A 72,089-nucleotide genomic window follows, 5' to 3' on the forward strand; every position below is an offset into this window, starting at 1 on the left:
AGCAATTCCACTGTAGGGAATACACCCCTTGGGAAATAAATCATGTTTTATTTTTTCCAAAAGGAAAACATGATTAGTACTATGATTCTCATGGCAGTTCTCTGTACAACTTTTATAAAAATAGGTAGAGTCCAAATGTTATCTATTACTGAAATGGTAACAAAGAGATCTTTTGTAGGCATTAAAAGTGACAAATGAGAGGAATTTGTTATAAATAATATGTAAAACTGTTATGTGAAAAAAAATCATAGTACAAAATTTTAAGTACATAACAACACAACCATGTCAAAAGCTTTAAGACTGTTTATAAATTTCTATTTCTTCTGCCCGTTTTAGTAAGATATATTTTCCTAGGAGTTTGTCCATACCATCTACATTTTCATATTTATCAGCATAAAGTTAGTCATATCATTTTTTTATATTTAAAAATCTATTGGGATATCTCCCTTTTCATCCCTCACACTGGATATTCTCATCTTTGTTGGAAAATGTTGTTTTTTATATATTTTATTAATCTTTTCAAACAACCAAATTTTCATGCTGTTGAATTTCTCTACTGTAGGTTTGTTTTCTATTTCCTATCTGTTCTTGTCTTTATGTTCTTGCTTCTAGATATTTCCGGTTATCAGAAGATAATTAATTTTATTTTTTTAATTTTTATCTTATATTGGGGGAGAGTAGAATAATAATGTTACTCTCAGGTGTATAGCAAAGTAATTCAGTTCCATGTATCCATTCTTTTCCAGATTATCTTCCCATTTATTACAGAACATTGAGCAGACTTGCATGTCCTGTACAGTAGGTCCTTGTTGGTTATCTATTTTAAATCTAGTAGTGTGTACATGTCAACCCCAAATTCCTTACCTATATTTCTTAAATTTAATTTGCTGCTTTTCTTCTAATTTCATGTAATGGATATTTATATGATTCCTTTTCAGCTTATCATCTTACTAATATATTTAAGAATACAAATATTCCTCTAATAAAAGCTATAACCCATAGTGTTGATATAAATTCTATCATTAAATTCAAAATATTTTCTAATGCCCATTATAATTTTTATTTAACTTATTGATTATATAGAAGTATAGAGAAGACTCTATACATGGACATCACCAGATGATCAACACCGAAATCAGATTGATGCAGCAAAAGATGGAGAAGTTCTATACAGTCAGCAAAAACAAGACCGGGAGCTGACTGTGGCTCAGATCATGAACTCCTTATTGCCAAATTCAGATTGAAATTGAAGAAAGTAGAGAAAACCACTAGACCATTCAGGGATGACCTAAATCAAATCCCTTATGATTATACAGTGGCAGTGAGAAATAGATTTAAGGGACTAGATCTGATAGAGCACCTGATGAAATATGGATGGAGGTTCATGACATTTTACAGGAGACAGGGATCAAGACCATCCCCATGGAAAAGAAATGCAAAAAAGAAAAATGGCTGTCTGAGGAGGCCTTACAAATAGCTGTGAAAAGAAGAGAAGCCGAAAGCAAAGGAGAAAAGGAAAGATATAGCCATTTGAATGCAGAGTTCCAAAGAATAGCAAGGAGAGATAAGAAAGCCTTCCTCAGCGATCAACGTAAAGAAATAGAGGGAAAAAATAGAATGGGAAAGATAAGAGATCTCTTCAAGAAAATTAAAGATACCAAGGGAACATTTCATGCAAAGATGGGCTCAATAAAGGACAGAAACAGTATGGACCTAACAGAAGCAGAAGATATTAAGAAGAGGTGGCAAGAATACACAGAAGAACTGTACAAAAAACATCTTCACGACCCAGATAATCATGATGGTGTGATCACTCACCTAGAGCCAGACATCCTGGAATGTGAAGTCAGGTGGGCCTTAGGAAGCATCACTATGAACAAAGCTAGCAGAGGTGATGGGATTCCAGGAGAGCTATTTCAAATCCTGAAAGATGATGCTGTGAAAGTGTTACACTCAATATGCCAGCAAATTTGGAAAATTCAGCAGTGCTCACAGGACTGGAAAAGGTCAGTTTTCATTCCGATCCCAAAGAAAGGCAATGCCAAAATGCTCAAACTACCACACAATTGCACTCATCTCACATGCTAGTTAGGTAATGCTCAAAATTCTCCAAGCCAGGCTTCAGCAATATGTGAACTGTGAACTTCCTGATGTTCAAGCTGGTTTTAGAAAAGGCAGAGGAACCAGAGATCAAATTGCCAACATCCACTGGATCATCGAAAAAGCAACAGAGTTCCAGAAAAATGTCTATTTCTGCTTTATTGACTATGCCAAAGACTTTGACTGTGTAGATAACAATAAACTCTGGAAAATACTGAAAGAGATGGGAATACCAGACCAGCTGACCTGCCTCTTGAGAAACCTATGTGCAGGTCAGGAAGCAACAGTTAGAACTGGACATGGAACAACAGACTGGTTCCAAATCAGGAAAGGAGTGCGTCAAGGCTGTATATTGTCACCCTGCTTATTTAACTTATATGCAGAGCACATCATGAGAAATGCTGGGCTGGAAGAAGCACAAGCTGGAATCAAGATTTCCGGGAGAAATATCAATAACCTCAGTAATGCAGATGACACCACCCTAGGGCCTCTTGATGAAAGTGAAAGAGGAGAGTGAAAAAGTTGGCTTAAAGCTCAACATTCAGAAAATGAAGATCATGGCATCTGGTCCCATCACTTCATGGCAAATGGATGGGAAAACAGTGGAAACAGTGTCAGACTTTATTTTTGGGGGCTCCAAAATCACTGCAGATGGTGACTGCAGCCATGAAATTAAAAGACGCTTACTCCTTGGAAGAAAAGTTATGACCAACCTAGATAGCATATTCAAAAGCAGAGACATTACTTTGCCAACTACGGTCCGTCTAGTCAAAGCTATGGTTTTTCCAGTAGTCATGTATGGATTTGAGAATTGGACTATGAAAAAAGCTGAGCACCGAAGAATTGATGCTTTTGAACTGTGGTGTTGGAGAAGACTCTTGAGAGTCCCTTGGACTACAAGGAGATCCAACCAGTCCATTCTGAAGGGGATCAGCCCTGGGATTTCTTTGGAAGGAATGATGCTAAAGCTGAAACTCCAGTACTTTGGCCACCTCATGTGAAGAGTTGACTCATTGGAAAAGACTCTGATACTGGGAGGGATTGGGGGCAGGACAACAAGGGGACAACAGAGGATGAGATGGCTGGATGGCATCACTGACTCTATGGACGTGAGTCTGAGTGAACTCCAGGAATTGGTGATGGACAGGGAGGCCTGGCGTGCTGCGATTCATGGGGTCCCAAAGAGTCAGACACGACTGAACGACTGAACTGACCTGAGAGTTGTAAGAAATAAATTGCTTTTTATAAGTCACCTAGATTATGAAATTTTGCTATAGCACCCTGAATTAAGATATTTTCTATTATTTACCAAGAGAGGTTTGTAAAATCTCTTTGTGAATATACCAAATTTCCCTTATATACCAAAATGACCCTTTGGTCAATTCTTGTTTAATATATCTAGAAGCTATCTTCTTAGGTACATACAAAATTTTTCATTGTTTCATCTTCCTGAGTGGCTAAAACACCTTATTACATATAATCTGGTTTATACTCTGATAATTCTTTTTGTCTTAAAGTCTACTTTATTGGGATAGAAGGAGATACAGTCCAGGAGAAAGCTAGGGTTGCTAAATTTGCTAAACCCAGTCATACAGCCAAGACTTGATGTGGCCATATTTCTCCCACTCTTTGAAATGTCCCATCAGATATTTATTCAGATGAAAATCCTGTTTATTATTATCTGAACCAATATCTCAAATTCTTTTTTTATAAAATGCCTTTGCATGGTTTAAATATACACAGAATTTTCCAGGAAAGCAACTACTTATATAAAAGAAGATTGTACTTTGTTCTGTTCATAACTTAAGCAAGAATTGTTTACCATTTAAGATAATTATTTGACCAAAGGCAGCAAATATCACTGTATTTAAGTCATCAGCATAACACCCTGCATTTATAGAAGCTGTATTCATAGTGGTTCAATGTGTGGATGGAAAATGTTTATTATATAGTAGTACCTGAACATATACATATACAAATACATATTCTATTAAAATTATTTCTCCTTATTTACCATTTATAGTACATTTATGAATTTATACACATTCCTTTATAAAGATTATATTATCCATGAGCTTTATTATAGCTTTAAAGAGATAATTACAAAATATTTGCTATAGTTCAAAGTATTTTTCTGAATATTTTACGAGAAAAGGTTGCTTTGAATATGGTCACATTTTTACAGAAATTGCAAATAACTCTGAAGACATATGGCTTCAAAATTTCTGGAGACTAAAATCTGAACACAGATAATTATATTCACAAAAGAGGTAACACAACATCAGTATGAATCATGTCTTTAAGTTGTCAACAACAAGGCATTTCTAATTCCTGTGATATTCAAACAAACCAGGTAACCCACTACCAGTAAGCCAATCCCAAGGATATAATGGCCATTTGAAATAACTCACCCAGTGGAAGAGACCTCAGATGACCCATCCAGTGTCAATAGCTTTGGCTTTTGCTGACCATCAATCCAAAATCTTTATATTAATTTGACTGTGACAAAACTGATTTTGGCCAATTAGAGTTAAATAAAAATAAATGTCCATGTCTTGCAATGTGCACCTCTCTCATGCAGACTTTTCTGATTATTCCAGCTCTTGAGAAGATTTTTTTCTCTAATGGTTACAGACTTTACAATATGTACATAACAATCTTATCCTTCAGCTCTCAGGGCAACATTATACAGTGACTAAGAGAGCACGTTCTTAAAATACCTAGGCGAAACTTCAAGTTATTCTACTTATTAGATGTGTGACCTTGGACAAGTCACTTAACCTCACTGTGCCCCAATTTCCGTCTGGAAAATGGAGATAATAATATCGAGTTCACAGAGATTGTTGTGAAACATAAATGTAATATGCATAAATTGCTGAGAACAGTGCCAGTTCTCATTACATAGTTTTATTTGTTCTTTTAACTTATTCTTAGTACAGAACACAGGATATAGTGTCTGCTTACAAAGTACCAGTTAAGATGACTTTGCAGTATAAATCTGACTATGGAATTAAACAAATAAAAAAAAAATGGTCTACCCAGAGACCAAACCTTGAACACATTAGGATGAGCACTAACTCAAAGCTTTCCAAAATGTGTTCAAAAGACAGTTTATCATACATATACTGAGGATCTATTATGCATCAAGCACTGTGCTAAACCTTGGAGACACAGTAATGAATATCACAAATGTGATCTCTTCCATCCTTACATCGGAAGAGAGAAAAATGCAAGCAAACCATTTGAATTTAACCTTAGAAGCTGTAAGATGATGGCATAAAAAGATTAAGAAAACACATTTCCTTCATTTCTAGAGATAGGGGGAAAAGCCAATGGACCTTAAGAGACTACTCTTCACTAAAGAAACATTCCAGATAGCAAGTAGGTTGGAGGAAGAATAATTTGATTCTCCTACATTTTCTAGAGAGCTAAATGATGCCAGTAAGATCACATGTCTGGAGGGCAGGGTTTGGAATGCGGGTGAGCATGAGGAGGAGGGTTAGCAAAATGGAACAATGCTGTACAAGAGAATAACTATGCCTAACACTGCTGATTGATATATAGGAAAGTTGGTAAGAGAGTAAACCCTGAAAGTTCTCATCAGAAAGAGAATTTTTCCCTTTTTTTGTTTTTATTGTATCTAAGTGAGAAGATGGATGTTAGCTGAGCCTCTGTGGCAATCAAATCACAATATTATATATATATTTCAAACTATCATGCTATACATTTTAAACTTATCTGATGATGTATATCAATTATTTCTCAATAAAATATTGGAGGGGAAAGAATGAAGGGCGACATGTGCAGAATTCCACATTATGGAGTTTTAAACCATTGTTAGAACCCATGTTCATTGGCTCTTCAGTGTCTCATAAACTTGATCAGAATTCAGCTTGTTGGACAATGACAAGTCAAAATTGCTGGTTAGCCTAGCTCAGGTTATCAGTTTATTTTAAATGTTATTTTAAGCATAGCAATCTTTGAACACCTGACATCCTTTCAGTCTTGCATGCTCTTCCTTGGCAAGAACATCACATTTACTGCAAAATTAGAGTCCAGCACTCCCTCTGTGAACTTTACTTTGACTTAAGGTACCACACAGTTTCTGACAGTTTCTCGTGGCACTCTAGGATAAATTTTTTCTTCAGATCCCTATGACAATGTGAGAACTCCCAGAGGCAAGGACTTTTTAGATCTTTAGAATTTACTTCTGGGACTAGAGCTACAGGAGTTGACAAATGCTCTCTCTCAAATTCAGCCCTAAATGAGTTAAAGATCATTTTAACAAATCCTATGGAAACAGAGTACCTGATGAACTATGGGGGTTCATGACATTGTATAGGAGGCAGGGATCAAGACCATCCCCATGGAAAAGAAAGGCAGAAAAGAAAAATGGCTGTCTGGGGAGGCCTTACAAATAGCTGTGGAAAGAAGAGAAGTGAAAAGCAAAGGAGAAAAGGAAAGATATAAGCATCTGAATGCAGAGTTCCAAAGAATAGCAAGAAGAGATAAGAAAGCCATTCTCAGCAATCAATGCAAAGATATAGAGAAAAGCAACAGAATGGGAAAGACTAGAGATCTCTTCAAGAAAACTAGAGATACCAAGGGAATATTCCATGCAAAGATGGGCTAAATAAAGGACAGAAATGGTATGGACCTAACAGAAGTAGAAGATATTAAGAAGAGGTAGCCAGAATACACAGAAGAACTGTACAAAAAAGATCTTCATGACCCAGATAATCATGATGGTGTGATCACTCACCTAGAAACAGACATCCTGGAATGTGAAGTCAGGTGGGCCTTAGGAAGCATCACTATGAACAAAGCTAGAGGAGGTGATGGAATTCCAGTTGAGCTATTTCAAATCCTGAAAGATGATGCTGTGAAAGTGCTGCACTCAATATACGAGCAAATTTGGAAAACTCAGCAGTGGCCACAGGACTGCAAAAGGTCAGTTTTCACTCAAATCCCAAAGAAAGGCAATGCCAAAGAATGCTCAAACTACTGCACAATTGCACTCATCGCACATGCTAGTAAAGTAATGCTCAAAATTCTCCAAGCCAGGCTTCAGCAATACGTGAACTGTGAACTTCCTGATGTTCAAGCTGGTTTTAGAAAAGGCAGAGGAACCAGAGATCAAATTGCCAACATCTGCTCGATCATCAAAAAAGCAAGAGAGTTCCAGAGAAACATCTATTTCTGCTTTATTGACCATGCCAAAGCCTTTGACTGTGTGGATCACAATAAACTGTGGAAAATTCTGAAAGAGATGGGAATACCAGACCACCTGACCTGCCTCTTGAGAAACCTATATGCAGAGCAGGAAGCAACAGTTAGAAGTGGACATGGAACAACAGACTGGTTCCAAATAGGAAAAGGAGTATGTCAAGGCTGTATATTGTCACCCTGCTTATTTAACTTATATGCAGAGGACATCATGAGAAACGCTGGGCTGGAGGAAGCACAAAATGGAATCAAGACTAGTGAGAGAAATATTAATAACCTCAGATATGCAGATGACACCACCCTTATGGCAGAAAGTGAAGAGGAGCTAAAAAGCCTCTTGATGAAAGTGAAAGAGGAGAGTGAAAAAGTTGGCTTAAAGCTCAACTTTCAGAAAACGAAGATCATGGCATCTGGTCCCATCACTTCATGGGAAATAGATGGGGAAACAGTGGAAACAGTGTCAGACTATTTTGGGGGGCTCCAAAATCACTGCAGATGGTGATTGTAGCCATGAAATTAAAAGATACTTACTCCTTGGAAGGAAAGTTATGACCAACCTAGATAGCATATTAAAAACCAGAGATATTATTTTACCAACAAAGGTCCGTCTAGTCAAGGCTATGGTTTTTCCAGTGGTCATGTATGGATGTGAGAGTTGGACCGTGAAGAAAGCTGAGTGCCAAAGAATTGATGCTTTTGAACTGTGGTGTTGGAGAAGACTCTTGAGAGTCCCTTGGACTGCAAGGAGATCCAACCAGTCCATTCTGAAGGAGATCAGTCCTGGGTGTTCACTGGAAGGAATGATGCTGAGGCTGAAACTCCAATACTTTGGCCACCTCATGCGAAGAGTTGGCTCATTGGAAAAGACTCTGATGCTGGGAGGGATTGGGGGCAGGAGGAGAAGGGGACGACAGAGGATGAGATGGCTGGATGACATCACCGACTCTATGGACATGAGTTTGAGTGAACTCCGGGAGTTGGTGATGGACAGGGAGGCCTGGTGTGCTGTGATTCATGGGGTCGCAAAGAGTCGGGACACGACTGAGTGACTGAACTGAACTGATCTGATGGAAACAAACTCCTATGTGCCAGCTCCCACATTTAATGAGCATCATTATCTTTAAACCTTGTATTATAGATATCACTGTAGGTGTCTTTCCTTTCACAAGATTTTTGACAGCAAGGACCATATCTTTGTCACCTCTGGAATACACAGCACCTATAGGTAATAATCAATGTTTATTGCTTGACTGACAGATTGATTAAATAAATGGTAAAGCTGCTTATCTCTATTATAAAACCTCATATATTCCATTTAAATATGGTTCTTAAAATGCTTTGTTTCAAAAGAGCTGTTAGCCCATTTAGAAAGCAATTTTGCTCGTAACAGAAAATTGGGTAACTACAAGGTTTTTCAAAAGATGAACTGATTCTGAAAGCAGATGTATTTGATTTTGCGTGATGGTTGCTACAGGAACACCTAAATGCAAATTTCATTTTACATAAGACTCAGTTAAAATACTGATCAGAAAAGAGAGAAGAACCTTCAAGCCAAGTCATAAAGTGACTTGAGAAACTGCTTTCTGATTGGAAGGGGAAAAAGGATTCTGTTTTATGTAATCAGTCTATTTCAGCATAGATGTAGAGCGGAGAGTTAGCAGCAAGGAAGCACAGAAGAGACACTGCCAGTTTCCATCTTGTGCTAAGATTCAGAAAAGCAGAAGAAGCAAAATAGCTAACTGCTAGCAGTTTAATTCCTTCAGCACTTAGTGATCTGAATTTCAACTTAAAGCTCACATCTTATGGTAAAATTCCCCTGCCCTTGGGAGGGTTAGGTGCCTTAACCCATGTTCTTACAGTACCAGGAAGCTCTTCTCTTTAATGTAAATTCTGGGAGATCAGAGGTCATGTCTTATTCATGCCTATATCCCAACACCTGGCCCAGTGGCTCGCTCCCATTTTAGCCTCTTGTCTCACTCACCGCTTCACAGGCCAGATGGGACAGAAAAAAAAAAATGAAGTTTCTGCAACAAGCTGCTCTCTCTGCTCACCTTTGGACCTTTATACAGACTGTTCTCCCTACCCTGAGCCCCAAGCCGTACCATTCCCTGACAAAATATTTCCTATCCTTCAGTTCTATGTTTATAAACTTCTTCCTTCAAGGCCTCCTTAACTCTCCAAGTCTGGATGTGGGGGACCTCTGGGTGTTCCAGGTCTACCCTAACATGGCACTTATCTCATGGTAGTTTATTTCATGGTGGAAAAAAATACTTCATCTCATCCTCAGCACCTAGCACAGTACCCTCCACATCACATGAACTTAAAAAGTACTTGATGACTGCATTAAAAAAAAAAAAAAAAGACTGCCTACAGAAGACAAAGGAATCTGACAGGTGTGGGGTGATACAAGGATGCATATGACAAAAATTCTTGCTCACAACATCAGGAAGGATCCAAACAAATACATAATTAACGCCAACACAAGGCAGACTGTAATGAATGCTACAATTAAGGCAAACATGTACTATGAATTGTCTGGAACCATCTTGATTTCAAATAATCTATCACATTGTTCCTATAAGTATACTTATCGTTGTCAAAGCATGTGTCCTGATTTAGAGTTCAGCAAATGCAGTCGCTATAGTTATCATCAAAGTATAAGCAAATTGCTGTAGGGTATAGAAGATGGAAAGACTTATTAGAGGAAGTGCAATTTGAATTGGGCTTTGAATGGAGAGGGTGACAGGCAGAAAGAAATGAGTAGAGGAGAAAAATTTCAGGCCAAGGAAATCAGCCTAAGCAAGAGCTCTTAGGCAGGAAGGTAAAGGATGGAGCGAAGGAATGATGAATAAACCAGTATGACAGGAGTAGGAAATAAGAAGTCATCTTAAAGCTTGAGGAACATTAGAAATGACAAAGGAATTCCTGACTTTGGTTAGTTGTAAGCAGATAGTTATATTTCTCATAAGGGAGCAAAGTTAACTGTTCACATAGGAAGACAGGCTACAGAGGCTGTGACTCTTAGGGAGGGGCCAGAGCCATGAAAGTTTCTTAGGGATAGGGAGAAATTGTAACTCTCAGAAGTTAGAAAGAAGCCTTGCTGGAAGGGGTGGGGAGGTGGGAGGATGGAAAGAACAAGAATGCTATATACTTTTTAAATTTAACTGTGTATCGTTAATGGTGATGTGCAAGTTTTAAAAAGATTTCTATTCAAGGGTGGGAATACAATTGAGTAGAACATGCTAATCTATTTTTCAGTTAAGCATGCCTACAGAAAGCATCATTTAACTGAAAGAAAGCAAAGTATCAAAGAGGGGATAGTCTGAGTCCTAATATAGTGATAGTGATATCACAATACCTAAAGCTAATGTTCTATCCCTGGGTTGGGAAGATCCTCTGGAGGAGGGCATGACAACCCACTCCAGTATTCTTGCCTGGAGAATCCCATGGACAGAGAAGCCTGGTGGGCTACAGTTCATGGGGTTGCACAGAGTTGGACATGAGTAAAGCAACTTAGCACACACACACGGATGTATAGATCCACACTATTATCAACCAAGTTGTGCTTTTAACTTACTGACAGGTAGCACATAAAAGTTTCGCTTAATTAACTGCTTCATTAATATGGGTTTTGTAGACAACACCTAATATACTTGAATATCTGCTTACAAATCTATGAAGCTCTTTACATTTAATCCTCATGCAGTACACGTCATCCCAAAGAAAGCCTTTCAAATTCATTCACTTACCCATATCTCAATCCTGCAGATATCTAAGAAAGGGACATTTGGTGTCTGCCACTCATTGCACCAGCTGCCGATATGAACTGGCTCTTCATAGAATGGAGAACCTGATAGGAAAACAAGGCAGCTCCCCTAATCCTCCAGTTCCAGGTCTTCCTAGTGCTGTGGGCTTCTCTGGTTTATTCTAGGAATTCATTTCATCAGATATTAACAAATTCAAATGTATGTACAAAACTCTCCAAAGCAAATTATTGTAAATTATTTTTTAAATTATCCACACATTCATACTAGACTCTCAGCTAGAAGAGGCCCAGTGACAATTAGTTCAAACCTTATGTTTTAGGGACAAGTAAACGCAGATAGCTAAGGCCACCCACAGAAGTGTACAGGTTATTCACTGCAGGTAACCAATATAAGTACAACCACCCTTGAGTTGTGCAGTGCATAACCTGAACAACCATATGTATATCCTGTATGCCCTTTGTCACAGATTTAACTAACTGTAGAACCAAGAAGGTTCATGGTTAAGTATGGAGGCTGTGGAGTCCATCAGCCTGAATTCAAATCCCACTTCTACTAATAATTGCTAGCTGTGTTACCTTATAAAAGTTAGCCAACTCTTTTGAATCCTTGGTTCGCCCATATTTAAAATGGGGATAATGACATTATATACTTAGGGTTATTTTATTAAACATTAAACATTATTTTTTCAAACTAAAAAGCAGCTAACCTAATTTCCACTCATTATTCTTCTCACCTCCTTCCTTATATAGGTAGGCAGAGATTTGTCATTTAACAAGATACTGGCTAGTTATTGCAATGATTTCTGGTACTATTTCACTTAGTATCCATATGACCAACAAAAATAACAAATATACATTGAGTATGACCTAAATCAAATCCCTTATGATTATACAGTGGAAGTGACAAATAGATTCAAGGGATTAGATCTGATAGAGTCCCAGAAGAACTATGGCAGAGGTTCATAACATTGTACAGGAGGCACTGATCAAAACCATCACTGAAGAAAAAGAAATGCAAAAAGGCAAAATGGTTGTCTTAGGAGGCCTTACAAATAGCTGATAAAGAAGAGAAGCAAAAGGCAAAAGAGAAAAGGAAAAATATACCCATCTGAATGCAGAGTTCCAAAGAGTAGCAAGGAGAGATAAGAAAGCCTTCCTAAGTGCTCAGTGCAAAGAAATAGAGGAAAATAATGGAATGGGAAAGACTAGAGATCTCTTCAAGAAAATTAGAGATACCAAGGGAATATTTCATATAAAGAAGGGAACAATAAAAGACTGAAATGGTATGGATCAATCTAACAGAAGCAGAAGATATTAATAAGAGGTTGCAAGAATACACAAAAAAAACTATCCAAAAAAGATCTTAATGACCCAGATAACCACGATGGTGTGATCACTCACCTAAAGCCAGACATCCTGGAGTGGGATGTCAAATGGGCCTTAGGAAGCATCACTACAAGCAAAGATAGTAGATCTGATGGAATTCCAGCTGAGCTGTTTCAAATCCTAAAAGATGAGGCTGTGAAAGTGTTGCACTCAATATGCCAGCAAATTTGGAAAACTCAGGGGCCACAGGACTAGTAAAGATCAGTTTTCATTCCAGTCCCAAAGAAGGGCAATGCCAAAGAATGTTCAAACTACCACACAATTGTACTAATTTCAAATGTGAGCAAAGTAATGCTCAAAATTATCCAAGCTAGACTTCAACAGTATGTGAACCAAGAACTTCCAGATTGTTCAAGCTGGATTTAGAAAAGGCAGAGGAACCGGAGATCAAATTACCAACATCTGTTGGATCATCGAAAAAGCAAGTCCCAGAAAAACATCTATTTCTGCTTCATTGAGTGCACTAAAGCCTTTGACAGTGTGGATCACAACAAACTGTGGAAAATTCTTAAAGAGATGGGAACACCAGAACACTTTATCTGCCTCCTGTGAAACCTGTATGCAGGTCAAGAAGCAACAGTTAGAACCAGACATAGAACAAAAGATTGGTTCCAAATTGGGAATGGAGTATGTCAAGGCTGTAGATTGTCACCCTGCTTATTTAACCTATATGCAGAGTAAATAGGTCATACAAAATGCTGGGCTGGATGAAGCTCATGTTGGAATCAAGATTGCTGGGAGAAATATCAATAACCTCAGATATACAAATGACACTACCCTTATGGCAGAAAGTGAAGAGGAACTAAAGAGCCTCTTGAAGTTGAAAGAGGAGAGTGAAAAAGTTGACTTAAAGCTCAACATTCAGAAAACTAAGATCATGCATCTAGTCCCATCACTTCATGGCAAATATAAGAGGGGAAAAATGGAAACAGTGACAGATTTTATTTTCTAGGTCTCCAAAATCACTGCAGATGGTGACTACAGCCATGAAACTAAAATTGTTACTCCTCAGAAGAAAAGCTATGACAAACCTAGACAGCATATTAAAAAGCACAGACATCACTTTGCCAACAAAGGTCTCTATAGTCAAAGGTATGGTTTTTCCAGTAGTCATGTATGGATGTGAGAGTTGAACCATAAAGAACACTGGGCACAGAAGAATTGATACTTTTGAACTGTGGTGCTGGAGAAGACTCTTGAGAGTCCCTTGGACAGCAAGGAGATCAAACCAGTCAATCCTAAAGGAAATCAACCCTGAATATTCATTGGAAGAACTGATGTTAAAGTTGAAACTACAATACTTTGGCCACCTGATGCGAAGAACTGACTCATTGGAAAAGACCCTGATGCTGGGAAAGATTGAAGGTAGGAGGAGGAGAAGGAGATAACAGAGGATATGATAGTTGGATGGCATCATCAACTCAATGGACATGTGTTTGAGCAAACTCTGGGTGATAGCAAAGGACAGCAAAGTCTGGCATGCTGCAGTTCATGGGGTTGCAAATAGTTGGACACAACTGAACAACTGAACAACAACATTGAGTGCTTTTGCCAGGCCCTGTGTTAAGCACATTTATATATATCTCATTCAATCCCCACAACAACCCCAAAAGTAGTTTTAGTTTTACAAATGAGGAAATTAAAGTTCATTAAGATTAAATAACCTAAGACCTTTCAGACAGTGAATGGCAACACCAGATTTCAAAGCCAAGTCCATTTGATCCCAGAGTCCATGCTCCCAATCCCTGTGCTTTGTAGACGAGGAAAAATTTTCTTCTACCCTTCTAGGTTCTTGTAGCTAACCTAATCATTAAATTTGCATAAGACAGGTTAACAGAAGGAAAACAAATTTAACTTTATACGTCCAAGAGTCTCTCATAGTCAGGAGAGGCTCAAAGATCATCAGGCAATTAAGGCTTATACGCATCCTGAGCTAAGGAGAAGGGGATCGGTGTCTAAAACTTCAAAGGGTGAGAAAGATAATTCACAGGAAGATGGGAAGAGCAAACTTGGGTTAAATCAATGTTTTCCATGCCAGACAGAGGCAATGGGGCATAGAGGTAAATTTGAACAAAGAAGTCCTGCTAAGCTCCCCGCAGCTTATCACACACCTTTACTCTTTGTAGTCATCTCTGTGTTAATTCTCTTCCTGGACCAGGTGCCCTGTCTTAATTCTTTTAGACAGTTAAGGGGTCAGTAAAAAGCTCCTCTTGAGTCATCTGGGCCTTGATTATTTTCAGCTCACAATAATCCACATGCCAAAATGGCACACCCTGGAGCTGTCTGCCCTGAACCCCATCAACTTCCTCAGCATGATGAGAATATGTGAGTTTGCTCCATATTTCATTACAGTGGCCTCTGACCTGGCCTACTCAGTCCCTAGATATCTGCTCATTTGCTCACCCACCCCGCATCCAAGCCAGCTCTGAAAAAGATATACAGGAACCTGTTTCCTTTGCTTTATTATTCAATTACAAATGGTAGAAACTTAATCTGTAATTTTATACAAGGGCTATTGTGAAGGGTAAATATTTCTTAGGTGCTAATTTTCTATTCCCCTCATCTTTCTTCTGGTGCTCCTTTGCTGTTTAATATTTTGAAAAATTAATTGTTTAATTTCAAGCATTGATTTATTAAACCAACACTGACAGGGATATCTTAACTGAATAATTTTGAGCTCATCATTTCTGTATAGCAGGTAATGGTGCTGCTGCAGGGGGAAAAAAAGCCATGGAGAAGAGAGCAAGGGAGAAAATCTTCCCTTTTTTGCTTTGGAAGAAAAAGTAGAGTTCCATTTTTGAGTCAGAAGTATTACTAAGAAATTCAGAAATACCTAACAAAAAGTAAATCATGTCTTTACTTTTAATTTTGACTCAGTGGCTTCTCCAGGGTTAACATCAGTCAAATGAAGCCAGAATGCAAACTCAAATGAACAGAGATATATATAATATTTACACTGTCTATATGTATTATACATACTATGTAGGTAAATGTCAGCTAAAATATGAATCTTAAGGTAAATGTTTTTAGTGTCTAGTTATCAGTGATCAATGGCATTGATAAGAGCCATGACAGAAGTTTTAAAAAATATCTAGGAAGCTTATGATTAGACATATAAGGTAAGGTTTTTTCTTAACTTTTATAAATTCCACATGACTTGCGATTACTGGATCAACTTAATGTTTGCTGTTATTGTTGTTTCTTGCAAAACAAAGCACTGATGGTTCACTTTTCCCATAATTACTGAAATAGCATGGAAAAGGGCAGGCACAACTTTTAAAAGAATGATATGGCCATAAAATATGACAAAAACTGGCTAGAACCAACTAGGTCCAAGATGATGGAAGATGTGACTTCCAGCAGACCTTCAGTTTCATCATATGCCCATTGTAATACATTAGCTAAATGACACACCTACCATCACAAAGACAGTTCTGAGACCAATCATAAAAGACCAAAAAGTGGGCAGTGGACCAATTCCTGGGAATCCCCATCCCTTCTCCAAAATAATTGGAATAATCCTCCCATTCACTAGCCTATGAAATCAACCAGCCTATTAAAACTAACCACACCATATTTTGAAGCCCTGTTGTTCTCTCTTAGCTTCTGAGATGGCCACACACTGTGGAGTATGTTTCTCTCTAAATAAATCCACTTCTTAACTATTGCTTCATCTCCAAATTATTTCATGAGAAAGCAAGAACCTTAAATTCATCGGCAACATTATGAGCTTTCCAATGTACATGTTCTATAAATAGGATCACCCCTTTCATCTAGGCCAAGAGTCAGTATACTTCTTTCATAAAATATCAAATAGTAAATGTTTAGGCTTTGTGAGCCATACACTCTCTGTAGTAACTACTCAGCTCTGCCACTGTAGCGGGAAATCAGCCACGGATCATATATATAAAGGAATGTGGATGGTTGTGTTCAAATAAGAATTTATTTATGGGTGCTGAAATTGAAATTTTATATAATTTTCACACCACAAAATATCCTTCACTCCATGTTTTTCAGCCATTTAAAAAATGTAAAAACTATTCTTAGCTCACAGGTTATACAGAAACAGGCAACAGGCTGGATTTGGTCTTGATACCATAGTGGTCGATGCCTAACCTAGGTAGGGATAAAGCAGATCCTAAAAGAAGGTGATGTATTTTGACTTTGATATTGATCCTATAGACTCAGAAATGAGTAATGGCAGAACTTAATAGGCAACACCAATTATCAGGATCACTTGAAGTGTCATATATCATAATTTTGTTAAGGTTCAGATATGAGGAGTCACAAACAACCACAATAGCAGCTTTAAATATGAGATCCTAATTTTAACAGTTTCTGATAGCAGGAAAAAAAACTTGAAACTGGCAGGAGATCCATGTTAATAGGTATTTTTTGGTTCCAAAGAAACTCCATGAGTAAATGCTGTCCAATCATTTCCTTTTGTTTGATATATAGTAAGAAACTGATAGAGAACTATCACCTGCACTTTCCTGTTTCATCAGCAGCTGCTCATTCCAGCATGATTTAGCTTCCTAAAACAAGAGCCTCATCCTTCTAAGACTAGTCAATAGCTAGCCCAGTCATTTTCTGTAATTGCTTAGGTGTGACATCAATAAACAGCAGCATACCTCTCTCTCTCTGGCATTCATGCAACTGCATTGATTTCAAAACCAAAGAATCTAGTTCCATATGGGTCATTCTAACATGGATTGTAGTTCCATGAGTATAGGGATCATGTGTGCTTTGCTCACTGCTCTATTCCAGAGGCCTAGTGCAGTGCCTGGAATATAGCAAGTTCTCAATATTGGGCTTCCCTGGTGGCTCAGTGGTGAAGAATCCGCCCACCAGTGCAGAAGACAGAGGTCAATCTCTGATCCAGGTAGATCCCACAAGCCACGGAGCACCTAAGCCCATGCACCACAAGTATTGAGCCTGTGCTCTAAAGCCTGGGGGAGAAGGCAATGGCACCCCACTCCAGTACTCTTGCCTGGAAAATCCCATGGACAGAAGAGCCTTGTAGGCTGCAGTCCATGGGGTCGCAAAGAGTTGGACATGACTGAGCGATTTCACTTTCATGCATTGGGGAAGGAAATGGCAACCCACTCCAGTGTTCTTGTCTGGAGAATCCCAGGGATGGCAGGGCCTGGTGGGCTGCCGTCTATGGGGTCGCACAGAGTCCGACACGACTGAAGCGACTTAGCAGCAGCAGCTAGAGCCCAGGAACTGCAACTACAGGCTATGCACCTAGAGCCTGGGCTCTGCAACAGGCCTCTGCAGTGGCCATCCCAGTGAGAAGCCCACACACCGCAACTAAAGAGTAGCCCCTGCTCACTGCAACTAGAGAAAGCCCTTGTGAAGCAATAAAGATCCAGCACAGCCATAAAAAAATAAATGCATAAATAAAAATCTTTTAAAAAAGACAATATCATACAGTGGTTAAGAGTGTACACCTTGGAGTTACACAGGGATTTGAATCCTGGCTCCACATGACCTTGCAAGGAACAGGATCACTGAGCCTCAGTTTTCTCACCCATAAAAAGAGTATAATAGCAGACTGAATTAGGTAGTATCTATAAAATAACAACATGGAAACTGGAATGTAGAAAGCATTTAATAAATACTAGCTGTGACTCTTTCTCCTCATTATTAATACCATTTCTCCTCCAGTTGGTATATTTCAGCTTATTTATTGAGTCTCAAGAACTTTCACTATAGTCTAGGGGATCTATCCATATGGAGACACTATCAGCCTGCCTGTCAAGGTTTTCCACAGGGGACTTAACCCATGGTTTCCTGCATAATATTTTCTGATTGCTCCAGTTAAAGTGTCCATTCTGGTTAGCCCAGAACTGAGGATATACCCAGGAGTTTCAGTGTTAAAAATGGATGGGCAAACTAGGATGGATCTGTAATCCTGCCCTTATATCTATCCTTGTCATCCTAGCTTTCAGATGCCACTCATTAAAAAAAAAATCCATGTGAATTTGGAGGTGGGTGGATGAATAAGAGAGGAGAGAGGATAAGACTCAAAACTTCCAGTGGGAACCAGAACAGAATGCCAAACAAGAGTGCCTGCTTCTCCTCCTCTCCCAACCAGAAGCTTTCAGCACTTCAAACAATGGTTAATCAACTGGCTCCAGCCTAAGCAGAATTGGTATTTACATTCAGTCCCCTCTAAAATGCTAATTGAAATTATTTGCAGCTAAAGGCAGTTTGAAAACTCCTTTCATTACATAGACAAAGACTGGGAAGGTGGCATTTCTCTCTCTTATTTTCCTTTGTTTTGAGCTCTTGTTCCACAGATCAAAGAGCAACCAAGCCTTTTGCAGCTGGCCCCTTCTAACTTCTGAAGTTTTATTCACATGAAAATCCAAATATAAACTTCACGCCTGGCTGCTGAGAGGCAAGAATCCCTTCTTTGAAAAGGCTTCCTCCAAACAGCTGGAGGAACTGCTTGGACTGCTTTTCTGCTAAATACAGTTCCTCATGACTTGGTTTGGGATGGGGATGGCCTTGAAGAAAGACAGGTCTCATTGAAAGAGAAATTACCTCTTTGTCTTTTCCCCAGAAGTTTTACAAAACCTGCAGAAACCCTCCAGAATTAACTGGAGACTGCAAGCTCCTTTCAAAGGGAGTGTGAAAATCTGTTGCCTTATAAGGTAACCTGGTACCCACAAGGGCTTCCCTGGTGGCTCAGCTGGTAAAGAATCCACCTGCAATGTGGGAGACCCGGGTTCAATTCCTGGGTTGGGAAGAGCCCCTGGAGAAGGGAACAGCTACCCACTCCAGTATTCTTGCCTGGAGAATTCCATGGACTGTATAGTCCATGGTGTCACAAAGAGTCGGACACGACTGAGCAACTTTCACTTCACAAGGTAACCAGGCATCTCAGGAACTAGTTTTACAATAACAGCATATGAGATATCATAATTATATGAAAAAGTATTCTAACGTTGACTTAACAGTCACAGCCTAAAGTTGGAATTTTTAGGACTTAAGCCCAAGAGGTGGCATCTCAAGCAACCCTGAGAGAGCTGTTCCAAGGAGGTGACAGTTTATATAAAAGCTTTGCAACAAAAGGGTAGTCAAATCATCAAAAGATGCTTGTTAATTAAAGAAAACAAGTTATCCCAAGTTAAGGAACTTATTTTCTCTGAAGAAAATGGAATTGGAAGGAGAAATGGTTGCAAGATGACGGAGGGTGGGAAATGATATAATCACAAAGAGCCTTAAGAATGTGTTTTTTCATGCACAAAAGGTCAAGAATGATATCTGGGCAATGTGTGGCCTATATAAAAATTGATAAACAGAAGCCTTAATTAAATAGACTTGGGAGACCAGAATGGGGAGTTCCCATGCCCTCTGACACCTTCAAAGACCTCCTCCTATTTCCTGACATAGGGAGCAAAATTTGCTGTCCCAAAATGCTTCTCTTCAGCAGGGGAATGAATTTAGGCTGATTATTTTTGAAAAACAGAAGACTCAGGAAATCTTTCTTTTTCACCTCCCACTTAGCTGCATAAAGAATTTAGACAGGATCTGCTCCTGCAATAAAACTATCATTAGAGCTATCTGCAAAGAACACAGGCTAGGTGTTGTTGGGGGGAACTCTAGGTAGGGCCTAGAGATCAGAATCCACCATGTTCCATTGTCTCTAAGTGGCCCATGAACATTTATTTACCAAACATCTGTTTTTCCATCTCCATGTGAATTGCCTTCTTCCCCTTTGAAGTCCCAAACCACAACTCCCAACATGCTCTTTTGTCTTTAGCTGAAGATAGTATTTAAGGTGAGAGTTTCAGTTATTTTTGTGAGTTTCTCATTTCTCCTGGATCCTTCCCAAGTAAGTGTACATGTTGTTAAAACTTTTGTGTGATTTTCTCCTATTAAACTCTTTTGTACCAAGTTACTAGAACTAATCAATGAACAGAGTAAAGTTGCAGGATATAAAATTAATACACAGAAATCCCTTGCATTCCTACACACTAACAATGAAAAATCAGAAAGAGAAATTAAAGAAACAATTCCATTCACCACTGCAACAAAAAGAATAAAATAACTAGGAATAAACCTATCTAAAGAGACAAAAGAGCTGTATGCAGAAAAATATAAGACACTGATGAAAAGAATCAAAGATGAAACAAACAGATGGAGAGATATACCATGTTCTTGGATTGGAAAAATCAATATTATGAAAATGACTATTCTACCCAATGCAATCTACAGATACAATGCAATCCCTATCAAGTTACTGATGGTATTTTTCACAGCACTAGAAGAAAAAATTTCACAGTTTGTAAGGAAACACAAAAGACACTGAATATCCAAAGCAGTCTTGAGAAAGAAGAATGGAGCTGGAGGAATCAACCCTCCTGACTTCAGATTGTATTACAATGCTACAGTCATCAAGACAGTACGGTACTCAGACAAAAATAGAAATATAGGCTCATGGAACAAGATAGAAAATCCAGACATAAACCCGTGCACCTATGGGCACCTTATTTTGACAGAGGAAACAAGAATATACAATGGAGAAAATACAGCCTCTTCAATAAGTGGTACTGGGAAAACTGGACAGCTACACGCAAAAGAATGAAACAGAACACTTCCTAATACCGTATTAAAAAAAAAACTCAAAATGAATTAAAGACTTAAATATAAGGCCAGAAACTACAAAGCACTTTATAGGAAAACATAGGCAATATACTGTTTGACATAAATGACAGCAAGATCCTCTTTGACCCACCTCCTAGAGTAATAGAAATAAAAACAAAAATAAATGGGCCCTAATGAAACAAAAGCTTTTGCACAGCAAAGGAACCAGTAAACAAGATTAAAAGAAAATCCTCAGAATTGGAGAAAATAATTGCAAATGAAACAACTGATAAAGGATTAATCTCCAAAATATACAAGCTGCTCATACAGCTCAATATCAGAAAAACAGCTCAATCAAAAAAAAATGGGCAAAAGACCTAAACAGACATTTCTACAAAGAAGACATACAGATGGCCAGTAAACACTCAAAAAGATGCTCAACATTACTAATTATTAGAGAAATACAAATCAAAACTACAATGAAGTATCAACTCACACCACTCAGAATGGCCATCATTAAAAAAATCTACTAACAATAAATGCTGGAAATGATGTGGAGAAAAGGAAACTCTCTTGCACTGTTAGTGGGAATGTAAACTGATAAATCCATTATGGAGAACAGCATGGAAGTCCCTTAAAACACTAGGAATAATCTACTGGATGACCCAGCAACCCCACTACTGGGCATATACCTTGATCCAGAGGGATGGTATGGGGAGGGAATTGGGAGGGAGGTTCAGGATGGGGTACATCTGTGGGCGATTCATGTTGATGTATGGCAAAACCAACACAATATTGTGGTAATTAGCCTCCAATTAAAATAAATAAATTTATATTTTAAAAAATTAAAAAAAAAATTTTTAAGTCACATGTACACCAATGTTCACTGCAGCACTATCTACAATAGCCAAGACACAGAAGCAACCTAGATGTCCATCAACAGATGAATGGATAAAGAAGACGTGGTGCATACATACAATGGCATATTATTCAGCCATAAAAAGAACAAATCGGAGTCAGTTCTAGTGAGGTGGATGAACCTAGAGCCTGCTATACAGAGTAAAGTAAGTCAGAAAGAGAAAAACAAATGTATATTAACTCATATATACAGAGTCTAGAAAAATGGCACTGATGAACCTATTTGCAGGGCAGCATGAAGACGCAGACCTAGAGAACAGATTTGTGGACACAGTTGAGGAGGGAGAGAGTAGGATGAATGGAGAAAAGTAGCATCAACATATATGCACTATCATCTGTAAAATGAATAGCCAGTGAGAAGTTGCTGAATAACACAGGGAGCCTAGCCAGGCGCTCTGTGATGACCTAAAGGGGTGGGGGGAAGGGAGGGAGGCTCAAGAGAGAGGGGATATATGTATAATTATGGCTGATTAGTGATGTGGTATGGCAAAACCCAATACAACATTTAAAGCAATTTTCCTCCTTAAAAAACAAAAAATATTTTAAAAATTGAAAAAAAAAATCTGTTTCATATCAATTTAATTCTTAGACAAGATAGAACTTTGAACAGTAGAGAAAATTTTCTTCCTCCTTGACACTGGCAACACCTCAGCCAATGAAAAGTCTTGGACTCTGATTATTATAGCCATCCCAACTTCCTTTTCCCCTCTATAAGAGGTTTCTCCATTTTTACTGGGGACTTGCACGTGGCTTGCCATGGTTGCAAACCCAGAATTGCTATTCTCTGCTAATCCTGAACAAACCCATTTTTGCTGGAGAAATAACTGGCAGTCTATTTGTTTTCGGTCAACATCTATTATATACAATCAAGGCAGAGGTTTACAAGGTTATACTTTCAGTTGTAATGCACGTGACTTTGCTGAAGAATCATCAGTATGTCAGGAATGGATTTTGAAGGTCTTCTAATCCAACCTCCCAATCTATGCTTGAGTCTCTCTGTATGACATGATTTGCTATTTAATCTACATTCAACCACCTCTAGGATAAGGAACTCACTACCATATAAGTTCATTTATTTTATGTCTATGAATTAAGTTATCTTTATACTGAATGAAAATCTGTCATCTTAAGAGTTTTTACCCGTTGGACTTGATTCAACTGCTTCAAGATCCACTCAAATTTCTCAACGGTGCCCCTCTTCAATTATGTAACTTATGTAACATTTACTGGGCTTTCCTGGTGACTCAGATGGTAAAGAATCCGCCTGCAATGCAAGAGACCTGGGTTTGATCCCTGGGTTGGGAAGATCCCCCAGAGGAGGGCATGGCAACCTACTCTAGTACTCCTGCCTAGAGAATCCCATGGACAGAGGAGCCTGGCAGGCTACAGTCCATGAGGTTGCACAGAGTTGGACATGACTGAAGCAATTAAGTAGCAGCAGCAGAACATACCACTGCAAAATTTGCCTCTTTGGCACAGGGAATATTTCAGACTGACTATTTTTGAGAAACAGTGGGAAAGCTCTCAAAACACAGAAGTTACCTTTTGTAACAGAGATTTACATTTCTAAGAGAAATCTTCATTTGTAAGGTGTATCCCTCTCTCTACCAAGAAGAGTGAATTTCTAGAAAATGTTGTCAGTGGAGATTGACCACTTAAATATGCATAACAACCATATTACATGTTGTTTACTATGTTTGTCCTGATAACCTATCATAATCGGTTTGCCCCTCTCTCAACAGTATCTGCCCCCAACATCTTTTTATGTAGCTGGAGACGTTGCAGTTTGGTCCTTGGACAGGGCCATTTCAAGGAATTACTCAGTTTTCCTGGGTCTCTCCCATGTATACAGGAAGCATACATGTTATTAAACTTGTATATGTTTTTCTCCTGTTAATAGTGGGTTCTCAGCCAAGAACCTAGAGGGTAGAGAGAAGATTCTTTTTCTTTGCCCAGAGTTCCACATTATTGCTAGCCTCTGAGTGCTTCCCTCTCTTCTCATTGGTAGTTATAGCCCTCCCCATACCTCTGGTAAATACCCCTTAATAAAATGCTTCTCAAATTTGTCTTCAGAGGGTACCTGCCAGGGATCTGAATGGTTCAACCTCCTTCCCTCTAAATTTTATGCTTGATTTAATTCATCCTATGATTCCCTGGTGGCTCATATGGTTAAAAAAAATCTGCCTGCAATGCAGGAGACCTGGGTTCAATCCCTGGGTCAGGAAGATCTCCTGGAGGAGGGCATGGCAACCCACTCCTCTATTCTTGCCTGGAGAATCCCATGGACAGAGAAGCCTGGAGGGCTACATTCCATGGGGTCACAAAGTGTCGAATACAACTGAGTGACGAACACTTTTCACTTTTTTTCAAGTGAATTAGTTTGCTGAGAACCTGTACAGAGGACTGATCGAAGCCTCATCTAGGATGTTGAACCATATACCTTTAGGGTTTTCTTTAATCCTGAAATGCAATAAGGCTATGGCTTATAATTTGCCCTTTTGTCCTTAAACATTTAACAGAGAACTCATTAATTCCCTCTAAGTCCAGTGTGCACTAAAACGAAAATGAGTAAGCAAAAATCCATAATACAAAATACAGCTGAACTCTGTTATTACATGATTTTGGACATACATAGGTCAAATGAAGCCCTTTGAGACTTAAAGGTCCTATACAATAAAGTCTAATACAGTTCCTCTAAGAGAATTTACTTTATCTCAACAATAATATTATAAAAGGATTTCACTAAACACACACACACACACACACACACACACACACACAAACACAAATAAATCAACCTCTAAAAAGATAAATGGGGAAAAATTGAATCTGAAAACTATTTCTGGGCACTCTGTATTTGTAGTTACAGGTTCAGAAACACTAGAATCTAATGATCTGTTAGCAAAGTGAAGTGTGGAGCTGGTATTGATTTAGCTTTAGTTACTTAGAAACAATATTGACCCTTAAGAGATACATTTCAACATTTTGCATTCAGGGCATAAAGTAGTTCCATCCAATTGATTAATAGACACTGTATATCATTTTTGTTTTTAATGAGATCTTTTTCTTCTGACTGAGATACTAGTACTCCAGTGAAAGATTAAAAGTGGATTTTATAGCTGAAAAGTTAACATAAATGAGTTCCCATTCCATCTTGTGAAAAAAAAAAATCATGGCAGATTCATTTTTAGAAAATGAGTGACTGGTGAAAAATGGATAAGACAGCTTAGTGCCTATTGAGAAATAGCTACCTCTCTGTTCCCCTGATAATCATACCATTTTCAATGCACATTCTGAAATTCACAGATGAAGTAAGAGATCTTAAGTGAGAGATCCTAAATAAGAGATCCTGCTGCTGCTGCTGCTGCTGCTGCTGCTGCTGCTGCTAAGTCGCTTCAGTTGTGTCCAACTCTGTATGACCCCATAGACGGCAGCCCACCAGGCTCTCCCATCCCTGGGATTCTCCAGGCAAGAACACTGGAGTGGGTTGCCATTTCCTTCTCCAATGCATGAAAGTGAAAAGTCAAAGTCATGTCCGACTTTCTGAACCTGTAACTACAAAGTGAAAAAAAGTCGTGTCCAACTCTTCACAACCCCATGGATTGCGGCCTACCACGCTCCTCCATCCATGGGATATTCCAGGCAAGAGTACTGGAGTGGGGTGCCATTGCCTTCTCCAAGTAAGAGATCCTAAGCTTCCCCAAAACCTCAAGTGTACACTACAGAACAGTGAAAACATCCTGACAATTTCCAAGCTTCTACATCAGAAAAGTCTCAAATGAGGTTTAAGCTCCTCTTGTTTCTACTAAAGAAATGTGATCCTTTCTTACATTGGCAACTAACAAAGATACTCGGGGTTACTTCTCCATCAGCTGAGATAGAGAGAATGAACATATTCTTCCAAATATTTAGCGAAATCATAGAGCCAGATAAAAGGGACTAAGGGGCACCAAAAGTAGAAAAGCAGTGACGTGTGATAAAAATGGCTGGCTCTGAATGCCAGCTCATCATTGAGTGGTACTGTGACCTTGTACAGATTTACCCAAGCTCTCAGCATTTCATCTATAAAAATAAAAGTTCCATTTCACGTGAATTTCTGAAAAGTCAATGATATAATATATGTGAAAAAGTCTAATCACCTCATAGAATTTTTCTCAGTAAATGAAAGTTTCATTTCATTTTAAAAAATGATTTGTTTTTGAGTCATATAATCTAGTTAGAGCAATAAACCACATGTCCTGGAAATAAATGAAGAACACTTAAGGCAATATAGACTCAGGTGTCACAAGGAATAATCTTGGGTTTCAAAAATCGGCATTCTGATGAGAAATAACCATTCTGTGGCTTAGTCAGGGGAGTGTTTAACTCCTAAGCTATCAGTTCTCCATATCCCATGTACTTGCGCTCAGAGAGAGACAACCGGTATTCCTACTGGTTTCAATGAGATGCAGAAGTAATCTGTCATATGATGTATCTCTAACTCAGGTATCAAGGATGCCTAGATGATCCACTGCTCTTATATTAACTGTGCCAGTGTCATCCTCTAGTGGGCAGAGGTAATAATAAATTTGCTATTTTATCTCTGCACTTGGCCCAGCAGCCTCAACCTGCTTGCTAATGAGGAACTTTGGGGGACTCTCCAGTGTGTTTAGGTATTTCTCAGCATCCTTTCAATGTATTAAGTGATGTATACTATTCAAAGTGTTTTGGCACACACCTGAATTTCCTACTGACCATTCCAAGTGGGACTTACAGCTTTGGCTGTGATTATTTAAATGTACCAAGAAACACTTGCACAAGCCACCCCCTCTCTCCCCACAACCCGTGCACAAACACAAACTATAGCAACTGAGTACATTCCAAGTATAGACTTGATTCCAATACATACTCACTTCTTGCATCATTTACAGCAGAGAGCAGTCGTTAAACACAAGCATGAACAGTCTAACTTAAGAAGAGCCATGTAGCAGGAGTCAAGGGAATGTGTAAAATTGCAGCAAGCCACAGAAGCATCTCCTGTTCCCACAGGCACCTGCAACTACTAAAAGTGATACCAACAGTAAGCGGGAAGTCAAGAAGAAGAATGCAGTGAGCATATACGTACAAGCAAGCAAGCTAACAAAGAATTAGGCTGTCAGGATACTCAGGAGAAGGGCTAGCTGGCGGGGCGGTGGCGGTTGCGGGAAGTATGCAGTGTCCCTCCCTTACCTCACTACTTACATTAAAGCACTGGATCCATCTCAATCTTTCTTCTGTCTTTGCTGTTGAGGGAAAATATTCATATTCCAACTTTTTTTGGCCTTCATTTCCTTTAAAATGTCCACATTCTATGCGCATAGCTGTCAAATTTCCAGGGATCGGAGAGGGAATCACGTTCCCTTTGGATACAGATTCAGTTCTCAACAGGATCTGGACAAAAGCAAAGTGTAATTCTGTTCTATCAGCAACAGTCCTAGGAATCCACTGCTTTTCTGCTGCCCCAGTTAGCCTGATCTGCTATAGAGCCACCCTTCCCTTTCCTTCCGAAACATCACTCAGGCTCCTATTCATCACTTTCCAAGGTGATAACCGAAAATTCATTTCTGCTCAGGTGTCAAAGAAGGGTCAAGGTGATACAATAACCTGCGGTTATTGATATTTTTCCCAAGAGTTTGTTTTTAGGAGGCACTATACTTTAAGCACAACAAAAGATCTCTAGCAATAGGGACTTCAGATGTTGGTGGCAGGTCAGTGGGAGAAAGATTTTTGGATCACATCTTCACCCAACTCTGAACTCATTGCTACCTGTTCCTTGTGACTTGGCCCTGACTGTTAAGCAAGCCCTAGCTTTCCCCTATGGGCTCTGGTTCGTCCCATTCCTCTGATATCTACTGCTTTCTAGTGCCTACTTCAGCACTGGAATTCACATTCCAACCCCAGCACCTGGCCAGGTCTGCCTAACTCATCCCAAGGTGGGAATCAGACACAAACACAAAAAGGTAAGTAAGAGAGAGGAAACAGCCCCCTTTCTAAGAAGAGTGTAGTAGGAAGAAAGAGCTACACTCAATTATAATCTTAATGTGATAAATTCCTTTGCATCTAGCAATTTAAAAATGTTCAATGTAGAAAGGGAGAGTTAATAGATCTTTAATGTCAAAGAGGAGAATGCCAGTCAGGATAGAGAAGGACACACTCAATAGTTGGGATTAAATATGAAAAATCCTTGTATGTTCAGGAAAAAGCAAGAAATTTCAAAACAGGGAGATGTTTGACGCTTAGAAGACGCTCAATAAATACTTTCATTATTGTGGTAAAATATACATAACATAAAATGTATCATTTTAACCATGTTTAGGTTGAAACTGACAATAAGTACATTCACATTGCTGTACAATCATTATTATCAATATATGTTTTTAAAGAATGAATGAATATAATGAAATCATAAAGGACTTCATACGCCATGCTAAGGAATATGGCTGATATTCTGCAGGCAATGAGAAAACATTTTAAAGTGATTAGGTAGCTCAGATGGTAAAGCGTCTGCCTCCAATGTGGGAGACCCAGGTTCAATCCCTGGGTCAGGAAGATCCCCTGGAGAAGGAAATGGCAACCCACTCCAGTACTCTTGCCTGGAAAACCCCATGGACTGAAGGGCCTGGTAGGCTACAGTCCATGGGGTCGCAAAGAGTCTGACACAACTGAGCGACTTCAACTCAACTCAACTCAACCATAAAAAAAGGAAAAAGAAATCAAAAGGTATTTGAGATATAAAAATTTACAATGATTATCAACCCTGATTACACATTAGAGGTCTTTTAAAAATCACATCCATGCCTGGGTCCCCTCCCACACCAAATAATCAGAACCATTGGGGAATAGGACTTGCATCAATATATACTAAAAACCTCCCAGGTGATCCCAATGTGAAGCTAAGGCTAAGAACAGCCACTACACTAGAGCGGAGCTGCTGCTGCTAAGTCGCTTCAGTCGTGTCTGACTCTGTGCAACCCCATAGACGGCAGCCCACCAGGCTCCCCCATCCCTGGGATTCTCCAGGCAAGAACACTGGAGTGGGTTGCCATTTCTTTCTCCAATGCATGAAAGTGAAAAGTGAAAGTGAAGTTGTGTCCGACTCTTAGCGACCCCATGGACTGCAGCCTACCAGGCTCCTCCGTCCATGGGATTTTCCAGACAAGAGTACTGGAGTGGGGTGCCATTGCCTTCTCCACTAGAGCAGAGTCTCCTCAAAAGTAAAGTGAGGCTTTTACTGATCAGTATCACCTGGAAGCTGGTCAAAAATTAAAATTCTCAGGCCCAAACTCAGACCTACTGAATCAGGAACTCTGGAAGCAGGGTCCAGAAGTCGGTGCTTTGGGGAGACCTCCAGGTGACTCTGGTGCATATTAAAGTTTGAGAACCACTGATCTATAAAAATTGTAGAAATCATGGATTTATTGGAGGAAACATAAAGTGATGGACAGAGAGATGGCCAAGATGATGTTCAGGTTTGACAGCTTTTAGTATGACCATCTGATGGATAGGAGGATTACTATCCAGGGTAAGAAACAAGGGAAAATGGGCCCCATGAAAGATCAGAATTAAGACACCCACGGGAAGAAATGTAGAATTTATCCAGAACCAATTAACTTGGATGAATCGCAAGCTGGAATCAAGATTGCTGGGACAAATATCAACTACCTCAGATATGCAGATAATACCACCCTTATGGCAGAAAGCAAAGAGGAACTAAAGAGCCTCTTGATGAGCATGAAAAAGGAAAGTGAAAAAGCTGACTTAAAACTCAACATTCATAAAACTAAGATCATGGCATCTGGTCCCATTACTTCATGGCAAACAGATGGAGGGAAAGTGGAAACTGTAACAGAGCTTATTTTTCTTGGGCTCCAAAATCACTGCAGACAGTGACTGCAGTCATGAAATTAAAAGACACTTGCTCCTTGGAAGGAAAGCTATGACAAACCTAGACAGTGTATTAAAAAGCAGAGACATCACTTTGCTGACAAAGGTCCATTTCATCAAAACTATGGTTTTTCCACTAGTCATGGTAAAGATCGAGGACAGGAGAAGGGGGCAACAGAGGATGAGATGGTTGGATAGCATCACTAACTCAATGGACACGAGTTTGAGCAAACTTCAGGAGACAGGGAAGGACAGGGAAGCCTGGCGTGCTCCAGTCCATGGGGTCGCAAAGAGTCAGACACAACTTAGTGACTGAACAACAACAAATTAACTTGAAACCTCTTTACCTGCTTATAAAGTGAATAGGTGCTCTTCCTCCTCTCAGTATGGACAAAGCTGGAAAACTGAACTGTCAAATACCATAACTTAGCCATCCCTCTTGAAGGAGTCCTGCACACATCCTGGGGCTTAACCCTTCCTCCCCACATTCTCCCACTACGATATGCCTAAACAGCCTCTGTGCTTGTATGGCTCCACTAGCATCCTTTTTGCCAAAAGGCAAGCTGGGAAAATGGGAAAAGGCAATCTTTCTGAACGTATTACCTTTGTTATCATCATTAAATGCCAAGATTGAATGTTCACCTGATTTTGCCAATATTAAGCAGTGATGATATATTTAATAGAACTTGTTGCCTTCAAACAGCAGTTCAGAATTCTCTGGAGGTTAAATCTTAATTTACTTTAGAAGAGATTTAACAGCAAGGCTTCAGACAAACTGGCTGCTTGAAGTGTACTTCAATGTGTGTATGCTGTAATCAATCAAATTGACTGACAAAGATATTTGCAATCAGTTTACCAGAAAAAACTTCAGTAGTCCTTTGGTCTTAGAAGATCCTGTTGGACTTATGATTTGTTTCCAAAAACTGAGAATATTCATTAATAAAGGCACTTCCTCTTTCCAAGCACAAAACTGACAGCTTTGATATTTCCAGAGGAGAGTTAGAGTCTCCTCTTGATAAATGTAAGCTCCATGGAAATTGATCAATGTGATATCAACAACCAATGTGACTTCAACAATTCTGAAGTAAGTAGATATTGACATTATGGGTTCAGCTTTATGCCAGCTTACAAGGCACTGATTCTCAAATGTGGCTGCACATCAGAATTATCTGGGAAGTTTTATGCATCACTGAAGCCTAAGCTCCATCCACTAGAGATTCTGATATAATCAGTCAGGGTGGGGGTCTGGGCACAGGAATTTTTAGATACTCCCTAGGTCATACTAACATACAACCAAGGTGAAAACCACTTGATAAGAATTTTTTTTTTTAAATGAATAGAACTTATTTGAGCTTTCTAGGTGGCACTAGTGGTAAAGAATCCACCTGAAAATGCAGGAGACATAAGAGACTTGGGTTCTATCACTGGATTGCGAAGATTCCCTGGAGGAGGGCATGGCAACCCACTCCAGTATGCGTGCCTGGAGAATCCCGTGGACAGAGGAGCCGGGGAGGGTACAGTTCATAGGGTCGCACAGAGTCGGCCACAACTGGAGCGACTTAGCAGGTACACATGTATCTGATAAAATGGCGGATATATTGATACCAGTGGAGAGCAGTAAAAGAAATTTATCCAAAAAAATCTGTTTGAAGCCAAAATGTAAGGTCCTAAAGAGCACTGTTTAGGTTCTGAAGTAGGGCAGACAAATGATGGAAAGAGTTTCAAGAAAATTAGTCTAGCAGTGCTATTCAGGATGCACTGAAAAGGAGTATAAATGAAAGCACAGAGACAAGTGGGGACACTATTAAAGAAAATAAAAAGCTAAATAATTATCCCATTGTTTATACAACGAAGCTGAATCTTCTTAGCAGAGTATTCAGGACCGTCTATAATATTTTGCCAATCTATATTTCTAGTCTTATCTCTCTTATTTCTAACTTATCTGAGAGAGAAGTTAGACGAAGCCACAGTCTAACCCTAATAGGCGGTATGTGAAGAAAAAAGTCCCGAGGTTAAACACTGGTTGAAAAAAAGTTAAAACAGGCTTCCTTACTCAAGGATTTTTCAGAGCCTACAATAACATCTTCTTTGACAACCACTGCTTAATAATCCAGATTTTCTCATTGGATCATGCTTCTAAGATGGTTCTTTCCTTAGCATCCCTCTTCAATTCTACTTTGTTTATAAATAAAAGGCACAGAATAAACTTATGTTCCACGCTCTGATTAGTTTTCTTTTATTTAAATGGGCAACATAAACCTTAAGAGACCATGTGCTATATTGAGTCAAACTCGTATGCTCTTAAGAGAGGATAGATTTTCTGGTCTATTAAATACCTATTAATGTACCAAAAAATAGCACTGAAAACCATCCCCCACAACACCTCCTGACACACACATCTCATTAGTTGTTTTTCAAAAGACAAATTAAATCAGCCAGTACTTGGAAAATAAAATAGAACAGTGCCACTGAAACACATATAATACTTTGAAACCAGACCCTATCAGACCTTCTGGTTTTTGTTTTTTTTTTAAAGTATTTATTTTTTAGTTGAGGGATAATTGCTTTACAGAATTTTGTTGGTTTCTGCTAAGCATCAACATGAATCAGCCATAGGTATACATATGTCCCTTATCAGGCCTTCCTTGAAGAGGCTGCAATGCTTAGCAGTTAAAGGGATATATTACCTATTTGCAACTCAAAATATTCCATTAGAAGCTAGGTCCTGTCAGGACTCTGGTTCTAAATGATGATCTTCAAGAGGTTCCTAATTTGCCTGGGAAAGTTATTTCTAGTTGAGTTGGCATTCTAAGTTTCTCCCCAGGGGCAATTTTATTTTATTATTTAATGTTGAGGTAGAAATAAACAGAGCCACATAACTGGCACCTCTACTGGCATCAGCTGCAGAGCGGTGAGGTAGGATAGCAGTCTCAAAGGTAAGAGCCGATCTGCACTCTACTGAAGACACTCAAGGAGGGAAATATGCTGGGTTTTGTTAAGTGAAAAGGTTCAAACAGGAAAATTCGCTGGAGACTGCAGAGGCTTTTCTTCATTGGGTTCCTTCAGAATACTAATCATGTCGATTAAAAGATCAGCTACCTTTTCAATGTTTATGACTGGAATCACCCACTCCCCCTTTGGATATATCTGTCAACCTAGAAACAATCCTCAGGTGCCCAGCAACTGGCAAGTACTAGGCCTATGAACCAGAAGACATGGATTTTAGACCTTGCTCTGTCTCTACATAGCTGTGTGACTTAAGACAAGCCCCATTCCACCTGAGGGCTCAGTGTCTTTAGCTTTCAAAGCAATTATCATTCCCACTCTTTCTGACCTGGGATTGTTAGAGGAAACGAGGGAGGTAATAGATATGAAGGGTCTTTGGAAATACACTATCACCTTTTGTGTACCAAGTTCAAAATATTCCTTCTCATGGATTAAAAAAATAGGTGGCAAGGAGCAGAGATATGCTGAAAGTATATTTATTTTAGAAAAGGAGATTTATTTTGCGAATGCAGAACATTCCCATAAAATCCTATTGGAAGAAGCACTGGACCATACAGGAACTAGAAAGTCAAGGGCAACTGCTCTGTCCCCCTGTGCTTCCCCCACCAAGGCCAAGTGGTCACTTATCTCCACTTCTCTATATCTGCCTTATTATTTCCCTGCTAACCAACTTGTGCATGTTCATGACTTAACAGTCTAAATGACTCATCTTTGTAGCCCCAAATCCACAGCTCTTAGAGAATCTAATATCCATCTAAATATCAGCTATAGAGGGTTGGGATGGGAGGGGAAAGGGAGGCTCAAGAGAGAGCGGATATATATGTGTGTGTGTGTGTGTGTGTGTATACACATATATAATTATGACTGATTTGTGTTGTTTTATGGCAGAAACCAATACAACATTGTAAAGCAGTTATCCTCCAATTTTTTAAAAAGATTAATTATTCAAAATCAATATATATCAGCCATAGCCAAGGGGGCAGGAACGTGTGAGAGCAGGGCAGCACACTCCTTCTTAGATGTGAATGAATTGAGTTCACTAAGATGATGATGGTAAAGAAAATGGTTGGCACTTTCATGTAGAAGTGTGATGAATCTAAAATTACATAAATAATCTGTCACCTCATTAGAGTCTCATTTAAAAACAGAATTACTCTTCCCCAAAAGCTCAAATGAGGTTGTGTGCTTGTAACAGAGAAAGAGCTGCTTCTGCACCACAGAGAGAGGACAGGCATGGCTCCTCACTTATAGCCAGTAGTAAGAGGAAAATCTGAACATGATCAATGCTTTTCTATTTCTCAGGCTTTCATGACTCATGGTTCTAAAAAGAAAAGAGAGAGCAAAAACCTTTAAATCTATTTACCTGACCTGTCCCCGTTTACCACTGAGAAACCAATAAAGTTATGAAAGACAATGCTTTCAGATATTTATAGAAATTAACTTAATTGAAAACTTATGCTTTTTCAACTCAATGAGTTAAATGAATACATTTTTTTAATGTGACACTTTTAAGCCTTAAATGAAGATTTTCTATAAGTTAGTGAATTTGCTAAAGGACAGATCTGTTTGAAAATGGGTCAGTGTCTCCAGCTGAGCTTTGGTAAGTATGTGTTACCATTCCTTTCTTCTATCCACCAGTTTCGCCTCCTTTGTCAAAATCAACACTATGGTGCGAGTGAATCTAAGACCCAAATAAATCTTCCCAGTAGACAGTTTGGAAGGCCCTACTAAAAACATGGAACTTGAATATTTCTTGCAAATTCAAAATCAGTCATCTTATTTTGACAAGATGTGGGTGGAAGGTCAAAAAACATGCCCCTCCCCCCTTCTTGCAAATGATGTGGAATGGACCTAGTGTGTAACTTCAGTGTCACTAATCACTCTTCACAAGCAGCCACGTGGCCACAGAGTAGCTCTGCATTTAAACATCAAGAGCAGAGACATCTTATTTAGCTAAGCCTGGCATCGGTACAATCAGAGACTCTATCCACTGCATGAACATGATAAGTCAATAGGTAAGTTATGGCACCAATTCTGAGAACAGGCAGGAAACGGCACCTCTGGCTGAAAGGTGGCATTTGAGTCATATGTTTATTTACCATGTATCTCTTCAGTGAATGCAGATACCTGAGTTTTAAAACATCTGCCTTGTGAAGAGATTACATTGGAGTCCAAGGGTGAAATAGTTTTATAAATTATTCTTATTTTCTTCTTTTTTCCCCTTCTCACTTTCTAGGACACCCATGAAGCATGAATCCTTCCACAGAGGAAAAGACTATAGGATGGGAAATAAATACAGTCATCTTTTGAAGCCTTCCCTTTACCTACCAACCTCCCTCTTTCATTCATGTTATAACTGCTTTTAAATCATGGAGGAATGAGCTAGGTGCCCTTGTTCTGGTGAAATAGAGTGCTTTCTGCCATGTGGTACACACAGTTGTACATTCAATAGGTATTTATCAAACATATCATGCAGTGTACCTAGAAATGGAAATTAGAATTTTTTCCAGTAAAAAAATCATTACAGAGCCCAGAGGTTATGCATATACCTTCAACATACAGAGAAGAAGCCCAAGACCCTTGTAAAGACAAATCCAGGCTCAGAGAAAGATTCTGATCCATTGTATTTGGGAGGGGGTGGGGAAGCCACAATGACCAATGAAATATAATTTTTAAAGCAAGATATCATCAACTAGCCCAACAATGACCATTGCTACTTACCAGGCTTCCCTGGTGGCTCAATGGTAAATAGTCCACCTACCAATGCAGGAGACATGGGTTTGATCCCTGGGTCGGGAAGGCTCCATGGAAGAGGGCATGGAAACCCACTCCACTATTCTTGCCTGGAGAATCCCCATAGACAGAGGAGCCTGGCAGGCTACAGTCCATGGGGTCATAAAGAGTCGGACATGACTCAAGCAACTGAGCATGCATGCACATCCCAGCATATTTACATGTGATAGCAAATGCTTTAATTCTAAGCACAAGAAAGAGTAGTAATCCTCAACTATTGGTATATTTCAGAATCACCTAAGAATTTTATCAAAATGTAGACACTCAGGTCCTAACGCCCTAAGTTTCTAATTTAGAAAATCTGTGCTAGGTCCTAGTAATGCACATATTGTTATCAAAAACTCCAAATGGTTCCAATGCCTTCAGTTAAGCTATCGCTTCCAGTAGCCCATCATAAAAAACACATAATATGAACATATTGACCCATGAGATCCTAACAGCTCTCTAATGACACTGGACTTACTAGAATAACTTGATTATTGTGTAGGATTTTCCTTGAAACAAAAAGAAGAGGAAGACTGGAACTTGAGGTACTGCTGGGGTAAGAGAACAGCAACAGGGGACCTTAGTCAGTCCAGAGGCAGCCTGAGGCTGTGTATGGGCATAAGATGAACAGTAATGATGAAGCCAGATTAAAAGAGAAGTGGGAGCAAGTGGTAAAGAACTCATATCCTTGACTTTCTTTGCAGTAAGCATGCCCCATACAAAAAAAGTAAGTGTCCAGGAAATATGGCTATCCAATCAATAAATGCCCCTTGCCATCATCTCTGCTGCCATCTCTCTTGGTTGCCCACTTATACTAAGGGTGGCAGCACCATGAGGCAAAAGATATAGATCACCATGGCATCATGAAAGATAGTCCCACAAATGTTCCAGGCAGCATGATGCCACAGTAAGAGCCATAGACCGTGGTCAGGAGATCTGAGTTCCCGATCAGGCTCACTTCTCATTTCACTTCACCTCTTTGAGGCTTATTTGTCACTCCTTTGGCTAGAATCCATAATTCAGTTCTAGTGGGCGGAGCAGCTGAGGAAGCCAAGGGCTGAAACAAGGAAAAGGAGGGTTGAGGAGATGTGAGCCAAATCATATTCACTCAAGCATTGCTCAAGAATACAAGAACCCTCTTTGCCACTCAGCCAGCTGACCAACTTCACTCTCAAACTTCAAAGGGAAAGGAAAAAAAGGAAAAAGACACACAAGCAAATTATTTAATGCTGCATGTACCATAAGAAGTACAGCCAAATTCATCAAAGTCCAGTCTTAGAAAAGGATGCAAAAACCACATCACCAATAAAGCATTGTACCGAAGCATGCAAGAGCAAAAATGCAAACTAGAGAAAAACTGGTGGCAGAGCTGCACCTGATGGAGGGTCGGGGAGGTTTCCAGGCTGAGATGTGCGTCCAAATGGGATGAGAGGGTGCAGATTCTGGCCATATGTACAGCCATGTTCTGGGCAAAAGCCTGAAATTACTAATTAAATAAATGTGGGTGTTCATCAATCCCACCGCTTCTCTGACTGCAGCCCTCTCACCATTTTGGGCTCCCACTCACCAGCCCAAGTATTCAGGGTCATCCTGCTGCCCGTCCCCTGACTTTTCTGGAAGCTCTCTGGCTTCAACACTTGCTCTCCCCTTGATGATTACAGGTCAGAATCATAATAAGAGACACTTCTAACCAGGGAAAAGGCACAGAAGAAAACAGCTTCAAATTTCAGCCTCTGTAGACATTGAGAAGAGGACAGAAGTGATCCACGGCCTGATGACCAAAGAGAGTAATGGTCTACGGTCTCTCCTTCCTGTACTTCGTTTTTCTTTCCTGCATGCCTTCCTCATAAAATCAGTCTGTCCCTAAACAGGTAATCAGTGTCTTCATCCTCTCTCCCCTCCTTTCATCAAATTCTGCTCCCCTAAAGCTGCAATGTCATTAATACCCTTCCAGTAGCCCATTATAAAAGGACAGGACACCACGCTCTTTTCCCACCAGTGGGTACATTTCAAGGCTTCTCTCGCTGTCAAATGATAGGCTGTCATTTTCTGTTGAAAAGATATCTGGTTTTAGTGAGCAATTTGGGGTGGGGGGAATTACAATCCTTCTCCCTTGCCCTAAACGCACAGAATCTGTCCAAAATTAGGACAGATTCCAAGCACAGGCATGGCATCTTGATACTACTCACGAATTTTAGAACCAATAATATCACTAAACCCAAAATCACCTATCAAATTTCTTATTTCCATGTAATTTCTAATTGCTAATAGAACTGGTCTGTAAAATAATGACCCTTATAGATGATAGTTATAAGCAAAGTTCTTTGAAGTGGTAGATCAAAGGAAATCTGTTGCCAGTGATATGTGATCATTTCAAGGCATTTTCAGAAAGGAATTTCATAATACCTTGAAATTGTATACCATGATACAGGCAAAATAAAGACATGCACAATGTCTAGGTTACAATACAGTGAGGCGCAACCATAACTGACACTGCCTAGAAGCTCAATGTTGAACTGGGAAGAGGTCTACTGTAACACACAGGGCTCCTGTCCTTCACCTAATCCTATACAGCAGGATAATAACTTAAATGGAGAGGGAGAAAGCCAGTTGGTCAAAATTCCAAGTGACAAATGGCTTGAAAGAAGAGCAAATACACTGGTTGACAGAACCAAAACATAAGGAGTTAAAACAGAATAGGAATAAACTACCACATTCATGTCCCCAAAATTAAATGTACGGGTACCAGACGGGGAGAAGTGACACATGAAAAGGTGTTAGAAGCTTTTGTTAACAACAAATTCTTTTGAGTCAACAGAGTGCCATGGCTCCGTAAAACTTTCAACGTAACTGCGTTCAAGGAAATGTACTATCAGTCATGGCAACCCACTCAGGTATTCTTGCCTGGAAAATTCCATGGACAGAGGAGCCTGGCAGGCTGCAGTCCCTAGGGTCGCAAAAGAGACACAACTGAGCACAATGATACATCAGTCATTACAAAACCAATAAATAGGCTGCATTAGGCACTTGATCCAAAAAAACAAAGTGGTTCTTCCTCATAAGATTCTGTGTTTGGTTATGATTATTCTCATCCAGAGGTAGCAGTGCCCCCAGTGGGCATATGGAAATGTGTTGGGAGTATCTGGGTTGTCACAATGATTCAGGAGACCTACTCACATCCACTGGGTAGGACCAGAGATGCAAAAAATCTTACAAGTGTGTAAGATAATTCTACATGTGTATAGGACTTTCTTGTCTAAAATGTAAATAACATCCGTCTCCAACAAGACACGTTAAACTAGCAAGAGAAACCAGGATTGAGAAGAGTCTAAGAACAAGTCCTAAGAGGCAGAGTTAAAAACACTGAACATGTCTAGCCTGGAGAGAAAAATGGGGGCTCAAAAAGAATAACTCTTCAAATATATGAAGTGTTGCGTTAATTACTTCAGGTTTCACAGTTAACTAGTAGAGAGGTAGGCCAGGAATTCAATCTCTGGAGGCAGATTATTTGGGTAAGAGGTAAGCTGGTCTTTGGAACCTGCTAGACATGGTTGGTAGGCTTTACTATCTGCTTCAATTGTGTGCCAATATAGGAGGACTGGGGCTTCCCAGGGGGTGCTAGCAGTAAAGAACCTGACTGCCAGTGCAGGAGATGTAAGAAATGTGAGAGATGCAGGTTCAATCCCTGGGTCAGGAAGATCCCCTAGAGGAGGACACAGCAACGCACTTCAGTATTGTTGCCTGGAGAACCCCATGGACAGAGGAGCCTGGTGGGCTACAGTCCACAGGGTCGCAAAGAGTCAGACATGACTGAAGCGACTTTACATGCATGCATAGCAAGGCTATCGGAAAGATTAAATAAGATAATGAAAACGAAGGCCTTCTTTGTGTCCATCATGTTAAGATAGCTCAGTAATACTAGTATTCTGAGGGCGCGTAGCATGGCGGTTGGTTTAGACTCTGGTTCAAGTGGCTTGGGTTTGACTCTTATACAAGAAGCACTATGCAAGGTGGGTAGAAGGGTGGATTCTGAAACCACCCTGTCATACACTACATCTAAATAGTGGCTGTGGGGATTTCCCTGGTAGTCCAGTTGTTAAGACTTCGCCTTTCAACGCAGGGGGTGTGGGTTCAATTCCTGGTCAGGGAGCTAAGATCCTACATGCCTAGTGGCAAAAATAAATAAATATATAAAATAAAACAGAAGTAATATTTTAACAAATTCAATAAAGACTTTAAAAATGGTTCACATCAAAAAAATCCTTAAAAAATTATTCATCATTTATTACAGTGGTTTGTTGGGCTTCCCTGGTGCCTCAGGCAGTAAAGAATCTGCCTGCAATGCAGAAAACCTGGGTTCGACTCCTGGGTCAGGAAGATCCCCTGGAGAAGGGAATGGCAACCCACTCCAGTATTCTTGCTTGGGAAATTCCACAGACAGAGGAACCTGACGGGCTACAGTCCACGAGGTTGCAAAGAGTCAGACACAACTGAGTGACTAACACTTTATAATGGCTATGTATTTACAGTGGCTGTGTTATGTTCCAGCTGTGTGATCTTGGACACAGATCACTTACTTAAGCTCTCTGTGCCTTAGTTTCCACATATGTCAAACAGCAATAATAATAGTACTCCCCCACTGGGCTGCTGTGAAGATTAAATAATTCTGTAAATCATGTTTGAGAGTGGATGTCACACGGTGAGCTGGTAAATAATATGCCTGCAATGCAGGGGACCCCAGTTCAATTCCTGGGTCTGGAAATTCCCCTGGAGAAGGGACAGTCTACTCACTCTAACATTCCTGGGCTTTCCTGGTGGCTCAGTGGTAAAGAATCCACCTGCAATGCAGGAGACCCAGGTTCAATCCCTGGATCACAAAGATCCTCCGGAGAAGGGAACAGCAACCCACCCGAGTATTCTCCATGGAAGAATCCCCATGGACAGAGGAGCCTGCATTTGGACACAAAGATGCATTTGCTACATAAGTAGAGTTGCCTCTCCAACAAGATGCATCAAGTTTATCCTGTGGAGCGTCATATACACTGGCATAATGCCATGTACTATTGGTAGGCAGCTTTCAAAGGTAAGTCCCCACCCCAGTGACCCCTGGCCTATTATTACAACATTCAGTTCAGTTCAGTTCAGTCGCTCAGTCGTGTCCGACTCTTTGCGACCCCACGAATCGCAGCACGCCAGGCCTCCCTGTCCATCACCGACTCCCGGAGTTCACTCAGACTCACGTCCATCAAGTCTGTGATGCCATCCAGCCATCTTCATACATTTTGCTGTTCAAGAAACTAAGGCATTAAAACTGAGAGCTGAATGATTTGCACAAGAAGAAAGTGTTAGCAAGTAGCAGAGGCAGGATTCTGACTCAAACAGTCTAGATCCAAAGCTCACATGAGCATTCAGATAGACTGAGGTTTGTGCCTAGTCTCAGTTCTGTTGTTCACTCTTTTTCTGAACTTGGGGAAGCTGCATGTCTCAATTAGCTGAACCTCAGTCTCCTCATCCATTAAATGGGAATACTTACAGTGCCAAACTCAGAGTTGCTATGAAGATTAAATAACATTTTGGATCGGAAGCATATAGCACAAAACTTGATTGGGTAATCTGTTGCCATTATTAAAGGCCCTCCACCAGTGTTTATGGAGGCTGAGACAAGAGCACAAATGGAGGCCCACATACCAGATGTCTTCATGTTTTAAAAATACAAATCAGAATTTAAAAATAGTAAAATAAAATATGTTCTCTCCTCCTACCTTGAAAAATATAATTCATAACTTTGAAGGTCAGGTTAGAAGTTTGCATTCTCAGATTTCTGCACCAGAATATGCCAGTGTAGAGAGAGGTGACCCCAGGGTCACTGGCCTGCTCTCTTCTTTTCCCACTCCAGGCTCCATTCTACAGAGGAAAGGGCCTTGTACACACGCCTGTAGATGTTCCAGCCCCCCAAATCTGAGTTCTGACTATATTAGGGTTGTCTCCTACCTCTGCTAAGTCACTTCAGTCATGTCCGACACTGTGTGACCCCATAGACGGCAGCCCACCAGGCTCCTCTGTCCCTGGGATTCTCTAGGCAAGAACACTGGAGTGGGTTGCCATTGCCTTCCCCTATTAGGGTTGTCAAGGTCCAGCAAATAGAAATATAGGGTGTTGTACGTTTTATCTGGCAACCCTAAGACCGTACTCCCTTCCACACAGTTTCCCTTAGGCCTAAGGGTGCACACGCTGGCAGCACTAAGTCCTCTCCCTGTGTGGAGGGGTGGCCAAAGGCGGGCCCAGAGGGACTTCCCTGGTGGTTCACAGGCTAAGATTCTGTATTCCCAATGCAAGGGGCCGGGTTCCATCCTGGTCCCTGGTCGGGAAGCTAGATCCCACATACCGCAACTAAGAGTTCACACGCTTCAATTAAAAAAAAAAAAAAAAAGCTCCATGTGCCACAACTAAGCCTAGCACAGCCAAATAAATAAATAAAAAATAAATATTAAAAAAGCAAGACCAGAATACATCCCTTTGAGAGCATGGAGCCCAGAACAGTAGCACACTTTGCCCAGGTCTAAGATTGGACAGGCCCTAAGTAATTAAATGAGCATTCTTTCTGGATCACCTTTCTAACCTCCACTGTTTCATCTTCTGTACTGCTCTCACACTAGTTTCCGCAAATGGCTTCTAACTCTCCAGTTCCCTGGTTCCTCTGCTCCTGATTTATGTCTGGCTCAGAAACCCTGACAAAAAGTCTTGTCCATAGGATTATATTCATTTGTGTAATCTTCAGCTCAAATCCTCTCTTCACCCCTATTCCCACTCATGATCCCTTACTCTCTGAATTATTGCCAAAGATATCTGGAGAATAGTGAGGGGAGGGAAAAAATTATACATGTGTTTTTGTGGACATCCAAGAAATAAAGTCATAAATAGCAGTCCAGGTAAAGTCCAAAAACAAAATGATGGAGCAGGGAAAGGCAGCCAAGCCATCATTAAGTGCATCACGTTAAGAAATGGGATTAATTTTGTTCAACAATCATCATGTAAAGGCATATTCATCACTGACTAAATGTAATAAAGCAAGGCACAAATAGAATGGACAACATTTCTCCCCAGTTTCTTAAAGTGTTACATTTATAATCTATCCATCTCTATAGAAAAGACTAACGCTGAGGGAAGCCACAAGCCACATTTCCATATTCATAGCAAACCCAGAGATAAAGAAAAGTCAAGTCAAGGATGTGGATCCTGGCACTGAAATTACATCCATCTCTCAGGAAGACGACACATAAGCCAGTCAAACAGACAGAGTTGGTCAAAATGTGTCTCAACAAGGTTGATAGAGGATTGACATCTGAGCACAGCTCTTAAAGACAGAAGTAATTTCCCAGGAAGACAGAAAATGACTTAGGGGTTTAGGGTGATAGCAACCTCAGGAGGCAGTCACAGTGAAATATACATGCCAAACATGTGAATGCCAGCTAAGGCTGGCATTTAACAAATATGAATAAAATAGTGTTTTATGCTTTATTAGGCACTTACATGCTAGGTACTATGCTAAGTGTTTTTATGTCTATTACCTTGTTTAATCCTCATAATAGTTCAGCAATTATTCTTCTTCCCATTTTATAGAAGAAATGGGGGTCCAGAGAGGTTAAATACCTTACTGAATATAACACAGTAAGACATAGAGTTGCTATTCTAACCCAGCTATGCCAATCATTTGTCAGATCACTCCTAATTTGAGACCCACACTCCTACAGAGAAACTGATAACATGTCCAGAGGAAGATGACCAAGCCTGGGAGGGGACTCTGAACCAGGCCATGTGTGAAAAAGTTCCAGAAACTAAAGGTATTAATCAGAGAATAAAACTTAGGTGGCCATAAGATTCATGAATTCAGGAATTATGTCTTTTAATCACCCATATATCCCCAATTTCTACCATGACACCTATTAATATATTAGGCTTTCAATAAATATTTGTTGAATAAATAGATAAATGAATTAATGGAGGAAAAGATGAATAAATGACTTCAGTGCTACCTTAATATGCTTATAAAGGCTAATCATGTGGAAGAGACATGATTCTAACAATCTATTTGACTCTAGTGTCAGAAGCTGTAGGTATCAGATAGTAATTAAAAATAATAAAGATTTTTCTAAGGGTTGATATAGTCCAGCAGGAGAATGAGGTTATCTTGAAAAGTCCCAAATGTCTTGCCAGAGGAACTATCTTCTTTTCTTGATAATCAACAGATAAGACAGTTTTGTGTTTTTTTGTTTTCCTTGTACAGACAGACAGTAGAAGAACAGAAAGGATTGCTGACTTACTAGAGGTCATCAGGTTGACCATTCAGGTTTAGGGCATTGTCCTTACCTTTTGAATTTAAATTACAACTTTGACCTTAAATGCTGAAACCCAAGTGCGTGTGTGTCTGTGTCTGTGTCTGTAAAATGGTAGTTTGCTTGAGTTTCATAATGTGATTTGAATTTTTCCATTCCAACTCTATCTTTAAGCCTATCTAACTAGTCCATAGAATTGCTAACCAATACATATGAGAGATCAACAAATCAATGTTATTTGACAGTTTGTTTACTCTAGTCAGTTGCTTAGAAGCCAGTCCTCATGATCTATTAATTGACTACCATCTCATTCACATCAGCCTGGTTTACCACAGTGGAGAAATGTGGATTGGACAAGAATTCTAACAGTTAAAACACAGAAAATGCTGTGGGCCTATCATTGGACAGATACATTTGATCCTCAATATTCATGAATTCCATATTTGCAAAATTGCCTCTCCTTAAAATTTATTTGTGACTCCTAGATCAATACTTATGGTGTTTTCACAGTAACTCATAGGCATGCACATGTGCGGAGTAGAGAAAATTTTTCGTTTTCCCAGTGTGCACATTCCCAGTTGAGACAGAACAAGGGAATACTCTCCCTTTCTTTTTTGAGCTCTCATACTGGAAACAAGTATCCTTTTCACAGTTTGTTTACAGACACATTTTTGTATTTTTTCTTGGTGATTTCACTATTTAAAATGGCTCCCAAGGCCAGTGCTGTAGAGCTGTCTGGTGTTTAAGTGCAAGAGGCTGTGATGAGACTTATGGAGAAAATTTGTGTGTTAGATACACTTCATTCAGGCATGAGTTATATATAGTGCCCTTGGCTATGAGTTCAATGTTAATGAATCAACAATATGTATTACATAAGGTGTCATTAAACAGAAACACATATAAAACAAGGTTATGTATTGATCAACTGACAAATCAGTTCACAGGAACCTAACCTAACCTAATTCAGCATTTGTGGCAATTTTATAGAGCCTTATGACCATGAATAACAGGAATCAACTGTATATTCTTTGAGACTCTCCTATTCCTGTCCGAGGTAAAAGGGGTCTAGGCTCAATATCTCCTATCCCAGCCTGGCTTCCTGGAGCTCTCGTGTACACATCTACACGCACATGGGCTACAGCATGGCAGACAAGGAACAGAGGCCTCTAAACGGAGACACCAAGGTCTGAAACTCAGCTTCCTTAAGATACAGTATCTACAACTGTGCAACAGGGAGACCAGCGAATCCAAGCCCTTGCTTGGGCTTTTCAATCCCAACCAAATTGCCACCAATCTTTCCCAAGGATGACACTGCCTGTGGCCTAATTAGACATATTTCCTTCTTCCTGCTCAGGCCTTATACTGGAGAGTCAGCTTCTCAGTTAAAAGCAAAACTTTTCAAAGATTTCTATTTTTGTTGAGAAACAAGGCATTCTGAGAAAGGGCTCTGCGGTGGGAGGCAAGGTACAAAAACAGAGTAGAGGATTTGTCCCAGTGCTCAACTTGACAGAGGACATCGTGCTACTGCAGTCCCAACTCCTCTGTGCCAAGCGTGCTAGTCCCCAAAAGCTGAATGGGCTCATAGAGAGGTGACACACTGGGTCTGAGGCACCTCCCTCCCCAACAGAGAAACCAGTCAGACCTTGGGTCTGTAGAACTGCTCCCCACTGCTAATGTCAGTGAAATAACCTCGCGTCCATGAGGAGAGAATTCCCACCTTCCCACCTCCACAGCTGGGAAACACAAGTCCAGCCTACCAGGCTAGATGTCCAACTAAGAGCAATTAGTCACCGAGCTGCAGAAAGCTTCAGATCACGGCACTTGCCACAAACACATGCCGCCCACTCCCAAGAGAAGTTTCTAAAGCAACAGGGTTTTTTTTCTTTTCTTTTCTTTTCTTTTTGAGCAAAGAGCACTTGACAAAAAGCACTAAAATACTCAGAATAAAATCTCAAGCCGAGCTGTCAAAAGCATCAGGATAAAGCAGTGCAAATGCATGCAAGCATCTGTGGTGCTTCTTCAAGCCAGACCACACTGCCACCTACTGAACGAGAACAACTTTTCCCTTGACCATGTCTATCCTGAATGCTTCCTGAAAATTCATTCTGGAAAACGTGGCCATTTGTTTCCCCCTTCTCAGGGCAGTTTGGCGACATGACAGGCAGCCCCCTCTATGAGCCAACAGCATCTTCTCTGGCACCTACCCACCAGAGGAAACTTAAAAGTAATTGACTGGCAAGCTGGCACCGTCAGGCACTGACTCATTTGTTCCATGACAGAAGTTGGGGGAGGCAGAGTCCACATGAATGTGAAGAGAGGCATACCACACCAAAAACAACTGAATCACAAGGCAACCACAGAGAAGAAACTGCTGACAAGTGCTTGAAACAAGGCACCCATAACCATGAATCACACAGCATAACAGCTGGGTACCAAATGATTTGTAAATCTAGAAGATTCAGAAATAACTTTGCGGCGAAAACCCACATGAAATCCAATTCCAAGCCCAGATCACCTGGACTGAGGCCACTGAGAAGCAGCAATGAGCTTGGGATTAATTGCTTCCCAAACTGTTATTTGCCATCTCTGCATTCAGTTAGTGTCCTAGTTTCAAACCTGAAATCCTAAATTACAGGGGGAAAGAGTTCAGGGGGAAACTAGATATCCAGGATGAAAGATTGATGGTGCCACTTGCCAGGTAAGTCTGTTCAGTTCAGTTCAGTCACTCAGTCGTGTCCAACTCTTTGCAACCCCATGGACTGCAGCACGCCAGGCCTCCCTGTCCATCACCAACTCCTAGAGCCTACACAAACTCACATCCATTGAGTCGGTGATACCATCCAACCATCTCATCCTCTGTCGTCCCCTTCTCCTCCTGCCTTCAATCTTTCCCAGCATCAGGGTCTTTTCAAATGAGTTAGCTCTTTGCATCAGGTCACCAAAGTATTGGAGTTTCAGCTTCAGCATCAGTCTTTCCAATGATCACCCAGGATGGATCTCCTTTCGGATGGACTGGTTGGATCTCCTCACAGTCCAAGGGACTCTCAAGAGTCTTCTCCAGCACCACAGTTCAAAACCATCAATTCTTTGGTGCTCAGCTTTCTTTATAATCCAACTCTCATACCCATACAAGACCACTGGAAAAACTATAGCCTTGACTAGACAGACCTTTACTGACAAAGTAATTTCTCTGGTTTTTAATATGCTATCTAGGTTGGTCATAACTTTCCTTCCAAGGAGTAAGTGTCTTAATTTCATGGCTGTAATCACCATCTGCAGTGATTTTGGAGCCCAAAAATATAAAGTCAGCCACTGTTTCCGCATCTATTTCCCATGAAGTGATGGGACCAGATGCCATGATCTTAGTTTTCTGAATGTTCAGCTTTAAGCCAACTTTTTCACTCTGTTCTTTCACTTTTATCATGAGGCTCTTTAGTTCCTCTTCAGTTTCTGCCATAAGGGTAGTGTCATCTGCATATCTGAGGTTATTGATATTTCTCGTGGCACTCTTGATTCCAGCTTGTCCTTCATCCAGCCCAGTATTTCTCATGATGTACTCTGTATATAAGTTAAATAAGCAGGGTGACAATATACAGCCTTGATGTACTCCTTTTCCAATTTGGAACCAGTCTGTTGTTCTATGTACAGTTCTAACTGTTGCTTCCTGACCTGCATAAAGTCTGTTATAAGTAGGTAAAAGTCGTTTCTCTTCTTAAGACAGACTTAAGAGGCAAAGGGAATATAAAAGGAAAGGAGAGAAAAAAAGAAGTGACAACACCCTTCTACTGAATGCATATTATATATCTGATACTTCTCTAGGCATTTTAACATGCCACTATGTCTAATCCTTTCAACAATACTAGACTAGCTTTATGGAAGAGGAAACAGACTGCAAACAGTAAAACTACTTGCCGAAGATTATATAGATAATGAGATACAGAATCTGGATTGAAACCAGCTATTAAAAAATAAGGAAGAAGAGGAAAGACACTACCTGGTTAGAGCTGCTGCCTAGTGCAAGATGAGCAAGAAGTTATTTTCCATACCACAATTAGTCCAAGAGGGGCGACCACTTGATATATTGCCGTGGCTAGGCTAGATAGAACCACTCCTGTGAGAAGCTCTTTTCTTCTACTCCTCCTCTAACTGAATTGTTCCCATGATCAGAGAGATAGTTAATAGTTTGAACTCTTGAGACTCTGTGCTTAAGGAGAGGTTGAGACTTTATTCCACAGAGAAGGATAATTCACAAGCCACCAACAGCCAGCAAATTAACCTGTGGTTTACCTTTAACTGGTCACCCTCAAACATTAGAGCTGTGTAGTGAAAACTCAGAAATTTTCTAAAAGCTTTAAACAACGTCCTGTGATTCATCAACACTTTGGGTAATGGATAAATAAAGTCAAAATGGATACCAAGCACCATACACTAGGAAGAGGCAGCTTCTCTCAAACCTTCCCTAGCCTAAGGAAGCAGTTAAGCATTTGGATTATATCCAAATATATACCAGCGTAGGATGTGCTACAGCTAGAGAGAAACTCAGATATCCTCTAGTCGAAAACTCTTAAAGGCCTCGATGCTGGGAAAGATTGAAGGCAAAAAGAGAAGAGGGCAGCACAGGATGAGATAGTTAGATAGCATCATCAACTCAATGTACATGAATTTATGCAAATTTAGGGAGACAGGGAAAGGGCAGGGAAATCTGGCATACTGCCGCTCATGGGGCTGCAAAGAGTCGGACACGACTTAGAGACTGAACAACCACAAAAACTTACCTGACAAACAAAGAGACTAGGACATAAAAATAGAAATTCCTCATCCAGCTTCTATGATTCATTCAAGAGATTCAAAGGCTGGTTGTATATCGTAGCATGTTCTGGAAAGTGTAAACAAAGTAGACAATATAGTCTTTGCCCTCTAAGAGTTTCCGATTGAGCTCTAGCTATAGATCTTTTTTAAAGGATCCTTGAAAACATCACAATATTTTGTGGATCTGATCATGCATATCAATTATCCTTTTAGTGTTCATTGATTATGAAAATTAATAATGAGCAAAAGCTGCTATGAATTGTGTTCTTAAATTCATTTATATTTAAATAAAGCCTGCACATGCTTCTGAAAAATTATATGTACGCATTTTTGAGAAATCGTTTATTTAAACTTCAGAATAGTTTTTGGTAAGCACACTTCTATAATACCTCATAGCTGGAGACCACAGACAGGAACTACTGCTGTAGAGGAAAACCTGAAGACACTGCAGCCAAATCCAAATTTATACTCTGGCAGAATTGGAGGTGACCTACAATGCGGGAGACCCGGGTTCAATTCCCTGGGTTGGAAAGATCCCCTGGAGAAGGAAAAGGCTATCCACTCCAGTATTCTGGCCTGGAGACTTCCATGGACTGTATCATGGGGTGGCAAAGAGTCGGACACGACTGAGCGACTTTCACTTTTAGTACAATGTTTTACTGGATTCCAGGAATATTTACCTGCCACCAAATATTCCCCTCCCCATTCCCTGAGATCTTTTATTTCTCTCTGTCATGCTCTACACTCTCAACTTTCTGAAACTCAAACAACCAAAGCAGACACGGTTTCACAAGCAATCACAACTCAAATGCAACCCTTTCAGAAAGATAGACAATCACATAAACTTTTACATAGGTTCCTTATACCTATCTAGCTGAGTTTGAATAAAAGACATTATGGGAGGTCGATGACTGACAAGTTACTTCTATCTGGGAAGACCTAAAAGGAGTCTGGGCAGAGTATATCAGCAGTTGGGTAGGGGTAAGGACTTGGACCTTCAGAGAAGAATATGGAGATACTAGATGCAGGAGAATGGTGGGAGGTAAGAGGAAAAGAAAGAGTATCAAAGGCAAATTTTACTAAACTTGAAATGTTCCCTTGAATCATCTCATACTACAGAGTATTACCTGAGTATGGAGTCCTAAGTGTTACGGTACATGCAATAATTGGCAGAACAGTTCAGAAAAGAAACAAGAGCTCTTTGTATGTTGGGCTATTTTGAGAAGGCTTCATGGAGAAGTATGGAATGACCTGGACCTTCAAGTAGAGGCAGGATATGAAAACGTAAGGAAAGGGTATCCCAGGTCTAGAGGAAACCATTAAGCAGAAGTGAGCACTGGGGGGAAACTGGGAAACAAGGATGAAGTCAGCCTGGATGGAGCAATGGGTAGATATTTAGAGTCAAAAGAAATAAGATTGGAGGAAAATGGTGGTGTAAGATCATAGAAGGCCTTAGAATCAGATAAAGTTCACTCTTACTGTAGACAGTGGGAATCTCCACGAATTTGTGACTAGATGAGTGGCAGAGTGAAAAGAGTGCAATAGTCCAGCAGTGATATTTAGAGTACCTTCAAAGGTAAAACCTTAGTGTTTTTTCAACTCATTACCTGTGAGGCCAGACATAAGTTATGCAAGCCCTCTGAGCCACAGATATTTTAATCTCTAAAATGTGAATAGTAATATACACTTCATCTGGTTGTTGTGAGACTCATATGAGAATCTTCACAAAGTACATTATTACAATGCCTAGCATATACTGCTAAGTCACTTCAGTCGTGTCCGACTCTGTGCAACCCCATAGACGGCAGCCCACCAGGCTCCTCTGTCCCTGGGATTCTCCAGGCAAGAACACTGGAGTGGGTTGCCATTTCCTTCTCCAATGCATTAAAGTGAAAAGTAAAAGGGAAGTCGCTCAGTCGTGCCCGACTCTTAGCGACCCCATGGACTGCAGCCTACCAGGCTCCTCCGTCCATGGGATTTTCCAGGCAAAAGTGCTGGAGTGGGGTGCCATTGCCTTCTCCTTTAGCATATACTAGATAACTAATAAATAGTAGATATCTATACTAATAAATCATTATTATCATTATTACCAATAATACTAGGGCAAGTAATTAGGAGGCTGTGGCAATAATCTAGAATTAATCTGTGTTTAGGCCTAGAGAGAGGCCACAGAGAGGAGGGATTGACTCTCAAAGACATTTCAAGAGGAGATTCAACAGGATTTGGGATTAGGCTGCACATGAAGGCTGGAGCAGAATAGTGTGAGAAAGAAGATCCGAAGACCTAGGAGCCTTGGATGATGGAAAAAGACACAAACAGCCAGAATGGAGAAGGAAATTGGAAAGAGTAGGGAGACTGGGTGGTAGAAAGATAATCCATTTCTTTTATAAAGTATTAATGTTTTTAGGTAGAAAAGATAATACATTTCTTTTATAAAATATTTTTCTATTTTATATAAAAATATAAATTTTTTCTATTTTATATAGAAATGATATTTAGGCAATTGAAATATGCCCAAGTGACAGTCCACCCATTTTGACAACACTGTACTAAGGTCCACAGGACAGGACTGGAAAGGTAGATCTGGGAAGTAACTACAAGGAAATCATAGTTGAAGCAAGGCATAAATAAATTTGTCAAGAGGATGAATATATCAGGAGAACAGAGTATGAATAACAGAGCCGGGAGGAACAACCATAATGATGGAATAAGATAAGGAAAGCATTGGAAGTGTATAAGAAGTGAGGAGAGATAATAAGCAGGACCTCTCTTTAAGAATAGTTACACAAGAGTGCAAGAAAAAGGATTCAAATTAATCACAAAAGAGCATGCCCAAGCTAAGACTGGAAGGGTCTTAAAAAAAAGATATGCTTATCCGCCTGGAATAATTTATGGTTCTCTGGTAATTTAAAATTGAATTTTCACTTAATACATTCATTTATTCAAAAAGCATCTACAGGGGTTCTACAAAGGATGACAATAAGTATTTTAGGAGCTACAATAAAATATACAAAGTCTGTCCTCAAGGAGGAGGGTAAGAGATATATTAACACATGTATTCACAAACATTTAAATCATAATATCAGAGTAAATTAGCAATTTGAGACAATTCATGTGCATAGTAATATGTAACTGTCAGACAACTGCTAAGAGTTCAGAAAAGAGAAAAGTTTATTTGGTCTAGAGTGATCAAGGAAGGCTTCCCAGAGGATATAAACCATAACTGGGATTTTTAACCATGGGTTAGTAAGTAACAAAGTAACTGGAACAAGTTCTGATACTTTAAACTATTAATCTTTACCATGAAGACTATTTAGCTAAAGGGGTTTGTCCTGAATATTGATCACCACAGAGTCTATAAAAGCCTCTCCAAGCTGATATTCCTAGAACTCTCTCAGTATGGTCAGTATCAAATTTGTTTTCCCTTCTCAACTTCACCTCATAGGGATCTTCCTGGGCATTTTAGTAATTTCAATTAGAATCTTACAACATTTTATGACTGCAACTCCCCAAGAGCTAGAAAATATACTAGGAAGAAAAACCTTATAAACAGAAGAGGGGCCTGGCCTTGATCCACATACTTTCTGAGTTTCATGATTTTATGCACAAGGCAAAGTTAGAAATGCTTAAATGCCAAAGATGATTGGGGAACTAGAGGAGCCTTGCATTCCGGGAATGGAAACATACATTGCAAAAAATTGAACAGTAATATGGTCCTTTTTAATCTTGATCCTCCAGGAGAACTGAGAGAGGAGAAAAAGAACAAAAAAAAACACCCTGGGTTCATTTAGCCTCAAGGAATACTGACTGTGAAGGGCACAGGGATGGAGAAAGGGGAGAAACAGGACTTTGCTTTCCTGGTAAAGTCTGATATTAAGATGCAGGAAATGGTTTTTAAATTATACATGTGTCTCATTCTACAGCACACAGAGCGGCTGACTATCTGAAGTACAAAAGAAAAGTGGCCTTGTCCCGAAGAAAGCATTACCCTTTGAGAAGAATATTAGGTTGTTATCCTTTTGCATTTCCCAAAGACAACCCACTGAAATTTCCCAGAGCAATAATAAAAGGACTGCTTTGCAGGAAAAGGAACAGCAGAAAAGAGCAGACTGACAGGAAGGTCTCTCTTTAAGGAAACCTGGTATGTGATTTATTTTGCCCTTTACAAAAGAGATTATCTGAGTCAATCATCAGATTTACAAAATCATTCTTTGCTGCAAATAAAATAATAATAATAATATGGATATTAAGAAGTTTCTAAAAAGCAGTAAACTAAATGTTCCATGGCAATTACCCCCTGGAATCCACTTGGGCAATTATACAAAGTAAAATCTGGAGGTGAAGACAAGAAATGCTGATGATAGATTTCGATCTTTTGGTAAAAATCATTGAAACTGTAAAGTAAATTAGGAAGGCCATTCCTTAGGCAAACCAGCAAGGCTCCAGTTTGGAAGGAAGCCATACTAGCGGTAAAGTCATGTTGTCTGGGAGCAAGGAAAGGTGATGGCAAAAACAGAATGAAGGAAAAGATGGAGCCAGGGCCAGACTGGTGACAGGCATCAGCAGAGTCAGTGTGACACACAGTTTCCTAGGTATTCTCACGAAGCCCTCATTCCCACTGTTCCTTCTTGTCACATATTACGACTTCCAAAAACCCAAAAATATGGTAAGGGATGCACACTCAGGAGATCTCTCTTATTTTTAATGCTGGTCTTGAAGAGCCAATGTCCTAGTCTTTACCTGCAAAATTAGATCAGTGATGGGATTTTCAAGCCAGGTAACAAGGACCTAGAGCATTAAGGCTAAATCAGAACAATACAAAGTTCTTACAACATAGCCAGGGATTGGCTGTTTCCAGGGAGCAGTGGAAGGCTCTGCAGTCCCAGATTATATGTCTCTGTCTCTAAATCAGCCAATTAATGAACTGGAGTTTCTTTTCCCCAAAGTCTCTTTCTATATCCAGACTATTATAGTCTTTCAGAATCCCTTGTGAAAGGTTAGAAAGGCTTTAATATTTGAGACTTTGCTTCTGCTGCAGTTAATACATTTTACAGCTACCTGCCTATCAATACCTGAGCCTCCAAACAAGAGTTTTAGGGTAGGTTAACTCCTTTATCCACAGAACAAGCAAGTTTAGAAGAAGCATCTACTATGTTCACAGTACTGTGAAGGGATACAAAGGAAACTAAAAACAGAAAAATGGGAACAAGAATCGTAATGTAGTGTGTTTTAATTCAGTTAAAACTCTCTTCTCATCTGAATCTGACCACCAAAGTCTTTTCATCCTGCAAGGTCACTGTGGGCTCATACACATGGCCTGAAAGGTCCCCAATACCCGTTCTAACGATGGATATCAGTGCAACTGATACAATTAGACTACAGATTTTCAACCCGGGGTGGAGGTAGAGACGAAAGAGTGCTACAGAGACAGGGAGCAATGAGGAAGCTCACCATGCAACATACAATCTTTTGGGGAAAGAGTTATGTGGATAATTTTTAAAAAGAAATCATAAAATGGTCATTTCTTAGATGTGTTTTTAGTCATGCCATTTTGATATTTAAAATATTAATGGTGTGACACTTTTACATTTATCAAGAGGGACATGAATTAGAAAATAGAAATTTCCTTAGAAAAGAGACCATGCTTAATTCTACCTTTTATTTGCAGCACCTATAACAGAGCCTGGCATACAGGAGGTGTTTGGCAAGGCTGTCAGTAGACTGAATGGATCGATACGAATGAATGATAGGAAACTTGAAATATTAACAAAAGAGTCACATGAACAAACTAGAATCCTTCTGTTTTCTTACCAATACTAAGACATGACATTTTTCACTAACACCACTAAGAAGAAACATAGAAGGGCTACGGATTACCAAATCCTGCCATGAAAATAACAAGCGGCATCACTGAAACCAGAGAAAGACTTCAGAAAGAATGTGTGTGTTGACTTTATCAGAGGATTTAACTCTATAAATCAAATCTCAAAGGGAAAGTAACGACTCAGATACCAGAAAGACTGTCCACAGCAAAACTGACAAATGATTCCAATCTCCTCTCTTGCCAATCAGAGGCCTCAAAAAAGGGTGAGCACTTTCGTTAAACTTGTCAAAATGTTTAGATTTTCCATCTTTGGGGCATGTAGTAGGATTGCACTTCCTGGCCTCCATGTGCTTTTCAGTGGTTCTTACATGACTAGCTCTGGTCAATGGGTTGTTACTGAAAGTGATATATGCTGATTATGAAGTAGAGAATTCTTCTTGGAAGAATCTTCAAAGGCCTCTTTTTCCCCTCTGCTACATACTAGCAATGTTCCCTATGGTTGTTTCTCCATCAGCCTGAGTCAGAGTGACAGCAATGGAAATGCAGAGCCAAGTTCAGCCCCCAAAGGCCTGAGATGGATGCACAGCGCGAACAGATAGGAAAGTAACCTTTTATGTTTGAAGCCACTGAGATTTCATTGGTTCTTTGTTCCTGCAGCATAATCTATCCTATCCAAATACAACTTGGTTTACTGCAATCAACATAGTTTATATCCCTTAAATTGCTCTGACCCATTCTTCAAAGCTTAGAATCTAATTGCTGCTAGCAATTAACATTCCACCAAGAACAAAATAATACAGAGAAAAGCAATCTTGTATTTAATCACTGGAACTATGAACAGAGAAAAAGAACATGCAAAAAGGGAAATACATGCCAGCAAATACAGTAATTCTAACATAAATAAAATTAACAGATAAATTTTCAGGCAATTTCAGGTGGCATGAACAGACTCTCGCCATCCTTCCCTGTAATGGAAATTCATTAAATACAAAGGGAAATTTCTTGAGAAACTAAAATAGCAGACCACACTCAAGATGGCCCACTGAAAATAGACTGTTCTTGAGACAGTGATGGGAATTCCTTAGAGGGAAAGCGAGAGAGAAAGGGAATTCAATAAAGACACCGCATACATGAGTCCTTCTAAAGCTAACATAATAATCTTCATCTGTATAGCACTTTATATTATGTGAAGCTCTTTCATGTGTATCTCCTCATTTGAGCTTCACAGCTACCTTATGAAACAGACAAGGCAGGGAACAGTACCTACAATAAAATGATGAAAAATAATAAACCCAGATAAGTTGTGAATTGTCTAAGATCAATAGAGCTAACACACGACAAAGGTGGGATGAGAACCTATACTTCCTAACCCCTGCTCCGTGCTTTCCAGATGATTATCACATGTACCTCTAATAAAACACATGAACACACTCACTCAATAGAGCTAAAATCATATTGTTAGCTTCCTGAAATCACTTGTGATCTAAGCATAAGCTTTATTTGCATACCAACCATCTGAGCAATAGGTGTAATACACAACTGTATATTCTGATTGAAGATGAGATTCTTGCAACTAAGATGCTGTATGCTATGCATTAAACATGCCATCCTGTTAATTCATTTCTCAGTTGATGATGGTTCTGGATGTAAATTAGCACTGTGCTTTTTCAGACCCAACAGATGTTTCTGGGTGTTTATTTCTATGATTTTTTTCTCCTTGAGATATTACATGCAGTCATCAGGCATTGCATGTACTAACAGACAACTCTCCTTACAGCAGGGTATGAAGACTAGAACCCAGAGTCCACCAAGCAGGGCTAAGATTCAGGGATGCAACTTGTAATTCTCCTTTTTACATCTATTCTTACATCTATTCTGCATCTTATACCTATCCTAAGTGAAATGTTTTATCCCACTAAAGCAATCTCGAAACTAGAAATATGAAAGACATATACATGGGTTTTCCTTCCTCCACCAGAGGTCAGGTGGGGAAGTTGTCTACATCTGGGAAGTTGTCTATTCTTAAGAATCAATAAAAGCCTTTAATTCAGTTTATGTAATCAGTTTCCGTAGGAATCACTACGGTAGTCCCTAAGATAGTCCTGACATGGAAGAAGCATTGCTGACTTTGTCAATCATTAGGTACTCAAAAATCAACCACACAGCAGGAAAAAAATCCACTCATACAGCACTCAGATGCATAAAGAAAGTGTAGCTTATTCATTGATTCTATAACTGATCTGATAAACCCTCATCCACTTGAGAAAAGATAAAAAAGACAGAAAAGTTTCTCTAGCTCAATTTGTTCATTTTAAGCCTAATCTAATAATTTAAACTCTTCAAGTTACAGTCTCTACATAAATTCAGTTTCTAAAATGTGCTTTCCATCTCCCAGCACATCCCCAAGATGACACTTGAGCATTGTGAAAGGGCTTTCATGAATATAAGAAGATATTAAAATGGGGCCTTTTCAATCTATTTAATCTGACACCTCAAAAGATTAAGAATTAAAAAAAAATTACAATTATATTTCCACTCCAAAGTCAGGCTCTTGAACCACCAATGCAAGAATTTTGAAGGTGAAGTCCAACAACCCTTAAAGGAGGTTTCACGACCCTTAGTGCAATATCCACCTCTGGCAGAAGTGAGCTGAGATTGAGGAGGGATTGGAAAATGGAAACAACTCCTTTCAGAAGTAGCTGAAGCTCATACAACTCAAAACAAAAAAGAAATTGATTAAAAAAATGGGCAGAACTGAATATAGACATTTTCCCAAAGACAAAAGACAGGTGGCCTACAGATACATGAAAATATGCTCACCATCACTAATTATCAGAGAAATGCAAATCAAAGCCACAATAAGATATCACCTCACACCTACCAGAATAGCTATCATTGAAAAGATCACAAAGAACAAATGTTGGCAGAGATGTGAAAAAAAAGAGAACCCTTGAACACTGTTGGTAGGAAGGTAAGTAGGTGCAGCCAGGGTGGAGAATAGTATGAAGTTTTCTCAAAAAACCTAAAAATGGAATTAAGATATGATCCAGGAATTTCACTCCTGCATATATATCCAAAAAAAACCCCACAAAATCGTGAATTTGAAATGATACATGCACCCCTATATTTGTAGCAGCGTTATTTACAATAGCCAAGATATGGAAGCAACCTAAGTGTTCATCAACAGATGAATGGATAAATAATGGATAAATAAGATGTGGTGTGTGCGTGTGCACACACACACAATGGAATACTATTCAGCCACAGAAAAAAATGAAATTTTCCCATTTGAAGCAATGTGGATGGACTTGGACATACAATGTTAGAGAAAGACAAATACTGTATGACATCAGTTGTGTGTGTCTGTGTGTGTGTGCATATGTGCACATGTGCTAATACACTTCAGTTGTGTCTGACTCTCTGTTACCCCCATGAAGTGTAGCCCACTAGGCTCCTCTGTCCATGGGATTCTCCAGGCAAGAATAGTGAAGTGGGCTGCCATTTCCGTCTCCAGGGGATCTTCCTGACCCAGGGATCGAACCAGTGTCTCTTACATCTCCTGCATTGGAAGGCTGGTTCTTTACCACTTAGTGATACCTGGGAAGCCTGATATCATTTATATGTAGAATCTAAAATATACAACAAACTAGTGAATATAACAATAAAAGAAGCAGACTCACAGATACAGAAAATGAACTAGAGATTACTAGTGGGGACAGATGAGAGGGACAATATAGGGATAGGAGACTAAGAGGTACAAACTGCTCTGTATAAAACAAAGTAAAAGGATATACTGTACAACATGGAGAATATAGTCAATAAATAACTATAAATGAAGTATAACCTTTCAGTTCAGCTCAGTTGCTCAGTTGTGTCTGACTCTTTGGGACCCCATGGACTGCAGCACACCAGGCTTCCTTGTCCATCACCAACTCCCAAAGCCTGCTCAAACTCAGGTACGTTGAGTCAGTGAATCACTATATAATACACCTGTAACTTATATAATATTGCACAGCAACTATACTTAAACAAAAAAGAAATAATTGTTGATTTTTAATAATATTCTTTCTTCTCCCCAAAGGAAAAGGAAGTTGGTGTTTTCCCATTACCTTAATTCAACTGAGAAGGCCCGCGACTTTCAGATGGCTTATTTTTTGTCCCCTGCCATTTAGGGGCCACAGGATACTTGTGTCTATTTGGAAATCTAAAGGGCAGGAGTTTGTGGCTGCCTAGCTGTTCTGAGAGCAAAGAGAGGGTAGTGCAGTGACAGTGGTCTACACTCCCAGAATTCGTCTACATAAATGACACAGTGGTATCTCTTTTTCACCACGTATTTTTTCCTTTTGCTCCTATAACAAATTACCACAAAGTAAGTGGCTTAAAACACCACAAAGTGCAAGTGAAAGTCACTCAGTCATGTCCGATTTTTTATGACCCCATTGACTATACAGTCCATGGAATTCTCCAGGCCAGAATACTGGAGTGGGTAGCTGTTCCCTTCTCCAGGGGATCTTTCCAACCCAGAGATCAAACGCAGGAGGATTCTTTACCAGCTGAGCCACCAGGGAAGCCCAAGAATACTGGAGTGGGTAGCTTATCCTTTCTCCAGTGGATTTTCCCAACCCAGGAATCGAACTGGGGTCTCCTGCAATTGCAGCCAAATTCTTTACCAGCTGAGCCACTAGGGAAGCGCTAAAACACAAGTTTCTTACAGTTCTGGTGGTTACAAGACCAAAATGAGTCTTACCGGTGTTAGAAGGACTGGTTCCTTCTGAGGGCTGCAAGGGAAGATCAAGTCCTTATCCTTTTCTGCTTGTAGAGACTGCTGGCATCCCTTGGCTTGTGGCCACAGGACTCAAATTTCTACTTCCACTCTTACATTGCCTTCTCTCCCCTCTGATCTGCTTCCCTCTTATAAATACCCTTGTGATTATATCAGAACTTACTACAACATTACTAGAAATAATCCAGGATAATCTCATCTCAAAATCCTTAATCATACCCACAATGTCCCTACTATCATGTGAGATAACATATTCACAATTTCCAGAGATTCAGACATTGATATCTTTGAAAGACCATTATTTATTCTACCATAGACCAGAAGTGAGCTTTCTTCAATCCTCCATCTCAAAATTGCTTTAATCCTAGAACAATGGGACCTCAGCAGAAAGAGACTGGAGATACATCATCAAAATTAGGAGTGGGTAGGAGTGGGAGACTGTTCTTTAACAGCCATCCAGAAGAGAGACTAACTTTGTTAAAGAATGTGGAGGTAAGAGATCACCAAATAACTAAAGACAACTCAAGAGTAAGGTTTAATACCTGCCAAGCAGATGCGTCAAAGTCAAACCACAATAAGGCCTTTCAGGTTAAGACTTTTATTTATTTCTTACTCTTCTACCCACTGTGACCTAAATAGTTCATAAAATGTGGCTATCACAGTGGGGAAGGGCTGAAAGGAGATGCACAATGAAAAGGAGAAAAGAAGGTATGCCCCCTTTTATCCTACAGTTAAGTCTGAAACAAACCATTCTCAGGGAAGGAACCAGCTTTAACTTCAAATGAAATTCAGAATATTAACCATTACATAGGATTTGACATTTTCATTATTGAAGAGAGACAATTTTGGGGCAAATGGGACCAGGGAACTTGTAGTCATCCAGAAGCTTTAGGACCTGCCAAGATTTCATCCAGTGGCAAAGAAAGAACCAAATCACCAAGCAGATTTGAGCAGGCACTGAGGGAGATGGGAAGAAGGCAGGCAATTTATAAATTCACTTCATTAAGTTCTACTGCACTGTTACATAAGCTTGTAACAGAAGGAAACAGAAGGCAAGCTCACAATCAGTATCAGGTTCCTGTAACTGTCCTCCGACTCTGATTCCTTAGGGCTTTGTGGCAATGTGCCTTGTCTGCCTGGCCACTGCTCATCTGTTGGCATTTGCTGCTGAGGCCAGAAGCTGGTGAATTCTAAGTTTTCTATTAGCATGGTGAGGACCTAATGATCCTTGATGCTGATGAGGCTCCACCAAGGCACTCATTAGCACAATGGACACCCAGATGTTTGGCTCAGACTTAACATTTGGTTCTTAGCCAAGGCTAACCATCCCACACTGCTCATCTGGAGAACTACTTAACTCTTGTAACTGAACCCCCTCTGGGAAAATCTCCCAGCAGAATTTCAGCTAACTGACTTCCATATACTCCTACCAGTGGAGTCAACAAGAAACTTCTGTCTAGTTCCACCTCCACAAAAGAATAGAGAGCAGCCCAGGGCCAGGATCACCTACATGATTTAGGAGATAGGAATACCAGACTACCTTACCTGCCTCCTGAGAAACCTGTATGCAGGTCAAGAAGCAACAGGTAGAACTAGACATGGAACAATGGACTGGTTCAAAATTGGGAAAGGAGTATGTCAAGGCTATATATTGTCACCCTGCTTATTTAAATTTATGCAGAGTACATCATGTGAAATGCCGGGCTGGATGAAACACAAGCTGGAATTAAGGTTGTCAGGAGAAATATCAATAACCTCAGATATGCAGATGACAACACCCTTATGGCAGAAAGCAAAGAGGAACTAAAGAGTCTCTTGATGAAGGTGAAAGAGAAGAGTGAAAACGCTGGCTTAAAACTCAACATTCAAAAAACTAAGATCATGGCATCTGGTCCCATCACTTCATGGTAAATAGGTGGGGGAAATGTGGAAACAAGTGACAGATTTTATTTTCTTGGGCTCCAAAATCACTGTGGACAGTGACTGCAGCCATGAAATTAAAAGACACTTGCTCCTTGGGAGAAAAATTATGACAAACCTAGACAGAGTATTAGAAAGCAAAGATAGCACTTTGCCAACAAAAGGCCATCTAGTCAAAGCTATGGTTTTTCCAGTAGTCATGTACAGATGTGAGAGTTAGACCATAAAGAAGGCTGAGTGCCAAAGAATCGATGCTTTTGAACTGTGATGTTGGAGAAGACTTGAGAGTCCCTTGGACTGCAAGGAGATCCAACCAGTCAATCCTAAAGGAAATCAACCCTGAATATTCATGGGAAGGACTGATACTAAAGCTGAAGCTCTACTATTTTGGTCATCTGATGCGAACAGCTGACTCCTTGGAAAAGACCTTGATGCTGGGAACGATTGAGGGCAGGAGGAGAAGGGAGTGACAGAGGAAAAGATGGTTAGATGGCATCACCAACTCAATGGACATGAGTTTGAGCAAACTCTGGGAGGTGATGAAGGACAGGAAAGCCTGTTGTGCTGCAGTCCATGGGTTGCAAAGAGTCAGACAAGACTGAGCCACTGAACAAGTGCAAGATGAAAATGTGTGACACCTTTTTAAAGAATTTCAAGGTGAAGAGAACAGACCATTAAGGCAAGTACAAGGCCCTTCTGAGCACAGGGCCCTCTGTGACTTCCCAGGAGCACTAAATTATTTTGGCTAACCAGGCTATGCCACCAGTTTTACATTGGCGTGGCCTTTACCAACCAAGGAAGCAAAAGGCAATGCAACTGCAGGGAAAAGCAAGGAGAAGGCGAGGTTGAAGAAATCAGCTGAATATTATTAAATTGTTATCCTCACTTACAAACATCTCAGCTTTAAACTGTACTTACAGCTTTGGGGTTTGCAAAAGGCTTTTATATCTATTCCCTCCTTTGTTCTTCATGGTATCCTTGAACACCAGGTAGGCAGGAGTTTCATTTTACATTTGAGGAATCCAAGCCTAGAGAGGGGAAAGAATTCATCCAAGAATATACAGTTAAGAAGAAGTTAAGTTAGAATGATGTATGTAATCCCAGTCTGGCATCTCTCCAAATGTTTTCTAAATGACACACCTTTATCTTTGTTAATCACCAGAGTAATAACCAGGAATTATGCTTGGTTTTCCATCTTTCCATGAAATACAGCCCCATTCAACCCACAGAGGATGCACAAGCATGGCAGAGTTGCTTCCCTTCTTAGCACTGCTCTTCCTCTTTACATCTCCATTCCCCGCCACCAACCCCCTGCCTTCCCCCTACACACACACACACACACACACAGAGTCAGAGATCAAATCAGAGACTTGGTCAGGTACAGTTCAACTGCCACTCAGCATGGATACTATGAGTCAGAATCAGATATACGAAAAAACACTAGGGCGACCCTAACCAGATACTTTGATGGCTGGAAGTGGAGTATAGAAACGTACTACTAAAGGACTGAGGCCTGAAAATCTCCTATGAGAGGTTTTCTTTTGAGTTTTGCAAGTGTCATAGAGTAGTGACATGTTAAGCCATTAAGTTTTTCAGACTTTACTGGGAATGTTTCCAATTCCTTCCTCAGACCAAGTTTTGTCAGGGTATAGAAAGCAGGTGGGGGTCTCCAAAAACAGGCTAAGGAGAGGGACTATCCAGATGGGACAGGAGAAAAATAATCAGAAGGTGATCTACTTTATACATTGAATACTCTCCAGTTCTGCCTGCTGCCTTTCCTTCTCTCATATAGATAGATCTCAAGTGAGAGGAAGACAGATATTTAAAAAAACTAACCTCACTTCTGCTGGGAGAATGTGGTTTAACATACTTCTTCCTCAAAATTAATTCCCTTCTGCCTAAATTAAAAAGAATGCCAGTAATCTTGATACCCCTAAGTCATTAGGGCAATTTTAAGGGCTCTCTGTAGAAGTTCCAGGTTTACTCACATTTGTTAAAAAGGATAAAACTCTGAAAAGGAGCCCTACTTCTGTGGAGATGGAAAAAAACATTAATAGAGGCTTACAAAATACAAAGTCAAAATTGCACATAAAAGGCTCTCCCCAGGACTAAGTTTCTTAGGAGAAACATACACTTGACAAGAAGAACATTCAGATACTTATCAAGTAATAGGTGCAGTTTGCTCAGATAGTTAGAAAATTAAAACAGTATGGGCCAAGAACATAAACTTTTCGGTTTACAACACAGCATCACTGAATTAACAAAAACCTGACATCATTAGTATTCCAGAAGCTTCACCAAAAATGTGATATACAGCTAAAACAGGTGAGGGATTTTTTTTTTAAGGCTGAAACATTTTATACACATTTCCCTAGAATAACTGTCAGAGTACAAAGCATGTCAGTGTAGAGCTCTTTGAAAATGATGCCAAAAGTCTCTTTCATTGCTGTGTGGCAGCCATGTTTGACTAAATACCACTCTAGCCCCCAGTTTTTTAAAGCAACTACAACCTACACAATTCCTTTCCCCAGAAACAGTTACCCTTTCTCCTCTCCTGGCACTAATCTGGAGTATCTGCAGTATATAGTTCAGGGATAAAAGCAATATAGCTCTGCAGGTAAAGTCAGTAGCTTGCCAGAGAGAGGCAACTAGGGACAAGCAGATAAGAGAAGTCAGTGTCCTTATCTGCAGCAGGAAGTCTTGTAAAGGCACAGATCTCAGAAAAGTGCCTGAGCCCCACAGTTTCAGCCTTTGAGACCACACAGCCCAAGAACACCTACTACAAAAACAGGCACGCTCATCCATTCCCATAGTTACAGGCCAAACATCCCCAGAGGAAAACTGACTCATAATTACCAGTGAAACTGAAAAAGGCAATTTGAGAGCTAAGAGTTAAGATGCTCCCCTCAGAAGCTGAGGTTGGCAGCAATAAGGGCCTCTTTTGCCCCTAAGTCTTTGTTCTCCTCTAGAACAGAATCTGAGGACACAGACTAGATGTTATTCATTGCATAGGACCTGAGGCCAAATAGGTAATCAACTGACAACTCTAAAGCCCCCTTGCTTCTCATAGTTGCCAGGTTCCCACAAATCACTTTCACCCAGTGAAAGAGAGAGATCTCTACTAGCAGCAGAGTTTGGAGGAAACTTCAGAGTACTTGCCATTCTATTTTCATCTTTGCTTCTGTGAAAAGAAGAAAAGATGCTAAAAGGCTATGGAGGGGACTGTGCTTGGATCCTCTTCCTCTGAGAGCTCCCTGTAATGGTGGCAGGATCTTGGAGGAACACACGTGGCGGTGTCTGAAGAGGCTACATCATGGACCCAGGGGCACGAAGAGTTGGCAAAAATCCACGGAGGCCAAAGCAGAAATTCCCTTCAAGGGACTGGGCAGGCTTGGATGAGGAGTCCATCAGTGGTGATTGGTATGAACCAAAGATCAAAGAGCCCTCCCTGCATGTTCTGCTCTGTGCTAGACTCCTAAGAGCACTGAACAATGGAGGCAGCACAGGGATAAGATAAAAGACCAATGATAACTGAGACTGAATCTCCAACTAGCCTGATGAATTGGGGGCTCAGAGTAGATGAAACCTGATTTAGAAAAAACATATAAAATACTTCTTGTGCACCTGAGTTTATGAAATTAAAGTCACGCTCACAATACTACCTTGTCAGCTCTCTTGACCTCTGCCAGAGATTCAGACCAACTGAATACCTAAAAAATAGAGGCTCTGTGCCCTCACAAGTTATATAAGATGTTTCATGCATCTTCAGCAGATTCACAGAAAAAAATACTGAGCTCCAAAACACTGTCACTTCAGCCAGGTGAGATCGGCAGCCTGAACAGGGAGGTGCAATGTGGTTCTTAATCTTTACTTTTATGCTTTAGGCTTATAATCACAAATGTCTCACTCAGGTACCAAGGCAGGGGAGCGAGTACAGGGGAGTCCCTAAATTGAGCATTAGAAGAAAACAGCTGGGTTAGCTGAGATCCTCCTGGGGTGGAGCTGATTGTAAAACACCCAGCTCAGGAACAATGCAGAGTTTATACAATTACCTGCATGTTTGCTGCACTCCTGGGTCTGCTGCAGCAATCACAGGCAATCAAATTAACACATGTATCACAGTGTGCACCAATGAATTCCCAAGTTTTCAGCAGAGTCTGATTAGTATTAACAACATACCAAGGGAAAGAAGGATTAAGGGATAAACTATTCAGTCATTATGCTATGAATTAAATCAGTTCAATGGTGACTAAGCCTTAGTTTAGGTTGTTCCATGTCCAAAATACCCTCCCGCCACGTATGGCAATCTCTATCCTTCAAACCCGAGCTCTAGATCTATCTTCTATGTGAATTCTGAACTACTATTGGAGCTCATGCTCTTCAATCAAAGCTTTGTAATAAATACAATATTCTATAAGTCACTAATTACTTCTTCCATGGTAACTATGATTTTATAAGCTCCTTAATCACAAGACTGGGAACATTTATTTCTTTTGTATCCCCTTAATCAGTGGCTCCTAAACCTAGAGATTTCATGGGCAAGCAAAATCTCCACAAAAAGACTCTGGGGATCTGATAGAAGATTGCAGAAGTTTTATTTGGCCAAATAAGGACATTTTAAAACCAACTAACAGATTTCTACTGTGTATAAAGTAAACTAGCTAATAAGAAGCAATAAAGACCAACTTCCCCAAAAAACAACCCGAAAACCTGCCATAAATATTTTTTAAAGTCTATTGTCTGAAAAAGAAAGGAAAAAAAAACCTATTTACAAATGACAAAATTTAAGTCTCTAGGAAGGCATTGGAGAACTAAAATGGTGGCAAAAACTTATAAAGATATAAAAGGAGAAGGAAACCAAGAAAGGTAATCTGGATCTTTCATTCTAGAATAGGCAGCTTAGAGACTAAGAAACCGAACAATAAATTTGAAAATCTGATGAGATTAGAGGGGAACAAATGAAATCCAGAGTCTACTGGGGAGGCAAGGTAAATGCATTAGATTGGGACCACAGGAGTTTCTGTCCTAGGCATAGGATGGACTGGAAAAGACCAGCTCACTCAGAGACTATGCCTACTAGTCACTGAAACTGCATTAAGATGATCCAAGACTGTGAGTTCTCATAACCATTTGTCAGTTTAAAAAAAAGGTAGGAGCCTTTATTTAGGAAGACACGGTCATACTAGGACTCAAATTCTTTCTGTAATATTTTTATGTACAATAAATAAAACAGTGAATTTTATCTCAGTAGAAAAATCTAAAACGAATAAAAAGAAAAGAGAGAATAAAGATAGATTATGTTCAATATAGTAATTAACCTTGCTGCTTACCTCAACAGAGGCAATACAATCCAGGCGGGGGGGGGGGGGGGAACTGAATGATAATATCAAAGTGCTGAAGGAAAATAACTATTAAACAAAACAAAAATAAAAATTTCACTACCTAGATTCAAATTGAGAGAAACCGTAAAAGGGTATTCTTCAGGAGGAAGAATATTCTTCCTCTTGTGGGGTTTAAAGTATAGAAAGATACACAATTAGAACAGCATATAATTTGAGAAAAGGTTAAAATGGAGTTACTAGCTGGGCTTCCCTAGTGGCTCAGATGGTAAAGAATCTGCCTGTAATTCAGGAGACCTGGTTTTGATACCTGGGTTGGGAAGATCCCCTGGAGAAGGGAATGGCTACTCACACTCCAGTATTCTTGCCTGGAGAAGTCTATGGACAGAGGAAGGCTATAGTTTATGGGGTTGTAAAGAGTTGGACATAACTGAGCGACTAACATTTTCACTTTTTTCACTGTGCTTGAAACTTATAAAAAGCCAGGAATGTGTGCTATAATATCTAGGGTATCCACTAAAATAATAATAAAACAGTATATAGTTACCATGCTAATAGCAGAGGAAAAGATAACTAGTTAATCCAAAAGAAGGCAAAATAAGAAAGGACAAAATGAACTTAGAATGAATGGAAAACATATGAAGAATTTGGCAATATGGATTTAAATGCAAATATAGGTGCTAATTATAGTGCATGTAAATGAACAAGATACTCCAATTAAACAACTGTTGGACTAAATACAAATACATATGTTTCATATAAGAAATACATCTTAAACATAAGAGTACAGAAAACTGCAAGTATAAAGATAGGAAGGATATGTCATGCACACTCCAAACAGAAGAAAGCTGATGAAGCTAGACTAATAGCCAAACTAAACGTTAAGGCAAGAAGCATTACTAGAGACAGAGTGGGATGTTTTCTAATGATAAAGGGATCAATCCATTAAGAAAATAATTCTAAATTTATATGAACCTAAGAATACATCTTTGAAATATATAAGGAAAAATTATGTAGGATTGAACATGGAAATAAGCTGGTAAAAAGGTTCAAACTTCTAGTTACAAGATCAGTAAGCACTAGGGATGTAATGAGCAACATGATGGCTATAGTTAACACTGTTGTATAGTTAACACTGTCGTATGGTATATTTGACAGTTGTTAAGAGGACAAACCCTACGAGTTCTATTATCAGAAGGAAAATATAGTTTTCTTTTTCCTTTTTCTTTGTATCATTTGAGATAGGATGGCTGTTAACTAAACTTATTGCAGTAATCGTTTCACAACATATGTAAGGCAAGTCATTGTGCTGTACACCTTAAACTTGCACAGGCATACCTCAGAGATATTTCAGGTTTGTTTCCAGACTACTGTAATAAAGCAAATGTTGCAATAAAGCAACTCACACAAATTTTTTGGTTTGCCAGTGCATATAAAAGTTATGTTTACACTATATTGTAGCCTATTAAGTGTGCCATAGCATTGTCTAAAAAAATAATGTATATACTTAAAATACTTTATTGTTAAAAAGTGCAAGCCATCATCTGATATCACAGGATTGCCACAAACCTTCATTTTGTACGTCTGCAAAGCACAAAAAAGCTACGTGCAATAAAATAAGCTATACCTGCACACTGCTGTATGTCAGTTATATCTCAATAAAACTTGAAAAAAACTGAAACCACACACACACACACAAAAGGAAATATAAACAGACAAATCCACAACCATAGGGAGATTTGAACACAATTACCTAACTGACAGAAGAAGCTATGAATAAAATAATTAACAAATTAGACATAACTGACACACAGAGAACAGTGCACCAAAGTGAAGAGAAAATCCTTTGCAAGTATACGAAAAAAAATTATACTAACATTGACCATAAAGCTTTAAATTACACAGAGCATGTTCTCTGCCCACAGTGGAACTAATATAGAATAACAAAATATCACTTTAAAAATCCCTATATGTTTTGAAACTAAGAAATACAGTTCAAAATAACCATAGGTCAAAAAAGAAACCACAATAGAGTTTAAAAAATATTTTGAACTAAGTAATCAAGAAAATATGATATATAAAGACTTGAGGCTTAGAGGAAATTTTATAATCTTAAATGAATAACTGAGAAAAGAAGGCAAGCTGAAAATCACTGTTATAAGAATTTGCTAACTATGGCCCACAGGCCAGTCATCTGCTTTTGTAAGCAGTCTTTAGGAAAATATAACCACACCCATTTGTTTAAGTATTGCCTATGGCTGCTTTTGTGCTACAACTGAAGAGGTAATTGAGACAATGACTACATGGTTCACAAGCCTAAAATGGAGCTTTTTAAAAAAGGTTGTGGATGTCTTAACTAGGTACTCCTCTCAAGAAGTTAGCAGAAAGCCAAAATGAACAATGAAAATCAAAGAAAAATAAAAATTTTGTTGAAACAGACAAAATTCATAAAAAGTACAACTTGCCAAAACTCACCCAAAAAAAATCTAAATAATGTTACAACTATTAAAGGATTTAAATTTGTAATTAACTTCCCACAAAGAAAATTCCAAGCTCAAAGGCCTTTTCTTATTTTTTTAATTAGAGGATAATTATACTATTTTGATGGTTTGCCATACATCAATATGAATTGGCCATAGGTATTCATGTGTCCCCTCCATCCTGAGCCCCCCTCCCATCTTCCTCCCCACCCTACCCCTCCAGGTTGTCACAGAGCACCAGCTTTGGGTGCCCTGTGTCATACATCAAACTTGCACTGGTTATCTGTTTTACACATGGTAATGCATATGTTTCAATGCTATTCGCTCAAATCATCCCACCCTTTCCTTCTCCCACTGATTACAAAAGTCTGTTCTTTATGTGTGTCTCTTTTGCTGCCCTGCATGTAGGATCATCTGTACCACCTTTCTAGATTCTATATATATGTGTAAATATATGGTATTTGTCTTTCTTGTTCTGACTTACTTCAGTCTGTATAATAGGCTCCAGGTTCATCCACCTCATTAGCACTGACTCAGATGCGCTCCTTTTTATAGCTGAGTAATAATTCCACTGTGTATATGTACCACAACTTCCTTATCCATTCATCTGCCAATGGACATCTAGGTTGCTTCCATGTCCTAGCTATTGTAAATAGGGCTGCAATGAACACTGGGGTACGTGTGTCTTTTGCAATTCGGGTTTCCTCAGGGTATATGGCCAGTAGTGGGGTTCCTGGGTCATATGATAGTTTTATTCCAAGATTTTTAAGGAAGCTCCATACTGTTCTCCATATTTTATTGAATACTAAAGGATTCATGAACATAATGTATCACCAAATTTAAACTTTAAGTTTTTTAAAAAAGGGAACACTTCTCAAGTATTTAATGAAGTCAGCATAATTTTAACTCCAATACCTGACCAAAAATTATGAAAAAGAACATTTATGTGACAATATCATTTACGAACACAGGTGCAAAAACCTAAATAGAAAACTGCAAACTGCATCCAATATTATATAAAAATGACCACAGTGAGTTTATTCCAAGAAGGTTTTTTTTAAAAAAAAAAAAAAACACACATTTATTTTCTAACCCAGCAGGATCCTATGGTCTTCCCTGAACAGGCCTTCTTCCCCTATGCCCTCTGCTTTAGCTCCTCTCTGAAGTACCTAGATGATAGTATTTAATGCAAATTTCCTGATTTTTTTTTTTTTTTTGCAGATATGAAAACTCCCCACCAAATGGAAAATGTTACCTACTTGATGATCATGAGCACATAACCCCAGACCTCCTGGAACCTAAGGACTGATAATGTTAACCCTTGTGACATCACCTTGTTCCCTCACCATCAGCCAATCAGAGAACTGTGTATGAACTGATCATGGACCCTGTGACCCACCCTCCCAAACCTGGCTGTTAAAAGTGTTTTGCCAAAACCCTTTAGGGAGTTCAAGGCTATTTAAGGCAAGAGCCACCTTGTCTCCTGGCATGGCCCTGCAATAAACTTTTCTCTGCTCCAAACTCCAACCTTGCAGTTTACTTGGCCTCACTGTTCTCTGGGCACAGGAACTTGTATTAACAATTCTATAGTGTTATTTACCACATTAACAGAATAAAGGCCAAAACTCAAACAACCAATTTAGTTGATGTGGAGAAAGTATTTGATAATACCCAACATCTCCTTTTGGTAAAAAATATTAGTAAACTGGGAACAGAAGTAAATTTATTTGATAAATGGCATCCACAAAGAAAAACACACAGTTAAAAATCATATGTATATGATAAAGGATAAAGAAACTGTGCTACATAAATACAATGGAATACTACACTCAGTCATAAAAAGGAATGCATTTGAGTCAGTTCTAATGAGGTGGATGAACCTAGAGCCTATATACAGAGTGAGTAAGTTAGAAAGAGAAATATAAAAATCACATACTGACACATATATATGTAATCTAAAAAGATGGCACTGATGAATTTATTTTCAGGGCAGCGATGGAGAAAAAGACATAGAGAACAGACCTATGGACACAGTCGAGGGGTGGAGAGGGAGAAGGTAAGATGTATGGAGAGAGTAACATGGATATTTACAATACCATATGTAAAATAGATAGCCAATGGGAATTTGCTGTGTGACTCATGGAATGCAAACAGGGGTTCTGTGACAATCTAGAAAGGTAGGATGGGGAAGGAGATCGGAGGGAGGTTCGGGAGGGTGGGGACATGGGTGTACCTATGGTTGATTCTTGTTGATATATGACAGAAAACCACAAAATTCTATAAAGCAATTATCCTTCAATCAAAAAAAAATTTTTTAATCATATGTAATGGTGAAATAGTGACTATTTGGCCCTTAACTTAAAATCAGATAACCATTTCACTATCAACACTTCAATACAGATCTAAAGGTCCTAATTAGTGAAATGAGGCAGAAAAAAAGTGGAAACAGTAACAGATTTTATTTTCTTGGCCTCCAAAATCACTGTGGACAGTGACTAACCATGAAATTAAAAGATGCTTGCTCCTTGGAAGAAAAGCTATGACAAACCTAGACAGCATATTAAAAAGCACAGTTATCACTATGTTGACAAAGGTCTGTATAGTTAAAGCTATGATTTTTCCAGTAGTCATGTATGGATATGAGAGTTGGACCATTAAGAAGGCTGAGCACTGAAGAATTAATGCTTTTGAACTGTGGTGTTAGAGAAGACTCTTGAGAATCCCTTGGACTGCAAGGAGATCCAACCAGTCCATCCGAAAGGAAATCAACCCTGAATATTCACTGGAAGGACTAATGCTGAAGCGCCAATACTTTGGCCACCTGATGTGAAGAGCTGACTCATTGGAAAAGACCCTGATGTTGGGAAAGATTGAGGGCAGGAGGAGAAAGGGGTGACAGAGGATGAGATGGTTGGATGGCA

Source organism: Budorcas taxicolor, chromosome X (assembly GCF_023091745.1).
Source record: "Budorcas taxicolor isolate Tak-1 chromosome X, Takin1.1, whole genome shotgun sequence".
In the NCBI taxonomy this organism is placed as follows: Eukaryota; Metazoa; Chordata; class Mammalia; order Artiodactyla; family Bovidae; genus Budorcas; species Budorcas taxicolor.